Genomic DNA, 67427 nt, shown 5'->3' with positions numbered 1-67427 from the left:
AATAAAATTAGAACAATTCAAATAAATATATAAAAAATATAATAGTAATCAAACCTTATAATAATATAGTAGTAATTAATAAAATAATAATAAATAAAGAAATAATAAAAAAAATTAACATTTTGTTTGAAAAAAAAAATAAATAATTGTATAAAACAATATCTATATATATGTATATATATATATATATATATATTAAAAATTCTGTAAATATTTATATATTTTTGTAAAAATAAAATAATAATTAATATTATATTTAAAAGAAACAAAATATTATTATTATATATCATAATTTAAATAAAATTAAAATTTATATAACGTTTATTTTTATTTTTTTGTTTAGATTTATAATAATATTTTTATATATTTATAATAAACATGCTCTTTTTAAAAAATAAATAAAAAAATAATAAATAAATTTTAACTTCTATAATTTTATTTATTTATATATAAATAAAATATATTTTTATTAAATTTTATTTTAAAATAATCATGTATATATTTTCTATTTTTTATTTATTTTAACTTTTTTTTTTTTTACATAAAATAAATTAATATAAAATACATATTAATTAATATGGAACCTGATTACGAAAAATTAATATATATATTAAAAAATATTAAAAAATAAAACCATGATGGTACAGAAATAAAATTTTCTTAAACCAAAGATTTTAAACATAGAGTAAGAGATGACAATGTGTAATATAAATAAATAATAAACTATAAAAATAAAAAATATAAAGTAATATTAATGAAAAATACCTGAATATTATTATAAATTTAATTTTAGATTAATAAAATCTTTTTAATACAAAAGTTTTTGCAATGAAAGTAAAATAAAAATATTTTTTTTTAAAAAAAAATACAAAAACAAAAATAAAATAAAAAAAGTTCCTTAGTAGTTGCTTATTAGAAGGAAGAATTAAATTTATTGAATTATTTTTAAATAATGATAAATTATTCGGTCATATACAAAAAGTAATATTAGAAAATTCTATATTATGTGACAAAGACACAATAGGAATAAATTATTTATCATAAAACCCAAGTAATTAAATATGAATATATATATATATATATAAATATATATAAATATATATATTATATATATATATATATATATATATATATATTTAAAAAAAAGCCGAAATTTAATAATAAAATGGTAATATATACTTAACAATACTAATAGAAACCATTCATTTATTATCCGAATAATATCCAATAAATATAAATAAATAAATTTCTGGTTTTTAACAATTTATATAAAAAATGAGAAATAATAACTGTTATATACCTGAATAATATATTTATTTATAATAAAACTAGATCTAGAATCTTGAAATATAATTAAAATCACAAGACTATAATATAAATTTTCCAAATTAAAATATAACATCTTAAAATACTCCCAATATAGAAAATATTTTAACTGAAGATGAACTTAAAAACATAATTTAGGAAAATGATTAATATTTATAAAGTATAAATGAGTAGATTTAAAACAATGAAATGTATTTAGACGATGAAATTATCAATTTTTATATAGAAGAGTTAACTTATTGCTCAAATTAATTTCAAAGTAATTAAAAAATAATCAATTTAAATAAAATCTTGTAGTAGGAAATTTTAATTTTAATCAAAAAAAATACTCTAATAAATTAATAACTCTAAAACCTTTTATAAAAAAAAATCACAAAAGATTAATTAAAAAGCGAAATAAAAAATGCATTAGAACCTAATGATACCTAAAAAAATTAAATAATATTAACAAAATACGAAAATGCTCCCCTAAAATAGTCCTTTTAATAAAATAAATACAAACTAAAACTCTTTGAACTAGTAAATCATGAAAAAGATAAACTAAATAAAAGTCAATAATAGAATTCTTCAATCAGTTAAAGGTAAAAAGCTTCCTTTTATAAACCAAATTAATTTCAATAATCTTAAATACTGCACACTACAATAGATGACTATAAAAAATAACTATAAGAAAAGGACTATACGCTAGAAAACTATTAAAAAGTACTAGAAATTCAAGAAAAACAGATATAAGAATTAAAATTCCAAAAATAAAAATTTGAACAAGAATTTAATCGAAAAGAGGAAAAAGTAGGAAATTACGAATAACTATATAATAATTTAATTGAGAAAATAAAAACTTATAAACAGAAAAAGTGACATTAGAAAACTAAAAAGAAGAGATTTTATAAAATAATAATATTTAAATAATTTCTATATAAAAAAAAATAGAAAATCTAAATGAAAGAATTATAGACTTAGAAATTGAAAAAGATAACCTATTATTAGCCCAAAATTAAAATATTGTCAAAACTTCTCATGAAAAAAATGATACTTATAAGGAACTTTAAAAAAACCATAAGGACCTATATTAATAAAATTAAGAGCTTTTAGCTAATTTTAATCATGTTTCTTTATAAAAAAAAAACATAGAGGACATTAATTAGGAATAATAGAATATTATATAAAAAATAAATGAAAAAATATAAGCTTTAAATATATAATTAGGGTAATGTTAGGATGAAAATGCGGGTTTAAATTAAAAAAATGAAGAAATTTTGAATTAATTAGAAAGGTATTTTTAAGATAGGAAGACAATGGAAATTTTAAATGAGAAATATAAAAAAGAACATATAAAAATGGAAAATATAAATAAGGAATTTTCCGAAAAAAACGAATTATTGAAAAAAGAAATAGAAAATTAAAAGAAAGACAAAGAAAATTTAAATATAAAAATTGAAAATTTAATAAAAGAAAAAGAAGAATTATAAAGAAATAAATAAATAGAAATCGAAAAAAACAAAGATGAATATTAAATTAAAATGATTGAAACAATAAAGGAAAATTTAAATTTAAAATAAAAAAATATAATATTAAATGAAAAAATAGACCAAAATTAATTTTTTATATAAGATTTTGAATAAAAAAAATAAGAATTTAATTAAAAAAATAATGAATTAATTTAAAAAAATTATGATCTTTTTGTAAAAAATGAAAATATATAAAATACTAATGAATAACTTTTAAATAAAATTTCAAATTAAGAATAATTAATTACAGATTTTTAGGAAAAAATAATAGTTTAATTAATTAAATTAAATCATTTTCAAATTAAATTCATTCTCTAGAAAATTAAAATTTTGATTTAAATAAAAAAATAGAAAATAATATAAATTTAATATAAACTTTAGAAAAAGAAAAAGATACCTTACTAAAAAAATCTACTTATATTTAACAAGAAAACGATAGTATTAATAAAATAATTAATAATATGAATATTGAAAAAGCCAGAGATGAATAAATAATAGAAAATTTAAAAAAAGAAAACTCTAATTTATAAAAATAAATATAAGAATTATAAATAAAAGAATAAAATTCAAATCAAGAAAAAAATAAATAATTAAATTTTTAAGTAATTATAAAAATATATTTATTTATTAAAAAAAAAAATATAAAAAAAGAAACAAATAATAGAAAAAATTACATAAGAAAATTAAAATTTAAATGAATAATTAAAAGAATAATTATGTTAATATTAAGAAATATAGTAATAATAATTATTAATACAAAATGCATTATAATAATAAAAAAAATTACAATTGATGTAAATTTAAATGCATAATGAAAATGAAACATAAACATAATAACAATTAAATAATAAACTTTAAGAATTATAAAATTTAAATTAGTAATTATCTAATAGAATAAACCAAATAATGGTAACAGATGGTAAAAAAAAATAATTTAAAATGTATATATATATGAATATTAAAATTATATAAAAAAATTAAAATATAAATATTATATATATTTATAAATATTTATATATATTTATATTTATTTATATATATTTAAATATCTATTTTATTATTTATTATATAAATTATTAATATTTATTTTATATAGAAGATAATATTAACAACATAAAAGAAAATAATGTTTATAATAATATTAATAATGATAATAATAATAATAATATTAATAATAATAATAATAAAAATAATAATAATTATATTAATGTACCCGATATGTTAAAAAGCGATAGTTAACTAACATAGAATAGAGTTATTTTATTTAAATAAGTATAATGTTAAAATTTAGACCCTTATTTATCTTCAAACTGTAAATAATAACTTGAATATATTAAATAAGAAAATCCTTTAAAATAAGAATATTTTTAATAATAATATAAATTTAAAAGAGCTTGTTTGAAAGATAACTTTCCTATTTTTCAAAACGAATAATTATAAATAGGAGTTTAGTCATATAATGAATAAGAAATACTTTAATTAAGCTTATATTACACTAATTATTCCTAAATATTAATTTAAGATTTTAAAGTTTATATAAATGATGATAAAAGTAAAATACATTTAAAATTAAATATTTTTAAAATAATAAAAAGGTAATTTCATCCAATTAGATCCCTAGAAACTAGAAAGCAATATTTAAGCAGGAAATTAATTAAAATAAAAAATTTAAATTCATTTATAAAAAATTCCCTTTTAACATTTAAATTTATAAGTTCAATATATATGTAAAGGTAAAAGCATTTAATTTAATATTAATATTCCAAATACAATAAACAAATACTTCGTTTACAAAAGTATTCCTATGTAATAATTAGAAGAGCTTTTAGAATTAAATAAAAATTAAATTAAATAGACTAAAAACTTCCAATTTGATTAAAATATAGTTAAAAACATTTAAGATTTGTAATAATATTTTAAATATTCGGCTTTAAATAATTCTAATAATAGTATTATTTTTACTTTTAACTTATTAGATAAATAATTCTTTATGATAATTTAATTAAATGAATCATTAAATGGAAATATCTAATGCTTTTGTTAGGATCATTCTTAATTGGAATTAATTGAATATATTATTAATACTATGTTTATGATATTTAAGAAAGATGAATGAAAAAATAAAATATTATAATTTAAAAAAAAATATTTATATATATAATTATTATTACATATATTTATTTTTAATGTATTATTTTATTATTATAGTAATACATTTATATATAATTTATTTATTTTATTTTAATATATTTTATTATTTTTTAAAGTTATTATAAAATGAATTTAGTTTTATAAAAACTAACAGGATTAAAATCATTATGTGGATAAACAGTATCTAATTGTTTTCCAATCCATAAATTATTGGGTTAAAACAATATAGAAGACGAAGATATAAATTTTGAAGAAGAAAAGCAATAAAATACAAAAAATGATGAATAAATAGATAGTACCTAAGATGAATTTAATACATAATGGGAGGTTTAACCTTAATAAAATTTATAAGAGAGTATTTAATAAATTACAATGGAATAAACAGCAATCAATAAAAATGAAAAATAAAAGAAAAAACATAAAAATTAAATAGGAATGATTGATGAAGATAACATAAAAAATAAAAAAGTAAAAATCTTAAATTATTATATGTTTTTTTTTTTTTAAAAAAAAATAAAAATAAATTAAAAATAAATTAAAAATAAATTAAAAATAAAAGCAATAAAATTAATAAGATGATGAAATTGATTATTTCGGGGAAATGTAAAATGAAAAAGTAACATTTAACACTTCAATCAATAAAAATAATAAAAAGAGTTAAATATAATAGAAAAATTTCGAGTAAATATAATAATAAAAAATGTTAATTATTTCTAAATATATTAAATAATTAATATTTTAATATTAAAAATAAATAAATATAATAATAATAGTTTAATGGGAAATAATAATAATGAAGAAGAAGCTGCATGGGGTAACGATGATATAGAATTATGATTTATATTAAAAATAAATATATATATATAAATATATATATATATATATATATATATATATATATATATATATATATATTTAATTTTATGATAAATATAAGTAAACAATTTAGTTTTATTAAAGTAATAAATAAAGTCTATATATTTAAAAAATTTGTTTTATTAATATAATAGCATATCTAAATATAATAATTTTTTTTAAAAAAAACTATAAATAAAATTAAATAATATATATCTATACATACATATATATAAATTTCTTTCATTTATTCTTAAATTCTTTTAAACAAGCTTCTTAAATTAATTCCACATCAACATCTATAGGATTTAAATGTACATATCTAATAGTTGAGCCTCTAATAAAGCAACTTTTTAATGAAACCTATTATTTTAATTTTATATATAAATTATATTATATTATTTTATTTAATTTTATTTTTTTTTAAAAAAAAAAAAAAAAGTTAAAATAATTTTAATTTTTTGAATTATTAATATACTAATTAGCTATATTTTTCTGGATCAAGTATTTCTATATCAACAAAATTAAAATTCAAATTAGTATCTGCATATGTTAATTTTCCTTTTATTTAAAGTCCGTTTTTTAATTCAACTGTTAAAATGGAATTTTTTTCAAGTAAAGTTCTATAAAATGAAGCAAAAAGCTATATTTTTTATATATGTTTATTTAAACAAAAAATAATGTTTTTGTTTAACTTATTTATCTGAAGTCATTCAATATTTATATGTTTTTGTTTTTTTTTTATTTTGTTTTTTTAGAATAATAATAAAAAAAATTAATATAATCTAATTTTTTTTTATTTTTAATTTTTTAATAAAAAAAAAAATATATTTATATAAAAAAAAAATGTAAAGAATAAATCCAAAATAAATATTTTTAAAATAACCTTCTAAATATGATTATCCAGGTTTTACTTCTCCAGAAAGACGCAAAGAAATTCTACAAAAGACTCTATGGTATAAGCCTAAGCTATAAATAAGGGGAGGGACATCATTATCAAACCCTTATAAGCATGTACATGAAATAATATTAGCAGAAAAGAGAGAAATATATAATAAATATGAAAAAAGTATACTTTGGAGTCCAAAATTTACACCCTGGCATTTCAAAAATTTATTTTTATATCCTTTTATATGCGTAGCTTTTTTGATGTGGTATATAAGATATGTAGCAATGCCAAAAAGAATGCTTAAATTAAAAAAAAAGGGATATGATTTTCCTAATTTAGAAGCAAAAGGGTACCTAAAAGAATGGGAGGAAGACGAGGAATTATATCTCGATTAAATAGAGAATAATGAGAATATAAACAATAATAATTATAACGAATGGACAATAAATAAAATTAATGATATGGAATAAAATAGAAAATAAAAAAATAATAGGAAAATTCTAAATGCGAAAACATAATAAATCAAAGATAAAATTCAAAATTAATTCTAAAAAATATATAATGAAAAATAAAAAATATAAAAATAATCATGAATATATATATAAATATATAAATAATAATATTAAATATTAATTATTTTACAATTTTTTATTATATTGTGATAAATATTAAACATATTTTTTTTAACAATATTTTTTATTTATAAAATATAAAGTTTAGTTTTTGTTTATTTTTAACTATATTTTTTATAAAAATCTAGTACATTATTATAATAAAATAATAATACTATTACTTTTTTTTTATTATCTTAATCGTTCAAATATCCAAAAAATTTGATTTTTTGATTTTTTATTGTATAGTCAAATTTTAAAATGCTAAATTTTTTATATTTATTTTACTAATTTTTTTATTAAATTTAATTTAAAATTATTAATAAATAAAAAACATATATAAAAATAAATAATTAAAATGAAAATGTAAATTTATTAAATTGATAAATTAACAATTAGTTAGCCTAAAAAATTAAATATTTATGCTAAATCCTTTGTATATTACAATAACTAACATATTTGTTATAAAAATAATAACTTAAAAGTATTTATTAATGGGAAATGCCTAAATTTGAAAGAAAAAATGTAAATTCATTAATTATATAGTTCTTACTAAGATAATTATTTTGCTTAAAATTAAGAATTTAATGGTCCTTAAGCAGATTTGCTTTTGGCTCCTTGTTTTTAAGTTTGAATTTCAATAATTAGTTAATTTATATATAAAGAAAAGTATATTTAAAAATTTCTATAATTAAAATATTTATTATATAAAGTATAAATAAGTATATATTTAAGTATAAATAATAACTTATATATATATATATATATATATATATATATATATATATATATATAGTATTAAAAAAGAAAAGTTTAATATTTTTTAATAATTTATATTCGAATTTTATTATTTTAATAATTAAGAAATTGTTTTTCATATTTTATTTCTAAATAGTAAATAAACATTTAATAAAATTTAGTATATATTAATATTGCTTAATATATGTTTAAAATATATTAATATTAATTTTGTAAATAAAGAAACTTTAAACTTAATTTATTGAATTAATTATTACAATAAAAACAATTTTCAAATATGCTTAAAAATTAAATAATATATATTTTAATTATAAATATAGAAATTTTTATTAAATTTAAAAATACTATTATAAAATATTATTTTTATATTCTAAATTATTTAACTAAAAAATAAATAAATCAAATTTAAAAATTTATAAAAAATTAATATATAAACAGTAAGTAATTTAAAATAATATTAATTTAATCAAAAAAAAAAGAATAAAGAAAAAAAGAAGTTTATTAAATATATATTATTATACTAAATATTCATATTATATCTTTAAAGCTTTAAAAACTATTAGTCCCTTTAAATTAAAACATTTAAACATCTCCAAAAAAGCTATGATTTTTAGGCAAAATAATATTACTTTTTAGAAATGTGGTATTTTTATTTTAAAGTTAATTATAGTTAAATTTATTTCTTTTATTTTAAAGGAATTTTCTAAGAATTTCAGTATGAATATTTCTAGTTTTATTTACATTAATAGCCTCATATTTTTAAATAAAATTTATTTTTTAAGAAGATAGTTTATTTTATTATACAAAATATTAATGAAGTTGTTTTTCAATATTATTATCATTATTATTATTCTTATTAATTTTATAATCTGAAAAATTTTTAAATGGTTTATTAAAGTCTTTAACATTTTTATTCAAATCAAATGAATTTTAATTGATTCTTTTAATATTTTTTTTATTAGAATATTATTTTAAATAAGACTCACTCTTAATATTATTTAAGTCCTAATTTAATTAACTTTTCATATAAATTTATTAAAAATTATTATGTATTTTTTTGATTTATTAATTTTAATTTATTTATTCTTCCCCAATATTTATTTATTATTTTATCTATATTTCTTTCGTTTATATTTCTTCTTTTAATTTATTTGTACTTTAATTATCTTTTTCGGTTATTTACAAAAATTTCTTATTATTAAAACAAATATATATATATATATATATATATATATATATATATATATATATATATATATATATATATATATATATATATAATTATTAATTTCTTACATCTTTACACATTATATATAATTAACCATTATTTGATATGCATATAACTTTAGATTCTCTTTTTATATTATTTAAGATTTCTTCTTTTCCAAAATAGTTTCCTTCTGTTAATATTGAAACTTTTAATTCTTTTAAATTACTCTTTTTTTTTATAAATTTACAAATCTTTATTTTATTATATTTAGTTCAAATACGATAAGATATATATATTTATAAATATATAAAAATCTCATTTTTTTTACTTAAAACTAACCTTTTTTAATAAAATAAACATAATCAGCTAAATCTCCCTCTTTTTTTATATTAACAAAAAAAAAATATTAAAATAAATAATATATATATATATATATAAAATTACCTTTATAAACAACATGCTTATATGAAATTTCTATAAGATGAAGTTCATAAATTAAAGATTGAACCTTTGAATTTTCCCAATTTTAAAAAAAACTAATTTATTTGAAAACTTTTATACTTTCAGCATACCTTTATTAATAAAATATTAGCAAATAGTTAATAAATGTTTATTATTTCACAATAGCTAGTATACAATCTTCTCTACATTAAACATTTTCTTTTCTCTTTCCATAATACATTAATGCAAGTTCTCCAAATGATTCACCTACTTTTAATACATATGATATATGATTTTTCGTTTCTTTTTCCTATTAATATGATTTCGGAATAATAATATTTACAGATCCTTACAAAATTATATAATAATTATAACCTAGTTCTCCATATTTGAATACATATTCGTTTTCTAAAAATGTTTCACATTAAAGTTCTGATAAAAAATCATTATATTAATTAGGAAAGTTTGATTAAAATTCTTAAAAAAAACTAAGATTATTTAAAAAGCGTTTAATTTGCTGAATTTCACTAAAATTTTTATACTTTTATTAAAGTATTTTACGCACTTGCTTTTTTTTTATATATATAAAAAGTTTAATTTTTAAAAGTATATTATATTAAAAAAAAAAAAAAAGGTAATTTTTTGTTTACATCTATTTATTTTAAATCATAATTTTAAGATTAATATCTTTTTAATTAAAATTTTTAATACAAATCATTTAATTATAGTTTTTTCATTTCTTTTTTGCTTATTTATATTAATATATATTAAAATAGCAACTTTATATTAAAAAATATTAATAATTTTTTATTTTTATAATTATTTTGATTTAATTTTTTTTTTCTTTTTTTTTTTTTTTTAAAAAAAAAAATTAAATATTAGTTTCTTTGGGTGATAATCAGTATATTTTATAATATAAAATATGTGTGTATAATTGTAATATATGTAAATAAATATAATTTTATGATTTCTATAATGATTATAAAATTTAGTATTTATATAATCGGTTTATTATTTTTAAATAATTAAAATGAAAAATATTACAGACAAAAAAAAAAAAAAAAAGAATATTAAAATATAATAATTTAAATTTGCAATCAAATTATATTTATTTTTTAAATTTGTTTTTCAATTTATTTTGTAAAAATAAATTAATAATATAAAAAAATTAATTTATAATTAAAAATAAATTAAACAATTTGAAATATATTTATATTAGTTGTTTTTCAAAGTAAATATTATATATTTTAAAATAATAAATATATTTTAAAATAATTAAGAATTTTTATTATATATTATATTTATATTTCTAATAAATAAATTAAATAATTTTATTTATAAAAGATTTCATTATTATTATTAATAAATTATTTATTATAATAAAAAATAAGATTCACATATTATAAATAGTAAGAAAACTCGATAAAATTAAAATAAAAATAATTTTATATTTTATTTAATTAAATTAATAAGAAAAACATTAAAAATAAATAAATAAAATTTGAGATATAAAAATAAATAAAAAAAAATGAACTAAAGACTAGAAGAAATAAAAAATAAAAAGCTAAAAATAGTATAAAATCTTTTTAATTCTTATGATAGTGACTAAAGTGGTTATTTAACAAAAGAAGAAGTATAAAACTTATTAAAAGGATTTTTAGAATAAATGGGAGATGATGAAACATATCTAAGTGAATAAGAAGTTAATGAATATTTGAAATAAGTTGATTAAGACAAAGATGGAAAAATATCATTGAATGAATTATAAAAGTACTTACTTGATCCAAAAAAAAAATGATTCTTTTACATAATTAAATAAAAATACAGTAATTTCAAAACTTTTTATAGAAAATAATATGTTTATGTATTTAAATAAAATAATAATATTTCAATTTATTAAATATACACATTATTTATAGTTTTTTTGTAGAAAAAAAAAAAAAACATATAGATAAACATTTTTATTTTTAAAAAAACGTATTATTAAAATATAATTTTTTTCAATGTTTTATAAGCAAAAAGCAACTATATTCTTTTTTTTTTTTTATATATATATATATATTTACTTATAATTAATAACAAAATCTTTTATAAATTTATTTTTAATAAATATTTTTGTTTATTAAAAAAAATTATAATTAATTTTCAATTTTTTTTTTTTAAAAACATCAGTTTATACTTAAAATATAAATTAAGAAAAGGCGAAAGAAGAATTTTTTTCTATTATTTTCCAAATAAAGAATGTTATCTAAATTTATAGAGATAGTAAATATAAATTAAAATCAAAAAAAACAGTGCAAATTTATATTTTCTAGATTTTTTATTATATCTTTTGAGTCCACATTTTATTTATCCTATTAAACCTTTATTTTTATAAAATATATATAGACAAAACAATTTTAAAATAAGTCTTAAATATAATATTTACCAAAATTTTTCGCATTTGTATATCTTTAATTAATCCAACAAATTATACACTCTATTAATTCTTCAAATTCATCATCATGTTATAATTCATGATATCCATTTTCAAATAGTTTTAAAGTTTTATCAATACTTATTTCATTTATATTAAAAAAATATAAAAAAAACAAAAAAAAAAACCTAGAACATTTATTATAAAAAGCAATCGAATCATGATGATTAGTTACCATATCTTTTTATCCATGAATAATTATACATGGAAATTAAAATTTAAAGGCATTGGGTATCACATATTCAATACCTTCAAGTATATTTTTCGCCATATTCATACTTTTTATTAAAATAAATTAACAAAAATAAAATAAAATAAAAATTAAAAAAAAAAACCCTAAAAAAGGTATCATAAGTCTATCTCCAAAACATTTCTTAATATATTCATCGTTTTTAGTTAAAGCAGTAGGATGAATCATTGAATTAACTACAATATCTTCAAGTTTTTTGCCTAAACTTTTTAATAAAAAAGTCTTTAAAAAGTTAATTTTTCTATCTTTAGGAAATCCTATTAGAGCACTAGTAATTATTACACCTGCTATATTCAATAAAGGATTTCTCATAACTAAAGTAATTACTAATTATCCACCTAAAGAATGCCCGTATAAATATAAAGGTAGATCTTTATTTGCTTATTTTAATAAAGTACAAATATCTTAATGTAATTCTTCTATTGTAGAAGCACCTCTTGGACCACCAGAATACCTTTTATTATTTTATAAAAAATTAATTATTTTTATATAATAAAACCCGAATCCTCTCAAATCAACTAATTAAACAACAAAACCTACTTTAGCAAATCTATCTGCGATCTTAAATTTTATTAATATATATATATATATATATATATATATATATATATATATATATTTATTTATTTTTAAATACATGTAAAAAACGTCCAGAATGTTCTCCGAAACCATGAACTATACATATTGTAGCTTTTTTCCCTTATTTAGGCTCTAGTTTAGTATAATATAACCTTAATTATTTTCCTGTTCCATTTATATATCCTCTTATAATAACATAATCATCACATACGAATTCTCCAATAAATTTATCTTTATCTTAATCAAATAATTAGTTTATGTTATCTTGTAAATTTTTTGGAGGTGGTTAATTATAATTATTATCACTTATTTTTATAAATTTATTAAATAAATCCTTTTTTTAAAAAAAATATATTTATAAATAATATTTGTATTAAATAATACATTTTAATTATCATTTTATTAATCCATTTTTTTTCTATTTTTTTTTTTTTCTAAGTATTATATTAATGTTAGTATTTGGAATTTTAGATATTTTATTTTATATAATAATAAATATGATTCATAAAAGAATAAAATAATAGATGTAATTTATATTTTACTTTTTTTATTCAATTAAGTAATTGAAAAACATTTGTATTAAATTAAAATAAAAAGATTTATTATAGAAATATAATCCTATAACATATTATTAAATAAATTAATAATTTAATAATGTTTTTAAAATATATATATATATAACTAAAATAAATATTAATAATATAAATAATATAATTTATAATATATGTATTTTATAAAAATTATATATAAAAAAAAAATATTAGTATTTAAAAATTAAATTGGTAATATATTTTTTTAAATTAATAAATAAAAAAAAAATATAATAAAAAATAAAATTATATATATATATATATATATATATATATATGTATATATATAAAATTCAATAAATAATATTTTAAAAATTATTTTCAAATGAAAAGGCGTCAAACAAATACCCATCAGCTTTATAAAACTTATTTTAAAATTCTACCCAATGTAATCTCAATGTATGTAAAAAGCATTCCATAATATCCATACACATAAGTACTCCAAAGGTGGCTATTGCAAATATTAAAAACCCAAAAAATAATCCAACAATATCCCCATTCTCAATACTAGACTTAATGCCTTTTTCAAAAAAAACTTCAGCCAATTATTCGTGAGCAAGCGAAAGGGCCCATAATCTTAAATAAGAAGCTGTATTTGAAATCGAGCCTAGAGCAAATTCAATAGTTTCAATAATTTAATGAATGAATAATTCCCCTAAGCTTTCTTCCTCTTTATGCTCACTTTCTTATAAAATATCTTTTTATGGATTTGAATGGACTTAAATTTCTATATCCTTTTCCTCATCAGAATGTTCGTCTTTATGATCATTGTTTACTTAATCAATATTTGCATTCAAAAGATTCATTTATTAAAAAGCTCTTAATTATTATTATAATTGCATTTGATTTCTACTTCCTCTTTTATTAACTTTCTTATATTTTCTCTTTTAATCATAATAAATTAATAAAGGTTTTGGAATAAGCATAATAAGAATACAAATAATAGAAACAACTATAATAAAAAAGAAAATTTTAAAAAAAAAAAAAGAAATACATAAAAAAATTAATCCGATTTATTTATAACTAGTACCATCTCCCCACAAAGGAACTTCTCCCGGATCAGCTCCTTTTAATGGTAAATTTATCATAAGAGTAATAATTGAAGGTTAATTATTATATGTACTCCAATCCGATGACCATTTAAGGAAAATCATGAAATCCATAAATCCAAATGTACATAAAAGGAAAAATATTTAAGGTAAAAACTCAAAATAGAAATCATATTTTTTTTAAAGTAAATAGAATTAATCCCTTTTAAAATAACACCTAAAAGCATATGTAATACTCCTATAATAACTGAAAATTTCATTCTAAAAGAATTCAAAAAAGTAAGCTTATTATCAGTCATTTACCATATTGGATCTATTCCAAATTTATATGTACATTCTTTTTATATAGAAAGTTTCGGATAGCAACTTCCAAAAAAGTCGATTTATATAGAAAAAAATGAGTTATATATAAAACCACAATATATAGAAAATAATCCCATTAATAATATTATATATCTGCTTTCGTATAGGGCTTTATTTAAGGCTTTTCCTAATAAACTTACATATATTCCAAATAAAAATAATAATAAACCATGACCTATATCTCCAAACATTACTCCAAATAAAAAAGGGAATGTAATAAAAGCAAATAAAGCAGGATTAATTTCCTTTTTTATTAGATTTTTTTTAAAAAAAAAATAAAAATAAAAAAATACTTTATAACGTGGTATTCCATATGTATTAACTATTAATTAAAAGGGTTTCATAAATTCGAATTATCGAATTTTAGTTGGATGTGTTCTTTTTTCATTTTATATTTATTCTAAAGTTGCTATAGGAATATTTGGATTTTCTCTTTGTAGTTATTTTAAACATTCTATTATTTAATCTTCATCCTTTTTTTATATTTTTATTCTGTAAAAAATATCAGATGATTATTCATTTTTACTTTGAAAGAAATCCAACATTTAGCTAAATAATATGTTTCTAAAACCTATAACATATTCATATTCTCATATAAATACTTTTCTTTAATAATATATTAATGTAATATTTCTATATAAGATATTTTTAAATTATTAAGTTTAAAATCAGAAAGTTATTCTAAAAATTTTTTTATTTAATTTATTGTAAGTGCTATAATCTAATTTATATATAAATTATTAATTAATAATTATAAAAAAAATATATATATTGAAATAATTTTATTACTTTTCTTTGTTCTATTATTTGAAATTGATTATTTTTAAGTAAATTCTGATATTCATAATTATCATCAGGAAAATTATGCTAAAATATACCATACATATCGCAAATCTTTTTAATTTTTTAAAATACAATATCTTATTATAATCCTGGTACAATTAAAGCAAAAACACATTTTTTCCCTTTTTTTTAATTATGAAATACTACATCATCATCAAAATCACGAAAATCGTTCCAAAGGTTACCTTTCGAAACTCTAAAAATTAATTTTTTAAATCTTAATAATTCTTCTTTAAAAATGGCACCCATTATAAATGAAACATATTTTCCTTATTTAGAATTACTAAATGAAATAATTATATATATATATATAAATATATATATATATATATATATATATATATTTACATTTAAAAAAATCTTTCTCCTAAAATTTATTTCCCTTTTTCTAATACTTATTAATGCTCTTACAAACTATTTAGTTTTTATTTTAATTCTTCATAATACTATAATTATTAGTCTAATTTTATATGAATATTCTCAATTTCTTACTCTATTTTTTCAATATATGTTTTTCCATCTTAATTTGATTATTTAATCATTGTATTAAAGCATTATTATAATTATTCGAAATTTTAACTTTTTACTATTTTTATATTAAATTTTTCCATTTCATTTTTTATTTTAATTATTTTGTACTATATTTATTCACATCTTTTAAGATATTTAGTAAACTTCCTTTATGTTAATGCTATTTCACTATTTAAATCTACAAAATGAATTGATGATTAATTTCCTAATTCATTCATAATATTCCATGTCTATTCGGATGGAATAAATAAATTATAATATCCGACTGATTCACTTCTGAACATTTTTTAAAATTTTTTTGTTATATTAATTAGTTATTATTTCCTGTTTTAAATTGTAATTATTTTTTTAATTTTATGTTTTTTGTGTTTTTATATATTTTAATGATTTATTATATTTACTTTAAAATATTTTAATAATTTTTTATATTATATATTATTTATTTAAAAAATATATTAAAATACTTATTAATGTTAAATTATAATTTTTATATATTTATTATGTTAAATTATTATTTTATATTATACAATTATTTCGACATAATTATTTTTTTAAATTTATGAAATTTTATTTATTTTAAACTATATAATTTTTGTTAATTTTTTAGTAAAACTAATTTAAATTTGTATAGATAGATTTTAAAAGTAAATAATAATTTTAAGAAAGATTTGTAATTTCACTAAAATAAAAGTTATAATACAAAAAAATATATTATTTAAATATTTATTTTATATATAAAATAAATTCATAATTTAAATTAATTTTTAGTTTTAAAAAATTAAATAATATTCAACAAATTATAAATATAATAATTTAATATATGATTAAAAATTATAAAAATATTTAAATTACATTTATTTATATATTAAAAAAATGTAAAAATAGGTATAAATAATTTTCGAATTTTTTTGTTTTTATAAATAATTTCATTCTTTTAGATTATTTTTTAATTATTTATAAATTATTTTAAATGAAATAGCAAAAATAATATACATTATATATTATATATATATATATATTTATATATATTTATATTTATTTTATTTAATCTCTCATTTCTTGTAATTAAATTGATTATATTCTTCTTAAGTCCTTTTTTTTTTTAATTATTTAGGAGTATTATTTAAAGCAAGTAATTTTCCATACGCCTATTTTTTTAAAAAATATTAAATATATAATAAACTAAATATTTTTAAAATCCTTAGTTTATTATATTATATCATATCATTTAATAAATATAATTATTTTTAGTCCATAATGAATTACTAATATTTTTAAAAAAATTAATAAACTTAGTTTACCTTCATTACTTTTTCTCCTTCTTTTTTTTGTCAGGATTTTCACTCATAATAGCATCTATTTTTTATTTTTTGTTTTTTTTATTTTTTTATTTTTTTTATTTTTTTTTAAAAAAAAGTGCCCAATAGCTTTTTTCTTCTAATTGTAGAAATAATAAGTTAAAAAGGTAAGTTTTTAGTATTTATATTATCATCACCTAAAGATCCGTCAATCATTTCTTTTTTTAATTAAAAATATATACAATAATGTATGTTTATTAGATATAAATTTAACTTTTAAAAAAGTTTATAATTGCAGTGCTTTTTTGAGAATTCCCTTTTTCTTTTTATTTAATAATATCTAAAAATTCTTAAAATTCAATTTCATTTGAATGATCTTTATCAACCTAATCAATAATTTTTTTTACATCATCTTTTGATTCTGCTAATCCTAATGATATTAAAGGATCTTCTAATTCTTTTAATCCGATACTTCCAGATCCATCACCATCTAATGATTTAAAATATTGCTTTAATTTTGAACGCTCTTTATCATCGAAATCAATAAATTCTCTTTTTTAATGTTTTATTAACCATTACCTGGTTTCACTTTCTTTCTAAAAATGCATATTTAATATGTATTTTATTTGTTATTTTTAAGTACTAGTTTTTTTTTATTTTCCTTTAATTCTTTTCTTTTTTCTTACTTTTCTTACATTAAATCTTCATATTAACTTACTTTTAAACCTTTTTTTAAATAAAGTTATATATAAAATATTAATATATATTTTTTACCTCTATTTTCTATTAATTGACGTATTTCTTCATTACTTATATCATTTAAATTATTTTCTTCTGACTGTTCCATTTATTTATTATAATAATTACTATAATTTAGTAATATATTTTAATATTAATTTTTTATTTATATTAATAAAAATAAATAATAATAATATGAAATGTTATTAATTTTTTTAAATTATAATTAATAAATAAGCATATACAAAAAATAGTTTTTATTCATAAAATTTAAATATTATTATTAAAATCATTTAATTTTAATTAAAATGATTCTTATAAAAACTATATTAATAAAAAATCATTTTTTATTAATAACTCTTTTATATTTTCTTCATAAGTTTTTTAATAAACTATAGCACCATTTTAATATATATTTATAAATTTATCTTTTATTAAAATTATTAAAAAAAAAGAATCTTAATTTTAAAATATAAGACATTTTTAAATATTTTTAAATTATCTATATAGAGCTATATTATTTTTAATATCGTATTAAAAATACAGAAAATATTATTAATTTTGAAATGTCTTACAAAACTTATCATTAACCTTTACTATAGGATTTTATTGCAAATTTTATTATAATAAATCTTAGCAATATATTAAATCTAATTTATCATAAATTTGAACTTGGTTATTTTAAACAGATATATTAATTTCATTATTGAAGCTTTCTAAACTTTCTAAATTATTTAATAAATGATACAATTAAAATTTATAGCTAGTTCTTTATTTTTAAATACTCATATTAAACTTTTTTTTACTTAATTTAACTTTTTTCTACTTTATTATATTTTTTAATAAATAAATAAACAAATAAGAAATATAGTGAAAAACGAATTTCATTTATTAATTATTAAATATATTGTAAATTATATAGAGTATATAATAAATAATAATCAACGAATTTTTAGAATAATTAATTAAGTTTTTATTATTTTATAAAATATATATAAAAGCATTAAATATTATATATAATGTTTCAATTTTTAATTTTATAAGTTTTTGTTTCTTGTTTAAATCTTTTTTTATCTACATATAAATTTATAAACTTAATTATACAATTATATAAAAAAATAAAATAAAAAATCACAAAGTTGTTATAATTTATTATGATAAAATTAATTATGACGATTCATATAGTTATTAAGAAAAATCTTGAAAATAGTTATTTATCCTTTATCTTGATAATAATTGAAAAAACTAAACTTTTTAATTTATATTAAATCCAATATATCTAATAAAATAATTTTAAATATAATATTTAAAATATGATTATATTACTCAAATATACACACATCTTTATCTTCTATAAAATTATCAATAAGTTATTATGTGAAACCTTAACTATTTGTTTAACTATCATCTTCTAAATAAAAAATTATATATTTTTGTAAGTATTTTTTTTTTTTATTACATGAGGTAATTTATATACTGAACTATTCTTAAATAACATTAAGGAATTCATTAAATAATTATTTTAAATCATTTATATAAATATAAGAATTTAAAAATTAATCATTTCTAATTTTTAATTAAAATTAAAAAATATTGCTTTATTATTACTGTTGACTAATGTTTATTGTTGATAAATATTAAGATTCATTATCTTATTTTAATAAATTTTCACTATTAAATATTACTGATTAATATTATAATTCATTATTATATATTTATTTTGCAAAATCTTTTTAATAAATGGCAAATACTGATTTTTCGTTTTAAGTATTTCTAAAAAATTTTTTTTTTAAAAAAAAAAATTAAAAAAAAAAAAAAAACATTTTTTTTAATGTTTTATATATTACATTAATATTAGTATTTCTTATAATGAATCAATAAATTTAAAATAACTTTTTTTATCTAAATGATTAAATTTTATTTAATATTAAAAATATTAAGATAAACATTCTTAATATTAAGATATAAGGTCTTAAAATATAAAATATTAAAGAGAAAAAATATATATTATTATATTACATATTGTTATTTCTTATATACTTTACAATAATAAAAATTCTTTTGATAAATGATTATTATTGTATTATATAAAAATAATAATTTTGTGAGACATTATTATTTTATTTTTTAAATTAAAATAATTATTTATTAAAAGGAAGATTTTAAGTATAAAAAAAGATTAATATAAAAAAAATAAATAAATATTGTTAAAAATTTAACATATTAAAAAAATAAAATTTAAAAAAATATTTATATAAGAAAATATAAATAATAAAATATTTATATTATAAATAAATAATTAAAATTATTTACAAAAATAAAATATAAATAAATTATATATATATATATAATATATAATATATATTATATTTAATATATAAATTAGTGGAAATTTTTCATTTATATTTATTTTTTTAATTTGTTTTTTATTATTATTTTTATGGCAATTAGTTATTTATTTATATATAAAATTGTCATACATATTAATAAATTTATTTTTTATCATATATTTCATCTTTTTAAATCAAATATTATTTAAATTATTATTAAAAAAGAAAAAATAAAGAAAACAAATATAATTAAAAAAAAATATTGTCTGATCTTTAATGTTTTAATCAAATTATTTTATCTTTTTAACTATATTTATTCTTGCTATTGTTGTAACTTCTATAGCTTATAAAGCAAATATTTTTAATTTAGATTCTACACATAATTTATAAAAATACAATTATTTACCTGAAACAATTGAAGACGAACAAATTCCTGATGAAAATACTTCATCAAATATTTTAGATATTAAAACAATCAATTTTCATTTAGATATATATTTAGATTTTAACTCAAAAAGTATAAATGGTACTTAGACTATTAACATGAGTGCTTTGAAACATGGAGTAAAAAGGGTAGATTTAGATATATTAAATACATAAATTTTTAGCGTTTAAGATGGAAAAAGCGGCCTTTCTTTGAATTTTACTGTAGTTCCTTAATAAAAAGAAAATCAAACACCAGGAGATTAACTTTAAATTTTCTTACCTTCTTCCTCTTACTTAGGATAAAAATACAAATTTATTATTTAATATATTTCTATAAATCCAATGGCCACTTCTTGGTTGAAACCTGAATAAACTGCATCTAAAACTCTACCGTAATTTTTCAAATTTTAACTTTTACTATTTTATTTTTTATATAAAAAAGATATTTATACACATAGTGTGAACCAGTATACTGCAGAAGTTTAGCTCCATTATAAGACACTCCATCAGTCAAAGCCCCATATTCTGCAAATGTAACAGTTTCGAATTCTATAAAGGTATTTATGAGTGCCGTTATGACATCATCGAAACCTTCTTTAATATACAAAGACTCAATAGTTTACTCATTTACCCAAAATATTCCCATTCCTTCTTATTTACTAACAATCGTAGCAGGAAATATAGTCTAAAAGTCAACTGGAAAACGCACTGCTGTTATAAGCGAGCCCATATATATAGACTCTTATGTCCAAGAATTATCTGACCTTGAATTATATTTGACCACTGTTGAAGATTACACAATACCATACATGTGGGGAGAATACAAAGTAGTAATATTGCCCCCATCTTTCCCTTTCGGAGGTATGGAAAATCCCTTATTAACATTTGCCTCTCCTTCGATAATTGCAGGGGATAAAAGCGGAGTAGTTGTTGCGATTCATGAAATAGCACATAGTTGGACAGGAAATTACGTCACATGTAAAAACTGGAGAAATATGTGGATGAATGAAGGATTTACAGTCTATTTATAAAGAAAAGCAGACCTAATTCTTTTCGGATAAAACTCTTTTTATGTTGATGCGACTGTTGGAAATGATACAATGGTTGACGATATGAAGAATTTCGGATTTAACAATTCTTATTCATCCTTATATCCAATTGCTAAAAATGTTAATCCTGATGATTCTTTTTCGACTGTCCCTTATGAAAAAGGCTTTTAATTCTTAATGTATATTGAAACTTTGGTAGGAGAAAAATTCCTATAATAACTAATAAGAGCTTATTTGAAAAAATTTGCATTTTAAAGTGTAGACTATAAAGATTTCTAAAACTTTTTTAATAATTATGTATTGTAAAAATGGCATGATCCTATTTAAGCTTAATAATTTTTGAGTATTATTGATTGGAAAACTTGGGTAGAATAACCTGGATTACCTGTTATTACACTAAATTTCACTACTCCAATTATTTAAGAATCTAAAGATTTAGCTTAAGAATATATTAGGTATATTTTTTTATAAATAATAAAAAAATATATAAATAACTCATTAATTTATAAATTTATATAAAAATTAGTTTGGGTGGTAAAAGTTCGCCTAAATTTTTCAAAAAATTCTTAAAATATGATTTGAATACTAAATCTATATTCTTGTAATCTTTGTTTGAAAATTTGTCTAAAATTAATGTTGATATTTTAAAAAGAATCGAAGAAGATTATTAACTTAGTACTTAGTAAAATAAAGAATTATTATGGAGATGGTACAGAATCACTATTTTAGCTGGATATAATGATAATAAAGAACTTGTTCATAAATTCTTGGGATCTATTGGTAGACTTAAAATGATTACTCCTGTGTATTTAGCTTTAATTTAAAATGGATAAAAAGAACTCGCTAAATAATATTTCGTAGAGTACAAGAACTTCTATCATCCTATTGCAGTTTCTAATATATAGAAATTATTAGATTAGAATTGATTAAAAACAAAAGAAATATATATAAAAAAAAAAATTAAATAAAAAAAAAAATATAAAAATATAAAAATAAATTTATTTTTTAGAAAATAATATAAAATTTATTGAATAAATTTATTTTTTAGAAAATAATATAAAAAAAATGTAAATAAGTTTAATACAATTATTAATTATTAAAATATCAATATTAAAGATATATCAAATTATTATTATTTAGAAAAAAATAAATAAAAAGATTATAAACTATAATAATATATATATATACACTATAAATATATAGCATTATATATATTAGAATAATTAATATTATAATAGTCAATAATATTTAATATATTAATATTTATATATATTTTTTATATTAATATTTGCAAAAATTATATATTAATTAATTAGAAAAATATATATATATTTTATTAATTAAACAAAATATTTAAATATTAATATTATAAAAATTTTATAATAATTTGAATTATCTTATAAAAATAATATTTATAATATTTAACTAATTTATTAATAATAAATACTAAAATTAAATATTATTAATTAATTTTTTATTTCAGTTTTTATAATATTTATATATTATGTGTAAAATAAATTATATAAAAATTATTAATAATATATACTATTTTTAAAATTATAATAAATATATTAACAAATAATATAATGTTCTAAAAATTTTAATTCATTATAAAATTTATTTAATAAATTAATCATAAAAAAAAAAAAAATATTTAAAAAAAAATCAAATTAAATGAATACCTATTATATTCAAAAAATATAAAAATAAAATAAAAATAATTTCAAAATAATATATTAAAATATTTTAATATATATTAAATTTATAAAAATCTTTAACAAAAACATATATGAAAAATTTAATAAATTGCAATAGATTTATTGTAATTTATTATTAATAATAAATTAAAATTATTAAATATATTTTTATTTTTAATTTAATAATAGAAAAATTATTTTATTTAAAAAAATATATATTATATGATTTAATAAATAGATATATAATTTATTTATAATCAATTTATTTTAATATATTAGAAAATAAATTAAAAATTTTATAAATCTTACATATTAATTAAAATAAAATATTAATTTTTTTTTTTTTATTTTTTTAAAAGATAATTTCATAAATTTTAAAAAAATTAAAATATCAATTTTTTTAAAAAGCAAACAAAATAATTTTTATATAGATATAATCTCTAATTAAAAAAATTATTTTTATTTTTATTCATTTAATAATAATAAATAATTATAATTAATAAATATGATAAAAAAAAAACTATGAAATTTATTATTTATTAAAAACAAGATAATATAATGAATTTATTAAAATTATTAAAAAATTATTATACTATATATTTAAAAAAATTTATATGTATATATTTTTTTATATTTCTTCTTTTGTATATTGATTTTTTATATTTTTTTTATATAAAATAAAATTTTATTTACAAACTTATATAATTTAAAAAACTTTTTAATGAATTTATAGTTATTTTATTTTAATTTTTAGATCAAATAAAATTTAAATATTTATTAATCTATTTATATTTTTTCTTTTTTTTTAATAATATAAAATATTTTTGTTTATTTCCATTATAAATAAGTATAAAATATGCAAAAAATCAATTCACTTTTAATAAAAAATTAAAATAATATTAATAAATATTAAATAAGCAAAAATAAAACTATTATAATATAATAGATAATAAATTATAAAACATAAATTTAATTTGAAAAAATTCAAATATAAATGGCCCTTTCCATTAAAACTTACTACCTAATATTTTAAACTTCATATTCCCAATCAAGTATACAACAAAAATAAATCATAAGCACAATAACAAATAAAGAATTTGCCAAAACATATCCAAGCCATATTCCAACGACATAGTCTTCAAACGTATGAGCAAGAATAATACTCATTGGAATACCAAAAACATAAAAAAAAGTATAATGTAAAATCGTTTATAATTTATTTTTTTATAACGATCTTAAAACTGCTAAAGAAGAATTAAGTATATTATCAATAAAAAGTAAATAAAAATAAACATTACAATACGAGTAAAATAATTCTAATACTTTACTTTCATTTTAAATGAATATTTTCGCAATATTAACTTGTATATTAATTAATAAAATGAATTCTAATAAGCTCATAATTAAAGTTATTAAAAGTCCTAAAATTGCACAATTTCTAGCTCTGTTAGTTAACCCATTTTCAATGTGATTTCTAACACCTTAATAAATCTATATAAATATATATATATATATATATATATATTTAAATAAGATAAAATAAATAAATTTAAATTTTAAGAAAAAATAAATAAACAAACACTCGAAGATATTCCAATAGACCCATAAAAATTTATAAAAGCGAGTGTAGTAAGAATAAGATGCCCTTAAATTTGCGGGGTAGTTACCCCTATAAGACAAACAAAAATAGTAATAATATCATAATTAAAAGTTTCAATATAATAATAGAAGGCTAACTAAATAGTATTAATAAATAAAAGCTTAATATCTTTCAAAGGCGCTAAAAAAAAGTTCACGAAAAACTTCTAATTAGTATTTTTATAATTTAAAATAAATTTATACAAATTATAAGCAATAATTAAATCAGCTAATCCTTTACACAGGACTGCCATTCTAATAGAAAATAAGTTTAAATAATTCAAAATAATACACAGAATAAAATGTACAGACATACTTTTGAGAGGAATTATAAGAGGAGTTTACCTAATTTCAAGTGCTGAAAGAAAGCTTTGGAAAGTTTCATAAATCATTATAAAAAAAAGTGATGGAAATAAAGAAACTATATATTAATGAGCCCATTTTACAATATCTTCTTTGTATTAAATATTTGAAAGTAATATTGATAAAAGTTATGGGCTAATAAAATAAATACAAAAGTATAAAAAAAGTAAAATATATGTATTCAGTTACAATTATCTATGTAATATATAACCTATTTCTTAATTAGTTCCTGTATCTATATGTTTTTTTATTATTTCGAAAAATGAATTCGCGAAAGATTAGATTGTATATTATCCCATTATACAAAAAACCATATACCCTAAAGCCACACTTATCATTTTTTCAGGAGAAAAATTATGTTTATTATCACTTTAATTACTTGAATTATAATGCCCGAAAAAATAGATATTCAATATCGCAGGAGCATGTTTAAAAATTTATATAATAACCCAATGAGTAGCCCAAATTGATTAAAATTTAAAGTTTTTTACCAACTTAATGATTTTTAACTAAAGAAAATTTTCATCATCATATTATAATAAATCTATATTTAAATTATATTATTTTGTATAATTATTTCCTATTGAAGATATATCATCTTCTGATTCATCTTCTAAACGTAAACTTAATGATTTTCTTACTTTTTTTTTTTATTATTAATCAAAAAAAAACATTTTTTTATTTTTTTCTTATATAAATAACTAAAAAAAAAAAAAAAAAATTAAAATAAATATATTTTTATAATAAATATTTTTTTTTATTTTATTTTTATATATATTATTATTTTAATTTTCTTTTTTTTATTATCAAAGTCAAAATATTATGCAACAAGATTATTTCATTCCTTTAGATTATTTATATAGAGTTTTAGAAGCTTTATTTAAGTCTTTACTTTTTTCCACTAATTAATCCAAATCTCCTTAATTAGCAAGCAACTATTTAATATTTTAATGTAAAATAACATTAATTTCATCAACTTTACTTTAAGCTGAGGCCAATTTATCGACATTTCTCACATCTTAATATTCTTTTATATACTACTAGATTTATTAAACATCAATTTTATCATCATTTTATATACTTTACCATGTGCTAGTTATTTTTTAAAAAAAGGCATCTAAGCTTTTCGATAAGCACCCATAAATAACTCCTTCAGAAGGATATTCACTTTCTACAAAAGCAAAAGCCCCAACTTAATGATTCGCAGACATTTAAATATAAACAATATAACTATCATGTTTAACTTTATGCCTTGTTCCTTTTATAAACCAACCAAAGATTCTCTACATATAAATTTAAAAGTATCTTTTACAGTTCCTTTGTAAAAAATACCTACTGAACTTTCATCATATTCTCTTACAGGTATATATACTTGCTTATCGGTTGGATTTTATACAGATATTAAATTCCTAATAATTTTGCTTATTTATTCATTTTTATATTTTTAAGAAGGAATTATTATTATTATTATTATTATTTTTTTCAAAAAAAATAAATATTATAAATAATTAAATGAAAAATAAATTTATTAACTATTATTTTTAAAAAATATAAAATATTGAACATTTATATTTAGTTTTATAAAATAAAAATTATGTATATGTTTGAGTGTATGATATATTTGGTATGCTTTTATTTTTAATTTAGTTAAAATTACTTATTGTTTTAATTATTTTTTTAAAAGAAAAAAATATATATATGTTTGTTCACTATTTTATATTAATTTACTTCCAATAATAAAAATAAATATATATAATTTTATTTTTTAAAAATAAGAATTTTGTATATTATTTAAAAGTTTTTGTTTTTATTTATAAAATATTTAATTATTTTAATCAAAATATATTTTTTTATTAAAATAAATAACTAATGTATTATATTATTAAAATTATCAATAATCGGCTGCTTCATCTTCGTCTTTAAATTAAATTTCCTGATTCTTTTTTTTTTATTATAAAATAAAAATAAATATAAATATATATAAAATATATATAAATAATTAAAAAATATAACAGTTATTTGAAGTTGCATCTCTAATTATTCAATAAACTTATTAATTTTCTCGATTTGCTTTTTACATTTTGAATGACTTTCTTTATAAAGTTCTTTTTGTTTTTTATGTTCATCTTTACTATCATTTAGAAGTTTTTTTAAACGAAATTCTTTAATATCAGTTTCATCAAATTTGCCTATAAAGAGAAGTGAATAATATTTATTAAAAAAAAAAAAAAAAAGTTACTTTTTTTTAGATTAGAAATTAAAGATTCTAAAGCATTAATATAAACACTCATTTATTAAACAGTCTTTTCTTAAGAATTAAGTATTTACTAAACGTCTTTAGTTCTTTATAAATCTGAATTAATAATAGTATAAATATCTTAAATAAGTTTTGAGTTGCATTCGTATTTAAAATCAAGCTCATGAATTTGTTATTTTAAAGCTCCTAATTAATTATCATTTCTTTCTTCAGCTTCAACCATTTTTAATTCAATTTTATTAGCTTCATTTAATAACTAAACACTTATTATTTTTTATAAAACTAAAAATAAAATATATATATATATATAATTAATTAATTACCTTTTTAATCTTTCTTTACTGATTAATTCTTCCAAATTATGAATATATTTTCTATTATCAACAATATTAACTCCTGCAACTTCAGTAATTAATTTTTACATTTCAGACATTTTTTCGATTTTTTCCCATTCTTCTTATTAATTACTATCACTTTCATATAAAATATTTAACTCCATAGAACAATACATTTACCCTATTCCTCCTAAAATTACAATATAGCATTAATTTAAATCATCTTTTACAAAACACGAACTATGTTGATATCTTGGAGAAGGCTTATTTCCTGCAGTAAAAGGAGCCGACCAAACCCAATCATCTAATTATAATATATAAGTTTAATTTAAAGGTTAATTATTAATATTATCTATTCCTCCGAAAATCTATTTAATTATATTTTATTTAAAAAACAAATAAAAAATGTATATTTACCACTAATCTATTATTAGTAAATAATGTTGCACTAAAGAAACCTCGTGGAGAGGGTGGTTTTCCTATTGTAAATATTTTTCTCCATGTCCAAGTATCATAACTTAATGCGTAAATCTATGAGGTATCATCATTATCATCATGTGCCCTACCCCCAAATATATACATGTTCCCTTCTGTTGTCATTGCATGATGGCCTCTTCGGGCTATAGGAATATCACCTTTTATTTATTTTTTCGTCCATAATCCCTTTTTTTTAAAAAAAAATAATAATAATTACAGTTATACTTTTTTTTGTATATACCCCTGAAACATCAGGTAAACTTGAGCCAAATTATAGATTTTGATAGTCGAAAACCCACAAATCGTTAAAATATATATTTTCTGGTGAACTAATTCCTCCAAAAAGTACTTTTTACATTTTTCCATTATCTTTTTTTTTTTTTTTTATAAAAATATATTATCATTTAATTTTTTCATTACTCATATCTGTTAGTGTATGTGAATGACGGGCTGGGGGAGAATCTAATAAAAAAAGGCGTTTCCATTATAATGTTTTAATATTTAAAAAATAAAAATCTCCTAAAGATCGTCCTTTATCAGTTTATCCTCCATATATAAATAAGCAGTTACTTTTTACTTTTTGAAAAAGATAAAATTAATTTTTTTATATATAAAAAATACTATCATAAAATGCTTAATGATAACATCTTCTTGACGGAGATCGACCTTCTGTTATTAATTAATTCCATAATTTTTGATCTAATTTTAATTATAAATGGCAAATTCTTAAAAAATAAAGAAAAAATACTTATATCATATAAATATATATCATGTCTCAGTTTCTATCATTTGAATATCCTCCAAATAAAAGGATTTAACCCATATTTTATAAAAAAGTGGTTGAATGACCTTCTCTACATGTAGGATATATTAATCCTTTTTTTATGGAAAAAAAAAGAAATGATTAACTGTTATTTATTTAAATTAGATAAAAAATAATTTGTGAATTTTGAATGAATTTTTTTTTTTTCTCTTTTAATAAAAATAAAAATTTAGTCGAACCTTATTCATTTGATTCCTATTTCCATTAAAAAAGTTTCATAATATTGTAATCTTTTAAATATATACTTTTTTAATTTTAAAATACTAATTAAATTAATAAAAATCATTTAATAAAATATTATGCTGAATTTCAAAATTTATTGATTTTTGAACATTTTATAAAAAATAATATTTTCACAATAAATTAAGAGTACTTTAAATAAATATAAATTGCAATTATTTTTTAATAAAATATAAGTCGAAAATTCAAATTATTTAATATTTTTGATTAATAATTATTTTAAAATTAATAATATATAATTTATTATTAAATATATATATATACTTTAATAAATTTCAATTTTTTTTTTTTACTATACTTTTTTATAAATAGTTGTTAAATTTCATATTATCAAAATTAATTTATGTATATTTTATTTTTTTAAATAATTAAAATTCAAATACTCTAATAAATTTTCAAATTAATATATTTTTGAATTTATATATATTAAATCAAATAAACAATCCAAATATTTAAAAAATAAAAATGATTGAAAATAATTAATAAACTTTTCACTTAAAATTTAAATATAACTAACTTTTATCTTATAGTAACTCATAGAAAGCATTTTAAAACAATGAATAAATATATCAAATGCTATATCTACTTGATTAATGTGATTGTAATAAATAAAAAAAAAAAAAATATTTATAATTTATTGTTAGAAATAAATAAGGAAAATATATTAAAAATCCAAAACATGATATAACAATAATCATCAAGTCAATTAGAATAGTTATTTTAAGATTATTATTAACATAAAGGTTATTTAAAAAAATAAAAATAAAAAAAATATATAAACCTATTAATAATAGATTTTAATTATTTACAGGTAAGCTTGTAAGAATATTTAAACAGAATAAATGAAAAAAAATAAATATAACAAAATAAACTTAAATAATCAAAATCAACATCTTTATTAAAAAATATAAATTAAAATTAAGAAAAGATAAACAATATATAAATAAATAATGATTATTTAAAATAATATATTTATTTTGCACAAAGGCAATAAAATAAAGAAAATAAAGAAGTTTAAATTGAAAAGATTATAAATTAAAATTAAATTTCTAAGGAAAAGATACCTTTATAAAATAATATTTTAATATAAAATTTTTATTAAAAATAATCAAACTAACAAGAAAAAAAATAAATACCATAAAAGCAATAATATCCATTATAATATTTTTATGATTTTAAAGATTAAAAATCTTAAAATAGTGAAAATGTAACAGATACTCAAGGAGAGAATATAGATTAAATATAATTATAATAAAAAATAAATAGCTTTTAAAATAAGGCAAGTATAAATTATTATAATACCCCTGCTTAAAGCAAATAAAAAAACAATAATTTAAATGATTTGTAAATATTAAAATCACCTGAATATAGAAATTAATATTTATTAGGAACAGGCAATAAATAAATTAATAAGGTATTGCAATTATTAAACTTAATTTTTTAAATAAAAAAAAAAGGATGAAATAATTTCTGCTATTTCACCTTAGTCAAATATTCAAAAAGTAATTCCTAAATAAGATCCTATTAAGGTTAAATATAAAGAACTTTTTACTTCGCCAACTCTATTTAAATAATGCAATCTTTAATATGAAAGAGAAAACTTAGGAATTTCTTAATCTATTCTTGAATCTGAAAGATAGGAAACTTAATAAGTTAATTATTAGTAAATTAATATTGACTTTGATAATAATATTTGTAAAAAGGAAGCCTTCATCCAAAAAAATAATCATATTTAAGATTATTCACTTATTAATAACCCATAAAAACTTCCTAATAAATTAAATGAAAAAACTTTTGATTTAAATAAATAGTCATATTTTATTGATTTACTTAGTCTTAAAAATATTAACGCACAAGTATTATTCAATATTATTTTTAATAACTAAGTTGAAGTAAATGAAACTTAGTTTAATTAGAATTTTTCTTTGAGTTTTCCAAACATATAATCTAATATAATTTCAGAATTTTTTACTTTTTTAAATAAAGTATAATTTTTTATTTTTATTAAAAAAAAAAAAAAAAGACCTAAATAAAAAAGCCTAAAAATTAATGATGTGGGTAAAATATTAATGCATTTATGTAGTCCTTAAAGTTAGTAAGATGAATTATTTAAAATATTCTAAAAAATAGATTAGAACAAAAAAGGATTTATTACAAAACTTGAATTATAATACATTATTCATCCATTAATTTAATAAAAAAATTATTTTAATACAGCGATAAATATTTCTAAATAGTATAATTACAAATTTTAAATATTTTTAATTATTTATTTAAAAAAAAAAAAGGATATTTAAAGATTCTGATATAGAATCTAAAGGCTATATAACTTTTTGGGATTTACACAATTGGTAATTATTTATTTTAAAAATAAATTATTATTATTTTAAATATAATTAATAAAAAAAGTAAAATCTTTGATTCAGTAAAATAACTCATAGAAATATATAACTGAAAAAAAAAAATAAGACTTATTTTTCAAAACAAAAAATTAAATAACATAAATATATAATATATATTATTTTATATTAAAATCTATGAAATAAATATAATATTTTTGTTATTTATATTTTCTGCGTTTAAAGCTTTTATCCAATATGAAGAAAATTCATTAAATTTATTCATAAATTTATTATGGTAATTTTAAACTTTATTTATTTAATTTTTAATTTCATTCTTTTATCCACTTTTTTTTCAAACACAAAAATATCCATTTTTTATTAAATAGAAATAATATCATTATTTTTTTCTAATATTTTATTTTTTTAATTAATATTTTATAGTAATAAATAAATTAAATTTCTTGAAATGAATTATTATGAAATTTACTTATATCATCCTTTTATTTTTTTTATATTTTAACTATAATTAAAATGCTATTTAGTTTATATATTATTAGAATTTTATATAAAAATATCTATCAAAGGTAAATCTATATTAGAATTTTCAATATTAAAATTATTTTTTTACCAGTTTTCAGGCAATTATAATGTTTAACTATAAATTACTTTTAATATTTATATCCTCTTTTCTAATTTTTTATAAAATAAAATTGTTTTTCGCTATTTCAATCTGTTTAAATAAATTATTTTATTTTTTAATATTATATTTAAGTTTTTTGTAGTTTTTTGTTTAGTTATACTTATTAATTATATTTTTTAAAACATATCTTAAAGTTAAAAGTAAAAGTTGTATTTTTTCTTATTATTATATTTAAAAAATTAATTATTAGTTTAAATTTATAAGTTAAATATTTTCATTCTGTATATTTTTGATTGATAAGTTAATAATTTTAAAAATTTGATTAATAAAAAATAAAAAGGGTTTGGAAGATAATTAACAGATATTTTAAAGGGTTTAAAATAAATTTTCAAATTAATTTTAGAAGTTTTATTAAATAAAATTTTATAAAGGATTAATTAAAATTATTAATATAGTTTTTATTATTATTATTATGCTTATATATTTTAAACAGAAAAAATTAAATTTTATTAATTTTTATGTTTTTACATTCTATTAATTAATCAAATTATAAAGAAAAGTTTTTCAAAACATCAAATTTATTATTATTTTTTAATGATTTTTATTTAATATAATTTTATGTTATAGCCAAATTATTATTATGTGAATTCTTAAAATTATAGTTTTTTTAATTTATAGTAAAGCTTTTATTAAAAAAGCAAGAGAATAAAATAATTTTTTTATTTATTTTTTAATATGAATTATTAAGATTTTTTTAAAAAACAATTCAATATTTTTGTTGAACATTAATAAAAGTACAACTTTTATATAATTATAATTAATTGGTATATTTTTTTCAAATTATTTTTAAATTTTAAACTAAAAAAATAGTTATTTTTAAATAAAAAAAAATATATGTATAAATATATATAAATATATATAAACTATAAATATATAACTATATATATATAACAATTTATATTTAACAATTTATATATAAGTATATATATATTACTATATATATATAACTATATATATTTTACTATATATATTTATCTATATATATATAACTAATTTTTTATATATAACTATATTTAAATATATGTATTCATATTATTTTTTTAAACAAAATATACATATATTTTATTATTTTATATTTTTTTTTTATAAAAAGAATTAATATAAAAATGAATAAAGAATTCAATGAAAATAATATACAAAAAACATATAAGATTATTTAATAAATTGAAGAAAAATTATATTTATTAAATGGTTAAGAAAGATAAATAAATTTGGTATAAAACTAAAAAGACATTTAAATAGAAACATGTAATAATTAAGAAAGAAATATATAATTAATTAACTTTGAAAAAAATCTTAACTTTCAAAATAAAAAATAATATAGAAAAATAGGAAAAATAAAGAGTCAAACAAATTCAATTTAATATCCTTAAAGTATATTAAATTAAAACAATGATTATAATATAGAATAAATGGAAGAAATTATACAATAAAACATGTTAAAATAAAAATAATAATAAGCAGAAATTATTGAATTAAATTAAATAATTTATCATAAAGATATTCAAATTCAAAAATTACTAAATATAGAATAATAAATTGATAGTTTCTCGAAATAAAAATAAAATTTTTAAGCAATAATCTAAAAATAAGACTTTCAAATTCAAGAATTTAGAAATGAAAATAATATTATTTAATAATAAAATAAAATACTTAGATAAGAATATGAAATACTTGTACATTAAAATGATTAAAAAAATAAAATAAGATAGAATTAAGACTTTAAAAATGTTTTATAGCATACAAAATAATCTTATAATAAATAATTATAAAATAAACAGAACAGTGTTTATCATTGTAGTGATTTTAATTATTTTAAAAATAATAAAATTTTTACGTTAACTCCAAATAAAAGCATTTTTGAAGAAAAAAATGTAAACATTTTATAGCAAAACATCCCTAAATCAATATCTTAAAATATATATTAAGATAAAAATAATTTTGTGATTTAATAAAACTTATAACGAAATAAAAATAATATTTTATAAAATTAAAATAATGAAAATAGCTTAAATTTTAAAAGATGTATTAGAAATATAAAAGATAAACTTAATTAAGAATTTATTATGGATTAAAATTAATAATATAAAAATAAAGAAAATTATATATATTTGAATAACAATTTTTTATATTGAGTATTATTTATTATTAGAATTAATTTTTTAAATAATATTAAAAACAATAATAAAAATATAAAATAAAATTTTATACTATTTAATAATATTTTTTAAAACATATAATAATAAAATAATATGATTAATATTTATTAAAAATTATTAAAGAATTATATTTAAATATATAAGTAATTAATTAAAGATATAAGTGTTTTAAATTAAATTAAAATAAATATTAAAACAAAAATATATAATTTTATTATTTATCTATTCTAAAGTTAATTAAAATACATAAATTATTAAATAATATTTGTATATAATATATAATATATATATATATTATATAATTAATTATTTTTTAAAATAAAAAAAAAATATATTAAATAAAATATCTATAAAATATTATATAATGATTATTGTAATAAAATTAATATATGTATTTAATTTTTTCATATTTTTTTTTTGATAAAGATATTTTAATTAATTAGAAAAATAAAAATGTCGAAAATGTTTTATCTATTATTATGATTATAGTACAATTTTTGATTTTAGTTTTAATAATTTTTTAGGAAATACTAAATTTAAACAAAAAATTGTATTAAATATTAGAAATAATTTTATACTAAATTCAATGTTTACTTATGAATATTTTATATAAGTGGAGTGAGTAATAATTTTTTATTTAAATAATAAATCATATTCTTAATAATTATAATACAGAAAAATACTTAATATTATGAAAAAAAAAAAAATTAATTTTTGTATTTTTAGGTTTTAAAAGCTTGATATTTATTGCTTTCTAGAAAAATAAAATAAAAAATAGATAACATTAGACTTAAATATCTAAAATTAAACAAATATAATAGTAATTTTCAATATAATAAATTTATTTATTTGATGTATTAAAAAAAATATCTTATTTTTTTTTTAAAAAAAAACATTAATAATATACGAATTAATACATAATAAATAAAATTTATCAGTAATATATCAGCAAAATACAAAATAAAATTATAGAAATGATTTAATTAACAAAAATTTTTTCGTATTATCTTAAATTAAAGTTGAAAGGTAAAAAAAAAAATATTTTTTATATTCATTATATTATTATAACAACAAAAAAAGAATTAAATTGTTTAAAAGTGGATATATTATTATGTTTTGATAGTCTGATTGATACATCTAATCTAATATAGGTAATTGCCTAAAATCCTTTCATGTTTATTAGAAATGAGGAATTCGAGTTAAAATGAAATGCAAAATTAAGGATATTTAAAAAAACAATGGGTTCAAGAAGTTCTTATTAATGCGATAGATTGATTTACTAAGGACAAACTAGGTTTATTTAATTTATTGTTTAACCGCTTTTTAATTAAGCTGTATTTTTTAATTATTTAGATTTAATTTAATTAAAATATATGGAGCAAAAAGTTTATGAATAATATTAAGATAATTTATTAAAAGCCTAATTAAAAAAAGTTAAGAAGATTACATTATAAGAAGTAGTAAATATGTTTTTAATAATAAAAAATTCTTAGAAAAAAAAAAAAAAAAATAAGATAAAATTGATTTATATTTCTTATATAATATATATTTATATAAAATTATTACTTATAAAAACACATAAATATAAAAAAACATAAATATATATTATTTTTAAATATATTTATTTAAATAAATAAATTATATATTTAAATTTTATAATAAATTTTTAAAATATATATATTATAAATTTTAAAAAAATTCACTCTTATGAAATCTAAAAATAAATCTTTGAAACAATAATTCGAAAATAAGTTACCAACAAATTAAAATGGTATTAAAATTAAAATATATAGAAAAATAAAAAAAAAAAATAATAAAGAAAACATTTATAATTTAATAAACTAAAATAAACAAAATAATCTACCAAAAATAAACTAAAGGACTAAAGATAGTTAACCTTAATAAAATAAATATGAATAAATGAGAAACAGAACAGCTAATAATGCGGAAAAAGCAAAGAAGTTAAAAGAAATAAAAGGTTAATATACTGTTAAACTAAAAGAAAATAATAAACAATAACCAAAACTAATCAATAATTAATAACCAAAAGTAGTAGCAAAATATGAAAAACACAAAAAAGAGAAAGAACTAGAATACATAGATTTTTAAGATATCTTAAACTAATAAGAAAAGTAATAGATTAAATAATAATGCTAAAAATAAGAAGAAGATAACGAAGATAAGTAAGAAGAAATTGAAAATTTAGAAAAAGAATTAGAATAACTAAGGATGGAAATAAAAAATTAATAAAATGAAATAACCACATTAGATCAAATAGAAAATGAAATAAAAACAAAACAAATAACTTCTTCGTAATTAGGTGATAAATAAGACTTAAAAAATATGGTTTTTGGACAAAGGGTAAGTGGAAAAGAAGTAAATGACTATTGTAATAGAAATGGAGATTAGGAATTTAAAACTAGTATTAAGGTAACAAAATATTATATTTATTCTTTATTTTAAATAAAATAAAAGATTGTTTAATAAGGATAAAAAAATTAAATTATTGGAAGTGATTATAATTATTTCAAAGATTAGGATAAAGATAACTTCTAAAAAAAGAAATTTTTTAATCATGATTCTAATTATAATAATAATTAGACTGATAATAACAAAAATTATATCGGTAGTAAAGAATATGCTAATTAAAAAAAATATTATCATAATTAATAAAACTTTAATATTATTTCACATTAATTTACTGATGGAAATAATGAAAAGATTTAAAAAAATATCACATAAGAAAAATAATAGTAGTTTAAATCTAATCCTGATAATGAACCTTCATAATTTATTAAAAACTTATATTATTAATAAAACAAAGAAAATTAAAAAATAAAATGATTTTATATTTTTTTTTATTATATTTTGGTAAATAAATATATTTTTTTTTTTAAAAATAAATAATATAAGTAATTATTAAATATACTTGTTTTTATATATTTATTTTTATTGTTATTTATTTTTAAAAATACAATCAAAAACACAAAAAATTGGCTGTTATTTAATTTTATTTTTGCTGTTTTTTATAGAGTTTATTAATAATAAATACTATTAGAACAAAAATATATAAACAAATAATATTTTAATTATTCTTATTTTGTTGTTTTTCTATTTTTGATTTATTAATAGTATTTTAGATTTTTAATTTAAAATTTTTTATAATATAAATAAATAAAAAGGCATTTTTATTTTACATTCAAAAGCAAAAATGAAAATTAATATATAGCCCATAATTGGTCCATTTATAATAGATAAAAAGAAAAGTTAATAATCATCATTATTAATTTCATAAGAATTTTAGGAATAATAAATTGTATTAGAATAAGAAATGAAGACAAAGTTCAGTTTTACATAAGCAGCGAATTCATTCATAATTGTAAAAATATATTATAATTATTAAATCATCAAATATAGTTTATTTTAACATATGAAAGTACTAAATCATTCTATTATATATTCTATTATTAAGATAAATGCAACTAATATTCAAAAACTATGACATATTACATGATAGGAAATCTTTTTTGGATTTTAGTAAGTATTATAGGTGTTATTTGCTTAAAATCTAGATAAACTCGATAAATAAAAATTTATTTTTGGCTCCTATTATTAGTATTTATTTAAAGATCTTTGATATTTTTTATTATGTATGATGTTATGATTAATTAAGTTTAAGATGAAAACCCTGATAATTGTTTTTGTAAAGCTATTTATGTATAAGATTTATATATTTTCTAAGCTATTGTAGAGTGTTTTATTCTTCTTATATTATTTTCATTTACTAATATTATTCATAGTCATATGATAAGTATATTAAATTTATTATCAAAATTTTTTATTTTATGCTTACATATATATTTATTTTCTTTATTTTATATTTCAAAGTATAAGAAAGGAAAAAATATTTATAATTTTATGCGATAACAAAGAATTGATTTATATTATAACCAAGTATTTTAATAATAATTTAATGATTTTAACAAATATTTTGTAATTTTAAAATTAATATATAAAAATAAATTAATAAAATGCAATTAATATTAAGAAAGAAAAAAAATATTTTTCTTAATTTTTTATAGAAATAAAATATTTATTGAAAATTATATTTTTAATTTTTTATTTCTTAATAATACATATTTTAATTAAATATTTTAATAATTAAATTATATTATTATTAAAATAATATATTATAATTATAATTATTTTCTAAATATAATATATTTTGATTAAATTATATATCTATTTTTTGCTTATTTATTTTATATTTTTAAGGAATAAAAAATATAATTATATAAAAATGTTTATATTTTGTTCCTATAAAATAATTTAAAAACTGTCTTATAAAAACAATTAATTAGTTAATATCTTTAAAATATTTATTAAATAAATATTTAAGTTTTATCTTATAAAAAAAAAAAAAATTATTATAATAATATAATTTTATTAAAAATAAAAAAATAAAAATATATAACAATAAATTTTACAATATTTTATTTTATAGGCTATTATTTTAATTTAATTATAATTATAATATTAAAAAATAATACCTAAATAACAAAATATAATAAAGATCATAATAATAAATATGGATGATCTATTTCATTTTTAAGCTGAAACCCACCAATATACTTAAAAAACCTTAAAATAAAATTAATTATAAGAAAATTATCCTTTAACAGATACTGAATATATTTCAAAAAATATTCATAATGTGACACCATATAATTAATGTTTATATTTATTTTAAAAAAAATAAAAAAAATAAACTCATATAATTTTAAAGTATTAATTTTTATAATTATTTTTATACCAAAATATAAAGAAAGTAGTAGCCTTTAATGTACTGATGATTAATATATAAAAAATTTAAAAGATGAATAAAAAAATAATACTGAAAATGATGCAAACGAGATCATATAAATCAAATAGTAACACTAATCTTTCTAAAATCATCCTTTTCGTTAATTAATTTTCGGGAAAAATGTTTGTGAAAGTATTTTATTTATTATTTATAATTTATTTAATTTTTGTTTGATTGTAACTTTATAGCCGAATTCAGAAAATACCTATCTTTAATTTATAGAGGTTTAATTTATTCTACTAAATGTTTGAGGGGACCTTCTGATTAATATATTTAAACTAAATAAGTTGAATTATAATAGCCTAAAAGTAATATTTTTATATAATTTTATTATTTAATGATATGTAATAATCTCGATTTTTTTACAAAAAACATATATTATATTATATTTTTTATTGTAAGCATAAATTAACTTTATTTTTAAATAAGAACAAACAGGAAATACTTTATTTTTAGATTTAGATGAAACATTAATCCACAGTTGTTCATTAAACGAAAATCCAGATGTAATTTTAAAAGTTGGAGAAATAAATGAAGTAAATATATATATATATATATATATATATATATATATATATATATATATATTATATTATTTATTTTTAATAAAACACAAAATTATATAATAAGCCGTAATTTCATATCGGATTTCGAATAAGACCATATTGTATGGACTTTTTAAAAGCATTAGTAGAATATTGGGATATATATATATTTACAGCATCATCTTCAACATATTCAAACGCAATAATAAATTATTTAGACCCTGAAAGAAAATATATAAATGGTATATTAAATAGATCGAATTGTATGGAAACAAAAAATGGTTTTTTTATAAAAGATTTAAGAATTGCAAAAGGAAAAGATCTACGTAAAATAATTTTGGTTGATAATTTATCACATTCCTTTGGATTTTAAATAGATAATGGAATACCTATATTAGAATGGCATCATAATAAATACGACGAAGAATTAAAACATTTAACAGGATATTTAATTGAGGCTTCTTAAGTTGAAGATATAAGAGTTTTTAATAGATAAAAATTAAAATTATAAGAACTTATCAAAAACAATATAAATGATTTATGAAAAATTTTAAATATATTTAATATAAGAGTTTTTTTGTTTTAAAAAAAAAAGAAAATATGATTTTTACATATTTTTATATAATCTTTCATTATTATTTAATTTTTTTTTTAGGCTCATCTATTTTTTCTAACTCTTCTTATATTTTTATATGCAAATTACTTGATTAAATTCTCAAAATACAATTATTTCCTAAAATTTATTCTACAATTTACATAAAAAAAGCAGCTTCTTCAATTTGTAAATCAAAAACAGCTATTTTTAATCCTCGATAGCTTTTTTTTTATTAATTAAAATCTTTTATAGCACAACATAATATAATTAAATGTTCCAAATCTACATTTTTATTGAAAAACTCACTTTGATTTTATATAAAATCAGCTCCATTTTCCAAACAAAGAAACACGAGTTTATAAACCTCACAATAACTACGTATTTTCTATGTCTCAAGAATTACTTTAAGCATTATTTTTTCCTCACAAATTATTTTTTGGATACGAATTTCGTTTAGAGTTTTTTCTTCGAAATTCTCGAGCCAGTATCCAATTGAAATTTCGATTTCTACTTCATTACTTCCTTATTATTTTGCAAATTTGGTTTCCAAATCTCTAATTTCTTAAAATGTTTAAGAAAAAGATTACACAGAGGATGTTTTTATATCTGTTTTGGACAATATTCGGCTTACGATTCTTCCAAAATTAGGATAAACACATATTGATGATGGTTTTATTTCATTTTTTAATACCTATTCATTAATAAGTTTTTGAATAGTTTATGGACCATATGTTTTTTCCAAAAAAGGAATATCTAATTTTTAATAAAGAGATTTTAATGTTTGATAATCTAAAGGATTTTTCTTTTTTATTTATTAAATTATTTATTTTTCTTATTCGATTATTTCCTCAAGAGCTTCTTATGTAGGATACATATAAATGGTTTATTATTCATTCATTTTTTTTTTTATATTTGTGTGAAAAAAAAAAAAAAAAAATTAATAAATTTAATTTAAGGATAAAATATATAATTAAAAATATTTTTTTTTTTTTTTTTTTATTATGGAAATTATAGAAGAAGAAGAAAACATAAAAAATATATAGATGCTTTCTTGTTTTTAATAATTAAATTAAAAGCAAGATTTTTTTAAAAAGTTAATTAAAAATTCTAATAATGATATTTTTTGTGGATTAACAGAAGAAATGCAATTTTATTTATTTAAATAAGATTCTAATAATTAAATTTAATAAACCTATTAATCGAATCATCCTACTCCAATTTATGATGCTTGTATTTTCCCAAATAAAAATAATAATAATATAATTGCACTTTCTATAAAAAATTTACCAGTAAAAAAATAAAATGTTTTTTTTTTATTTTTTAATAAAAAAAAAAAAAAATCAAGATTAATTTTTATAAAATATCAAATAATGAAGATAATGGCCATTAATTATAATGTATAGGATACATACATGCAATAAAAAAAAATACCGAAATATATCAAAATCCTCTCTAAATTAAATATGATTTTGACAAAACAGCTTTATTTGGTTGTGGTAAATAGTTTTTTACATAATACGATTTAGATAAATATGGAGAAAAGGTTATTTTTTAAACCAAAAATAAGAAAGAAATAATTTCGTGTTTTGATACTTAAAATTAAAGTAATGTAGTATTATGTGGTAAATTCGATAAGGAAATTTTCTTATTAGATTTTTAATCTAAACAAATTATTAATACTTTAAAAGTTTTATTTTTTTATATAAATAAAATACTGTTTTTATTATTTTTAATATATTTTTTTATATATTAGATACATTTAGGAGGTATTACTTGTGTTAAATTTAATCCTGAAAATCCGAACTTTTTTTACTCAGGAGCTAGATAAGATAATTATATATACACTTGGGTATTTTAAACAAAAATTTATTTTTTGGTTTTTTTTTTGTTTTTAAATGTATTTTTTAGGATATAAGAAAATTAGACTCCTTTTTATATTATTATGAAAGGAATTGTACAACTAATTAAAGAATAAATTTTGAAATATAAAATAATAAGATTTATTTTGGATAATAAAATGGCGAACTTAGTATTTATTCTGCCCTAAATAAAGATTAGTTGTTTTTAAAATAATAAGTACACGATGATTGTGTGAACTCAGTCCTTCCTTTCCAAATTAACAATTAAAATTATTTACTAAGTTCATCAGGATAAAGGCATTTTGATATTAATAAATAATATTCAGATAGTGATTTAAGTGATGAAGAGGAGTCGGTTTAAGATTATCCATAATTAAAATTCGATAAAAGTTTAAAGTTATTTCAAATAAATTGATAATGTATTTTTTTATATTTTAATTTTTTATTTATTTAATATTTATATGATAATGATAAAATGCATATATATATAATAAACTAATATTGTTAGTTTAATTAAAAATATTAATATAAAATATAATTATTAATTATTTTTTGGTTATCTAATTATTAGATTTAAATTAGTTATAAATAATACTATCATCTTTTATATATAAAAAGTATTATAATTATCTAATTTGGAATATCAATTGCAAAGTTTATCATCAATTTATTAAATGGTTAACTGAATGATTTATTATTTACAACTTAAGCTTATAATTTATTTATTTTTTTGATGATTATTTTGAAAATATTATTGTTATTAAATTAATTAATAAGTTATGTTGTTTTGTGTTTATTCATTTTAATTCATAAACTAATAGAGTTTTTTTGTTTTTTTTCTAAATAAATTAACATCATAATTGCCTAATCATAAAATATTTTTGGGAGAATTTATTTAATATATAATTTACTTTGTGTAATTTATTCGAAATTTTATTATTGAAAAAAAAAAAAAAATTATCTTATGTCATTACAAAACTTAAGCTTTGTATTTTTATTAGATAAATAAATTTTAGTTTAAATAAAAGTTATTTATAATATTAAGAAAAAAATTATAAATATTTTAATTTTAAATATTCTATATTATATATTTAAATATAAAACAATTTTTATTTTAATATTTTTTTTAAATATTAATATTTGTTTTTTTAAAAAAAATTATTATTAATTATTATAAAAGCGAAATTTTAATTTCAATAAAAAATATAAAAAGATCAACAAAATTAATATTAAAAATAAAAGAGTCAAATATAATCAAATAAAAATATTTCTTAAATAATTACTAAATTATTGTTTATTTTAATTAAATCAATATTTTTAAAATAAAAAGAAATTTAAAATTAATTAAAAAATACTTTTTTTAATAATAAAAAAAAAATAAAAAATAACTAAATATATAAAAAATATTCAATTTAAAAAATGGACAGTTTCACTTAAGTAAATTAAGAAACTCAAGAAAATACTGTAAGATTAAAAAGTAGATCTTCTGTATAAACGCAATAATTTGTTCCCCAAAAGCCTCCACCTGAATCAAAAAGAGCTAATAATGGTTTGTTAGACTTATTTTAGGCTAAAGACAAAGAAATTTAATCTTGGATGGAGAACTCTCAAAGTTTAGAGACCAAAATTACTGAATATATATAAATTATTGATGAAAATAAATAATAGATGGATTAAATAGAAAAAGAAAATGAAAATAAAATTAGATAATTGAAAAAACAATTAGATGATTAGTAATCCTAATATGATTAGATTATGTAAGAGAAATAAAAAGAAGAAAAAAATAAAAAATAATTCGAATAATTATAAATATTAGTAGATGAATTATAAAAATAGTTAGATAATAAAAATATTGAACTTAATAATCTTTAAAATCGGTATTTTATTTTTTTCAAACAATTATTTTTTATATAAATTAAAATAAATAAAGTAATAAATAAATGCAAGATGAATATTAAAATTAATAAAAAAATAGTCTTAGAGATAAAGAAATCGAAATAGATTTATTAAAAAAATAGTATTTTATATTTCTTAATACTATATACATCCAAATTTATTTATTTTTTGTAAAAAATAAAATAAAAAGATTAGATGATAATATAGCAGATAATAATAAAAAAATAAAAGATTTAGAATAAGCGGCTTAGAAAAATAAAAAATAAATATAATTAGAATAAGAATTATAAAAATAATCTATTTCTTAACTGGAATAAGATTTAGATAAAGCATAAAAAAAGTGAATAAGCAATTATATTTAAATTATTATTTATTTATTTTTTTGAAAAGTTATAAAGCAGCTTTAGCCCTAAAAGATTAAAAATAAAACGAGCTTTAAAATATTTTAGATTAAAAAAAATAATCTGATAATTAAAATAAAAACTTAATTTTAGATAATCAAGCAAAAGAAGATTAAATAAATTAATTAAAAAAAAGTAAATATAATATTTTAATTTTTTATATATTTTTTTATTTTATAGCCTAAGTGATCAAAATTTGTAGCTAAATAAAAAATTATAAGAACTTGAAAAATATTCTAAAAGCAAAGAAAAATAAATTTAAGAATTTCATATTATTTTTAATTCATAATTGGAAGAAAAAAATGAGGATATTAATAAATTAAAAAAATAGTAAATATATAATATTTTTAAAAATTATTATTTTCAAAAGGTTATCTGATTAAATTTCTTTAAATGATAGAAAAATAAAAGAATAAGAAAATATTAATTTAAAATTATAAAAATAATCAGAAACAAATAATTAATTATTAAATTAATAATTATAAGATAAAGAAAATGACATAATAAAACTAAAAAAAAAGTAAACTAATAAATTAATATTTTAAATATATAAATTATAAATAGTTTAAATGATTTAAATATATAAAAAGACTTAAAAATAATTGATTTAAATAATTAAATTGAAGCAAAATAATAATTGTAAGCATAAATCGAAGATTTAAATCATATTTTATAATAAAAAGAAGATTAAATAAATCTTTTAAAATAAAAGTATTTTTATTTATTTCTTTTTTATTTTATTTTTAAAAAAAACAATAAAAATTAGTTTAAATGAATCTTATAAACAAAAGACTTCTAAGATAAGTGAATTAGAATTAAATACACATAAAATACAATAAGAATTGAATGATTAAGTTAATGATGCAAATTAAAAGATTTAATATAAAGAAAACGAAATATAAAAACTTAAAAAGGCGTATATATTACTAAATTTTTATATTTATATTAATATTATTATTTGCTATAGGATTTAGCAAAAAGATTAAATATAATTAGAGTTATAAAATAGTTTTTAAGAAAAAAAGGTTAATTTGAAAACGAAATTGCCAACTTAAATCAATAATTATTAGACAAGGATGATAAATTAAATCATTTAAAAAAGCAGTAAAATAATTATAATTTTTTTAAATAAATGTAATTTTTAAATATTTAGATTAAATGATTAAAATGGATTAAAAGATTAAAAAATTAAAGAATTATTAAACAATTTAGATTAAAAAAAATAAGAATTGGAAGAACTATAAAATTAAAATATTCTAGATATTACTTAAAAAGATGATTTTATAAATTAATTGAAAAGAAGGTATAATAAAATAGTAAATAGTTGTATATTATAAAAAAAAAAGTTTGGTTGAAGTCAATAGATAAAAAGATTTAAAATAAAATGAATTATAAATAGCCTTATAAAATCTTGAATAGTTATAAAAAGAATATGAATAATTAAAATAATAATAAAATTAAAAAGAAGATGAATATAACTAAATTAAAAGGAGGTAATAAAAATAATTATTATTTAATAATAAAAAATAAGTTTGTTTGAAACTAATAAAATTAAAGATCAAAAAATTAAAGAATTAGAAAGTTTATAAGAAAAATAATAATAATTGGAGTAAGAAAATGAAAAATTAAGTTAAAGTTTGAACGAAAAATTAAATTAAATTAATTCATTCAAAAGCAAGTAATTTATATAAAATTTAATATTATATTTATAATAAAAAAAGCTTAAATGATGTTAATAGAGTTAAAGAATAAAAAATTAGTGAATTAAACTTATTATTAGATTAAATAAAAGACTTAGAAAGTGAAATATAATTATTAAATAAATCTAATAATGATAAATAAATGCAAATTAATTAATTAAAAAATTAGTAAAATATTGATAATATATATATATATATATATATATATATATATATATATATATATATATATATAATTTTCATTTTTTTTTTTTAAATAGAGTAACTGAAATTAATAGAGCAAAAGATTAAAAGTAAAATGATATAGATTTATTAAATGAATAAAAATTAGAAATTGATAATCAAATATTAAAACTCAATAAAGATTTAACCGAAAAAGAGAAAGAAAATAATAAATTAAAAAGAAAGTAAATAAACATATATGTATATATAGTATATTTAATTAATATTTATAGTATTTAAGATTTGAATTAATAAAAAGAACAGGAAATCAATGAAATTTAATATATTTAGGAATAGTAAAATAAATAATATGAAAGTGAAATTCAAAAACTAAAATTAGGCAATAATTAAAAAGATTCTGATCTGAATATATTAAAAAGAACGTATAAAATTATATTTTTTATTTATTTGAAATATAAACAAAAGATTAAATGATAATTTATAATAAAATGAATAAAAAATAAATGAAATGCAAACTAAATATTAAGATAAAATAAATTAATTAGATATATAAAATTAATAATAAAAGTAAAATATATAGATAAAGGAAAACGAAATATCTTAATTAAAAAAATAGTATTTATATTAATATATATATATATATATATATATATATATATATATATATATATATTTATATATATATATATTAATTATTTAATTATTTAATTATAACAAAAAGACATAAAGAAAAAATAGATTAATAAGAATTACTACTATAAGATTTATAATAAAAATTCTAACAAGAAAAAAAATAGTTAGAAATTTAAATATAATAGTTAAAAAACCAGATTATAAATAATGAAAACGAAATCTAAAATTTAAATTAAACGTATTTTTTTACTTTATAATTTTATATTATTAAATAAACAAATATAAAGTTAGATTCATTTAAGCCAATAAAAAGATAATAAATTAAGTATATTATAATAAAAATATGAAGCATTATAAAGTGATAATCAAAAACTAAGAGATAAACTTACTGAAAAAGGAAGCTAAATTGAGAAATAAATTATATAAAATTAACAATTACAATTTTAATTGGATGATCTGTAAAAATTCTAAGTAGCTTGTTAAAACAAGGATAATTAAATAGGAATATTACAACAGAATATTGAAGAATGGAAAAAAGGATTTTCAAAATAAGAAAGGATAATAGAAGAATTAGTATAATATAAAGATTTATGTAAATAGTATGAAAATAAAATGGAAAATATGAAACAATAAATTGAATAATTAAGTAAAGTTATCCAAAATCAACTAAATGAGGCAAATGATCATCGAAAAAATATTAATGATTTAGAAACTTAGGCTTTTTAGAAGATATAATTATAAGCTTAGGTTAAAGAATTAGAAAGTAAAATTTTAATTTTATAGTCTGATATTTAGAGTTTAAATGAATTAATAAATTAAAAGAATTAATAAATATAAGGTATATAAATAAAATATTAAAATAACTAATATATAATAATAAAATAGATTAATAAGAAAATATAAAAAAAATGTAAAATTCGATAAATTAATTAAAATAGATCGAAGAAAAATCTAAAATATAAGAATAATAAATACAATAATTAAATTAAATAAATTAAGAAGAATAAAGAAAATATTAAAACTTAGAAAAGCAATTCTAATAATTAGATAATAAATTAGTAGATTATGAGAATAAAATTGTTTCACTTGCTACAGAAATAGAAAGACTTATTGAATTAAACGAAACTAAAAATTAAGAAAATGAAAAACATAGAAATAATATAGAAATTCTAGCAAATGAAATTAATAGATAACATAATATTCTACAGGAATAAAACTAAGAAATATAATAACTATTAATGAGATGTTCTATTTTAGAAAGCGCTCTTTAAGAAATCGAAGGTTTAAGAGAAAAAGATGCTAATGTTTATTAAGATAATGAAAATTTGAAAATAAAAATTTAAAAAATTTAAGATGAAAATTATGAAATGATAAAAAATGTAGTAAATCAACATGATTTATAATTAAAAGTTGATAAACTTCATTAACTTTGTTTATTACTTTTTATTGAAATAGAATCTCTTAGAAATACTATTAATGATAAATAAAAAGTTATTGATGATGTAAGAAGATAATCATTTAATGTTTTGTAAAGATACTCTATTGGAAAGAGAGCTTTATGATTAATTATTATTAAAATAAAAAATAAATTTTTACATTTTTTTATGTTACTAAACAATTTTTCTGTTTTAATTTTTTTTTTATAAGAAAAAATAAAATTAAATATAATAAAATTAAATGTAATGTTGTTTTTATAAAAAAATAAAAATTAAATTCATAATAAAATTAATACATAATAATATATAAATTATGATTTCAATAAACATTAATAAAAATACATTATCAAATAAATAAAACATTAAAAATACATTTAATATTTTATTAAATAATATATGGATACATATATATATATATATATATATATATATATATATAATGTAAAGAGAAAATCAAAATATGTATTAATTTCACTATTCAAATTTATCTTCCCAATATTTTTCTAAATCATCTTTGAATTAGAAATCATTATTTGCCACACACATAAACTAAGTATTCATTTATTATCCTTATGAATTATAGAATTCTTAAAGAATTTTAGTATAATCATTTAATGCTAATTCCAAATTTAAGAAATATATTAGTCCTCCTTAATATTTTTTACTTTTTAGTACTTATTATATTCTTTCTGGTCTTCCAAAAGGGTTATTAACCTTATTATTTTTATTTGAATCATTTTTAGTATTATACTCTTTCATTTCATTTATTCTTTTTGGATAAATCGTTTCTTACTTAATTACATGTTCAACAACATCCACTAACTAAAATAAAATTTAATTTTTGTAGTTTTATTTAGGCTAACCATTATTAAATGATAATTAAAACTTATCAGTTTAAATTTCGAACAAATTCAATGTATTTTTAAACAAATCAAAAAACGAAGCCACAATTCCAATTCCTTCTTCGAATTCAATTTATTAGCAGCTTAAATACGAAAGTTTTAATTCGTTTAAATTCTAGAATTTTTTACAAGACGTATATATACATTAAGTAATTCCCAATACATCTTCTTAAGAAATGCACGAATAATCAAATTCTAATTCTATTTTTCTTAATGAACTAGCTTAAGAATATAAGAAAGATTACATACATTATTTGAATATAGAAGTGCTTAAATTATAATTATAGTAAAAGAATAATTTTAGGTTTTCAAAATTATAATTTAAAGAATAAGATAAGGGATTAAATATATTCTAAAGCTAATACTAATATCTATAAAAGGCTATTTCTTATGACGAATAAACACTATCATTAATCATTTTGATAGATAAATTTTTATTATTATTTCCAAGTTAAAAAAAGTTTTCTATATATTCTTCATATTTTAAATTAAGGTTTTATATATGGTATACTTATAAGTATATACTGATTATTTGAATATAAGAAATATTAATATTTTATACGTTTAAAAGGAGTCTTTTGACATTTTTCAAAATTTCCAATTCACTTAAAAAACAGTAAATATTTTTATAATTTAACTTATAATTATTCGAGAAATCTAAAGTTAAATCTATTATTTAATCATACATTTTTAAAGTTCTGGAAATATCTATTAATTAAAACGGAGAAATATCACAAGTAGAAATCGAAATATAGACCTTTTAATACAAAAAATTATGTTCATATATCAAAAAAGATGAATTAGTGCTTATTTTGACATTATTTATGTTTTTTAATGTTCTTAAATAATTCCAAATATTATCTTAATCTTATTATTTAATTATATGGTTACTCTTGTCTAATATTAAGTGAAGATTTACTAACTCTGGAAAATTTTTTTAACTAAAAATGGCAAAAAATTAGCAATTATCAAAGCTTAAATTTCCTTCTATATTTATTTCAAGGCTCTTTAAACTCGAATTACCTGTTTTTCCAATAATTCCTTAAGTAAAAGCTTGAAAATCTTCAAAAACTAATTTCGAATTTTTAAAGGAAATTTTTAATTCTTCCAAAGGTGAAAGTATCATTCCCAAATCTTTAAGAATTTTTTCCTGGAAACTACTTTTATTTTAAGGATCAACAAAAGATGATAAATAAGTATTATTTTCAAGCAAAATCTTAAATGAAGTAATTGCATAATTGCACAAATAAGTGTTCAATTTTTAAAGTTCTTTCTAATTAAAATGCTCATACGAAGAATAATCCATAAAAACATACTTATTGTCCTAATTATAGACAAGTTTTGATGATTAATTGAATAAGATTTCCACTTTAGGACAATATGAAAGTTAGAAAAGCTCATAATTAATAGCCACTTTATTATTCTAGATTCTTGAAAAGTTAATAACTAAAGATTTTAAGTTAATTAATTTAATATATTTAATAGATCCCAGTGTTTCTTCATCAAATCTATAATGTCCATTCACAAAAACTATTGTTAAATGTCTCAAAGTTTCAATTTGTGATTCAAATAGAGTAGTATCTTTTAATTAAATTTCATCATTTTCAAAAGTTAAATAAATATCCGTATACTTATTTTATTTGAAATGTTCACGAAGGATTTTTCGATAGTTAGATTCTTTTTTATTAAAAAATAAATTTAAAACATCTTTTTAAGTTTCTGGTAATTCTTTTGTAGGTTTTTATTCTGCTTTTTCTTCTTATTCTATTATTTTGTTTAAAAGTATATTCTCTTCTCTCTTCTTCATTGTCTCCAAAAGAAAATCTTCTATGTTATTTAAACTTTGGATGTCGTTTTTACATTTTACTTCCTTTTTCTATTTTTCATGTTGATTATGGGAATTTGCTGCTGCCTTGAAAGTTGGTTAAGATCTTACAATTTATACTTGTTTTTCTTTGGTTATTTTTTGGTGATAATCTTGTACGAAAAAAGATATTTTTTATATTTCTTATTCGCCTTTTTATTTTTTTATTTCTTTTAAATCAGGATTTAGGTTTAATATTGAACGAGAACGATTATTATTACTATGAGTATTTTTTTAAGAATTTCTATTTATACTTTTAAAAGAGTTCATTGCATTTACTTCTTCTTGGAGTTTTGCTTTTATATTAAATGTATTTCGGCGGGCTAGTTAAGAATTTATTGTTTCGTTATTATCATCGTCTAATTACATATTTATATTCATATTTGTTAAAGATGATGGAGTTATGTAGGCTTTTTTATTACTTGACTTTATTCGAAATTATGAACGTACTTTTTAATGAGGTGTTTTTGATTTTTGGATTTGAAAAACTATGTTTTTTTTTAATTGGTTTACATCTTTAGTGATTTTTTTTTATTTTTTTTGAATAATAAATATATTATAAGGTATTTTTTTTATTTTTTTCTTGTATTTAATTACTTTTTTAAATTTCTTATTAATATATTTATAATAGCATATATTTTATGATGATTATAAAATTATTACTTATTAATAAAATTTAATTAATATATACCATATTTAGTCTATAATTATATGATATAAAATTATTATTTTTTTATTTAAAAATAATTCATTTTGAGATTATCTCTCTCATAAAAAATATAAATTTCTAAATATATTTATGTTTATAAAATTATTATATTTGATAAAAAGATAATTATACTTATATTAGTTATCATTTTTTATATAGTCTAAGAATTTATATTATTAATTTTCGTTAAGTATTTATTATTTTAAAAATATAAATCCATATATATATGTAATTAATTTTAATGATTATGAGACAGAAAAAAAATTGAGATAAATAATTAATATTAATAAATCTAGATTATATAAATAATATATTTTTCTATTTTTCGATTTTTTATTTAATTTAAATAAATAAATTCTTGTATCTATATTATATATATTTAATGCATCATTATCCATTTTAAAATTAATAATTTATTTTTTTATTAATAAAATTGACGATATAAATAATTTTTTTTTAATTTTTGTAAGTTATAAATTTTTTATTATATAAATATTTTATCAAATTAAAATATTAGTATTTATTTTAATATATTAAATAAATAATTATTATACTAAAAAAAAAAAAAAATACATACAAATATATTTTAAATAATAATCAGAATAAAACAAAAAAATTGATAAAAGAAATTATAGCTACAAGTAGAATAATAAATAGACTCAAAATTTTTGCATTCCAATATTTTTTAAATCATAATTTTTAGAAATATATGTTTAGTTAATATTAGGATATAAATCTAATTTATTTTAAATAATTTATTTTTATATTTTATTAATATTAAAATTAATATAAGGTAAATTAATTTATTTATTCCCTTCATTAATAAAATCAAGTTGAAAATCAAATTCTTACTTTTAATCTTTTAAATTACAATTATTAGCTTATCTAGATTTATAATTATTACTTTTACCATGAAAAATCATATCATTTTATATATAATGATTGTCAGTTCCTAATGCTAATTAAGTTTGTGTTCCTAAAAATTTTCTAAAATTAAATTTTTAATCTTTAAATTTATCTTCAATAAACTTAAAGTCAATATATTTTAATAATTATTTATCAATAAAATTTAAATTTTCTTTCTTTATTACATCTTAATATGCATCTATAGCATCTTTTGCTTTATCTAAAATTGTTTTTTGTTCATCTGGAAAGAAATCTATAACACTTTCATTATCTAAATGTTAACTCATTTTCTTTAAGTTTAAATCTTTATCTATATAAACAATTTATTTAGGTAAATATTCAAATAATTTCAACTAATTTTTATCTAATAGAAGATACTTTAGCTTATCTATTTCTTAAAGTTTTTAAATTAGTTATATAGTGTCTAGATAGTTTTCTATTTTTTACAATTAATCATCTAAAATTTTTTTTTTCGATTACAAGGGAATATGTAATACATTAGGAAATCTAAACAATTTAATTTGAATAACTTTTTATCTTTTTTAGCAAAGTAAAAGTTTTCTTAATTTTAATTATTAAAATTATTTAAAGAAACTATATTATTTGACTATCTATAAATCGTTTAATTATCTATTTTATTATTTTCTACTACCATTGTAGTCGCACTTTTTAAAGGATTTCTTTTGTCATTAAATTTAAATCCAAAATATGTTTAAACTCGATTTTTCGCTTTTATTTTTAAAATTTTTTAAGATTTCATTTACTAATCTTAAACACAGTTTTAATTATTATCTTCATGAACACAGTTTTAATTATCTTCATGAACACAGTTTTAATTATCTTCATGGACAACATAGTTTTAATTAATATCTTCATGAACACAGTTTTAATTATTATCTTCATGAACACAGTTTTAATTAATATCTTCATGAACATAGTTTTAATTAATACCTTTATGAACACTTTTATCTACTTGCTATTATTTAGGAATATCCTAATAAGACTCTTTATCTTCTTTATTCTATTCTTCTAATTATTAAAAGTTAAAAATTTTCTACACTACGCTTATTTTAAATAATAAAATTTAAGCTGGATAAGATAAAACATAGCCCAAAAAAATCATTGCTTTTGCAAAACCCCCTAATTCACTAAATAATTGATTTAATGTTTTATAACTTCGATTTATTACAGTAGCACTTCCTTTTTCCATTCTAAAAACAAGTGAAGCAAACAATTATTTGTCTTTTTTCTTGCTCTTCTTGTTTAATTTTTTTTAATTTAAAATAAATTAATATATAAATAAATACATATTCAACATTAATTGCAAATTATAAAGACTTTTAAACAGTCTTTTAACTAGTAAATATTCCATAATCAGAATTTGTATAAAGAGGCTTAAACTAAGAATAAATTTCTTTATAACCATCTATATCAGTAGCAAAGAATTAATCTTTCATACTATATTAGAAAGGATGAGTTATATTTCTAGGAGTAGAAATGCTATTAACATGATAAAAAGATAAATAGGATCCTTCTAATTATTTACTTATTTCATCGTAAGGTTTACATTTTTAATTATTTTCTTAAATTTTACAAATAGCGAATGAAAATTTAATATATGAAAATAGATTATCATCATAATCACCTTATAAAAACAGATTTTATTCATCAGGGCTAATGCAATATAGATCTTTTTTACTTAAATATTTACGGTAATAAGTTTTTACTTCTTATTATTTGAACATATTTTCTTAACATTTTACCATTTTAATTTAACGTTTTATTGTTTATGAATCATTTTATTAACCATCTTCATTAAAAATATTTATTTATTATACATGTTCAGCTAATAATGTGTATATTTCATTATCTATAAAATTCCTCCATGTTTAATCCTATATTCCTATTGCTAAATTAAATGCATTAAGATTTATGTCCTCTTTTTCTATTGGAAATATATATTCTTATTATTAGGTTATTGTTATACTTTTTTAATAAATAAAGTCTTCACTTAACTTGTAAAATTAATATAATATTATTGAACATACTATTATACTTATATATCCTCCAACACATGTCCTATATTAGTCTTTGTTTTTATACTTTAGTTTAATATCGATTCCAAAAAGATCAAAATTACTTATGAATTCTTATATTTTCATATTTAAAACTACAGTTTATTTTTAAAAATAATTATATTAAATTAATTTATACAAAGAAGTAAATTAATTTATAAACAAATAATTATATAAATAATATATAATAATTTTAATCACTTATATTTAAAAGTAATAAAATAATTTAATGGTTACGAAAACATATTAAATAAAACAAATATAATGAATAAATAATTTTTAAAATATTGAAGGCGATTATTAAATTATTTAAAAATAAAAAAAAAAAATATATAAATTAATTATAAAGTAAAGAATAAATTATAGGTTTAAATTAATCTTTTCATATCTAATAGTAATAAAAATAAAAATAAAAAAAAAAAATAATATTTAAATTAAAAAAAATAAATATAATAATTTAAATATTTTTATTTAGAAATAAATAAATATTTTTTTCGAATAAATACAGAAAATATAAAAAACATATATATATATAATAAAAATAAAAATTTCTATTTTAAAAAAGATTAGTTAGTATAAAAAATATAAAAATTTATAACTTGATAATTTTCTTAATTTTTAAAAATCGAAAATTTTAAGACCTAAATAGACATTATTTTTTTAAAAAAATAAAAATAACTTTATTAAATTGCATTTATATAATACAAAATTATATTAAGAAGAATATTATTGAAATTTTTAATACTAATCCTTTTTTTTAACTTAAATCTAAAAACAATTCTAAAAATTAATACTAAATAATATAAAAATATAAGCGTTTTTTTCTTCGAATATAATAGTTTAAATTTTATTGTAGTTATTTTTTTTTATTTCAGAAATGAAATTCTTATTATAAATAGTTAATTTAAAATAAGAAAATTCTAATATATAATATAATATTTATGTAAAAAAGTATAAATTTTTTTAAAAATATTTTTTCTTATTTAATAATTTTTTATAAATAAATATTTAAATACAATTAATATATTATAATAACATAAATAAAATTAATTATTTAAAAAAAACTAATTATAATTTTAAATTTAACCAAAAATAAAAAACTATTAAAATAATTTCTGGGCATGAAATTAATTTAATTTAAAACTATATATAATAAGTTAATAAAATATATAATGACTATAATTAAAATATAATAATTTATAATATTAAATATATATATTTAAATTAATTCAATATTTTTGTATATAATTTCAAACTTTCAATATAAATTCATCTAGATTAATAAAATCTTCTTCTATCATAGATTCGATTTAATCAAGATTAGCTTCTGTCCTTGACTCATTATTAGAAATTAAATATGAACATAAATTCAAAGCCTATTCATTTAACTCATTTTAATCATCTACTTTACATTATGTAATTATAATTTTCCTTTAATTATTTTTTTAGAAATCATTAATTTTTTAATTAATATAAGATATTTTAAATTCCTATTCATTTATTACATTAGAAACAAATGGTTAAAAATTAAACGGAGTGATTTGATTTTAATAATTATTTCGGTTTTTATCAAGAGTTTTTACGGATTAAATTTTTAAACCGAAATAATCAAAAATAAAAATCCATTAATGCAAATAGAACTCGTCTAATTAAGAAACTGAAAGAATTTCAATTAATTTAAGCCCAGCAAGCATTAGATTAGGATTTTTTGGCAAAGAATTATTATATTATTATTATTTTGAAAATATCTATATAAGTAAGGTTAAAAGCATTGGCCATAAATGTTAAAAAAGAGCATTCAAATTAGTACCAGATAATCTAAGGATAAGTATTCTAATACAAAAAAGAATCAAAATAAGTAATGATGAATGTACAGATTCTCCGTTTTTAATTACCTCGGATATTTTATCGAGTAGGATAGTTAATCTATCATAATATTTATCTTTGGAACCTGCAAATATAATAAAGCAAACTCTTTTAAAAGATTTAATTCTTTTTTTATTCTCAGTTTATTCTTTGGAAAAAAAAGAAGTCGAAAGAGTTACTTTTTCTAAATATTCATAAAAAAGGTCACTTTACTTATCCAAAGAAATCACATTGTCAATAATTTTGCTCCAATATCTTAATGTTTATTTATTACAAGAAAAAAATTATCTTTGTTAAAAATTTCCAATATATTCTTTTTAAATTCCTTAATTATTAATAAAGGAGACTTTTCTATTAGAATATATAATAATTAAGAACTACTCTATAAATAAAGTAAATTCTAGTTTCCTTTGTTTTCCATTACATTAAAAATATTTTCCATAAAATCCTTCACTTTTCCTATTACTCGATCTGTTCTTTCTGATGGATAGCAATTTTGTAGAAGTTCTAATCCAAATGTTTTTAAGCTTTCCAACATAAAAAGTCTATATTTATTATAAATTTTTATTTCTTCTGTACTTTCAAGATCATCTAATAATTAATTATTTTCTTAACTTTTGAGTGAATTTAATATAGAGTCATAAATAATAGGTGTGAAAGGAGATAAAACTTTATATTATTAAAGACTTGTAAGCAATAATTATTTGATTTTCTTATCTTGTTCACTAGAGTAGGTTGCATTATTTTAAGAGTTTAAAACAGGTTCATTAAATAGGATTTAAATTTGCGAAGAAGAAATCCACAAAGAAACAAAAATAAATTTTTCTTAAATCAAATCATGAAGTTCTTTTTTCAATTTTTTATCAGATAAAATTTCTTTGGGGGAATATTTCTTACTTGCAGTAAATAAAATTTCCATAATCCATAAAACAGTATTCGGATTTTTAGAAGGAAGTAAATTTTTTAAAAGCTTAATTAAGGAATTCCAAAAATTAAATAAATTATCTCTTTTTAAACGATTCGAATCTACAAAAGAATAAGCTAAATTTACATAAATAAAAAATAATAAATTGTTTTCTAATTAACTCATTTCGTAATTACAAACTATTGTATTTTTCTTTTCTTTATGATTTTTAATTTTATAAAAATTTATTATCTTTTCGATTAAAAAACTCTAGTTTATTGCTTCTAATATTTATTCAAGAGGTATATTACATACACTTAAAAGTTCTATCATTTTACTTTAAAATTCATTCTCGTTTAGTTAATCGAGTCTTTAAGGCACTTTAAATGCACATTCTCTATTCCAAAGAATTATTATTGAATTCATTACTTCCGTAGTAAATTAAAATAATAAAGGTTTTATTATTTAAATTATCAAAAGTTTAGCTTTATACTTATTTTAATGTGTTTATTTGATCAATTCATTTAAATTATTATTCAATATATTATATCTTTCAAATTCATATTATCTTATCCCATAAATACTAAATTCAATTGTAAACTCACTACTTCTTTACCAACTATTTATTAATAATTCAATAACTTATTTTATATCATAAATTAAACAATTGCATGTATCTATATGTTTTTCAAAAGTAATCTATTATTATTTTATTTTTTTATTATATAAATTAAAAATTAAATAACTTTAGTTTCTTTTTCTTAATCTTAATATTAATACATTCCAAAAGAAAATACAGTTTTAAGGGTATCTAAAATAGCGTTTTATTAATGTTTATTTCTGTTCGCTTCAATAATTTCTAATGTAGGCATATTTAAGAAAAATTAAAGAATGCATTTAACGCCTTCAAGCACAACTGAAATTTCATAAAAGTTAGAATTTTCAATATTATATTTGTTTTAATCATTTTTGTTTTTTTATTATTCTTACTCCTACACTTCTTATCTAGAAAAATCCTTAATTAATTAGAAATATGCTTACATTATTTATTTAATAATCGTCGTAAGTACAGGATGATGCACAAATGAACTTATTAGAGGTATACAAATATTTAAAAAATTAATAAATTAACCTCTTACATACGATATAGGTGTAAAAAGGCCTTTCAAAATGCTTTAAAGAAACACTTTAGATGTCAATATATTTGTTAATTTATTTTTAATGACATATTTCGAGTTCTTATTCATATAGGAAGAATTAAAAAATATTGTTTTGAATAAATTCAATAATTAAACTTACATTACATAATCACAATTAGTCACATTATGAGAAAGAGTTTTAACTAAAGGCTCCAAAAGATACTCACAAAGATTTATTGAAAGTTGTGGATCTTCTATATGTACTATAAGAAGTTCTAAAAATTCACAAGAAGAGGCATTAACAGCTGCATTTTCAAGCTAAAATTTGAGCGAAAAGCTTTCCAAAACTTAACCTTATATAAACTTGAGACAGAGGAATGACAAAAGATCCAAATAAGTGATTTTTTTATCATTTTTTTACACAAGAGATTCTTAAAATCCTAAAATATTATTACTATTATTCATTTGTGAATTAAAATGATTTTTTATTTAATTTAAATATCCGCTAATTACAATAGTACTTATATATTTTAAAAAAACATTACTTGTAATAACCAATATGCTTTTAAGTTTCTTCAAAGTCTCATTAGTTCTTTTAGTTTCATATATTTATGTATAAAAAAGTTATTTTTATTCCGTTATATAAAAGCTAGAATTACCTTACAAAAGTACTTCAAATAAAGGGTCTAGAATTCTGTAAAATTAAGGAATACCTTCAATAAGCCAATTTTTTGCAGCATATCTTACCAACGGATTTTCATGATCTAGAAAATCTAACATAATGAATAATCCAACTTTATTTAAATCTTAAAGAAGTACAAAATGATGTTAATGATTAGCTGTTAATCTCCAGAAAGTCGCAAATCTTCTTATTGAAGATTCCTTTTAGGTTATTTATACAGTTTAGAAACTATTCACAACCACTTCTTTAAAATGATGTGGAAAATATAATGAAAAATTGACAATGAGATCAATAATTTTATCATAGAAATGCTAAAAATCAAGCAATGACCATAATTTTTCGAGGGTAAGTTTAGTATAATTATTTTAAATAAGCAAATTTTTATAAGAATTTTTTGATTATTTAGCCTCTTCAAGTATAAGGTTTTTTAATTGTTCGTATATAGGATCTATTTTTTCACTAATAAGGATTTCTATCATTGACTCAATTGCAATCAATGAAATAGAAGGATTGTTTAAACGAATACATTAAGATATACATGTGAACCATTCAGGCAAGACAATCATTTTTTTATTTTTCTCAAAAATAAACTTCTGGCCTCTTATTAAATTTTAAGAAGAAAGCTTAAAAATTTTCTAATTATTTATATTTTCAACATTTTTAGTGAAATTAACGTAATAAATACTTTGATATTTTTCAAAACTAGCATCATTTTTAATTAATAAATCTTTGTTTTTTTCAATCTCTTCCTCTTTTATGTTATTTACTTGCGCTAATCTTTCCATTAAATAACTGATAAGTCTTAAAATTGTTTCCATTAATTTTTATTACTATTGATCTATTATACAAATACCTTCAAAAAGCCCAGAAAGCGTTTCTTTTAAACAAAAATGAGCTTTTTCTTAATCCAATATTCCTTCAGAAGGCTTAAGAAGATTTTAATAAAGAAAGTAAATCAGGTTGACAATCAATAAAGATTCTTCATATTTCTTTTATTCAATACTTTCCAAAAGGTAATCAGAAAGTCCTTTTAAAAAAAGATTAATATAATCTTTCACATGCTCAAGGAAACGGGTAGCTGTTTTGATAACATCAGGTGTTTTATTATATTAATAAATATGTTAAATAATAGGTATAGTAAGTTTTTATAATGTAAATTAAATAATAAGTTCATGTTCTATAAAGAAATTAAGTATAATTTTTAAAGGTAAGGAAAAATTTTATTTTTCATTTTAAATAATATTACAAAAACCAGTAATAATTAATTCAATAACAAAAGCATTTTTTTCTTCATTTATTTTATAATTATTATCTCTATCAGGTTTTCCGAAAAGCCACATATTAATTCTTCTAATGACAGACACATTTTTTTAAATAAATTATTAAAGTACACCTTCAACCAAAATTTATTTATCATTTTTATCTAATATATCATCTTATGTAATTTTTAAATGAAAACACATCAAATCTAATATATTACGTCTTACTAATTGGTTTTCATCTTATAAACATGAAAGTATTGTATTTATTATTAATGTACTTTTATTTGGGTAATTGTTTTCCCATGAATTATCATTTATTTATTCTTCTATGAATTTTAAATTTTCTCTTATTTAAATTTGACTATTATTCTCAAATTCTTTTTTAATGTTTGCTTAATTATCCAAATTATTTGGACAGTATTAATTATTTTATTAATTATCTTCATTTTATTTATTTGGACTATCATTGCTTGATATATAATTATTATTTTATAAATTATTCTATGTTTTAATATTTGTTTTGTTATTATTATCTATTTTATTATTATTGGTGATATCATTATTTTATTCATCTTATGCTTAATACACTTCTTCTAAAGATTTACTTAAAATATCTTCCTCTTCATCCTCTAATGCTTTTGGAAGATTATTCATCAAAAATTTAATTGCCTATCCTCTTCCTCTTTGACTTCTCATTATAGCCATCCATAAACTTCCTATAAAATATCTTTATAAAAAAATAATAATATATATATATATATTTTTAAATTTATTTAAAATACCTTCTTCCACAAGAATCCATAATATTTTATAAAGTTAAGATTACATGTTTTTATAAAGCTTCATTATTTTCTTCTAAACCAGGTAAAATAGAAAGGACAAGCCCAGGTATACAAGGTATAAGATCTCTTTTTAAAGGCAAATAATATTTATTGATAATTTAAAGATAATAGCATTTATTTTTATGTTAAGCATTTTAAAAAAATGGAAATAATCCGACGCTATAAAGTGCAAAATCTTCACAAAATAATTTTTTATATTCTTCTATATTTCCATTTGATATTTATTTTATATTTCGAAATATTAATTCATATATTTCTAATGATGCTTAGTTAATAGCTTAAGGAAGTATTGGACTTAGACATTAAGCTAATCTTTTTGATAAATTTAATTTATCTAATATAAATGGACTTGGATTCTCTTTAAAAGCTTATTCCACTTTATATAACCAGTTCCCAATATCAGCCCATGCTTTATTTTTTTCAAATATGTTCAATAAATGTTATAAAGATTTATTTAATTATGTTGTATATTGATTTAATTTTTGTTTATCCATATATTTTTGTTTATTTAATATTATTTTTATTTTAATTTATTTTAATTTATTTTGAATGCCTTAATTTTATTTTTTCAAAGTTTAAATAAATAATTACAATTTTTTCATAATTAATAAAATTATTTATATTATATGAGTTATTTATAATATATGTATATATAATTATTGTTATTATTTTATTCATTTTTTTTTTTAAAAAATAAAATTAAAATTATATTATTTAATGATTTTTATTATTTATAGTATTTAGCCATATTTTCTATATATATTTAAATATAGTATTATAATATTCAATATTTTTTATAATTAATATAAAAAAAAAAATATGTTTAATATTAATTTAATATATTAAATTTAAATAAATAAAGTTTTTATAAATAGCTATTATATATAAACAAAGAAAAAAAAAGATAAAAAAATATAATAACTATTTATTAAATAAAATATTAATCAATATAAATTATTTTGAATATAAAAATAATAATATCTTAATATAAATTATTTACTATATTAAAATTATTTCTATTTTCTATTTTAATAGAGGCTTTATTTTATTTTTAATCATAAAAAAAATTTTCATCATAATTTTTATATTATTTTTTGATAACATATCGATTAATTAATTTTTTCCATATTTAATACATATTATCCTATTAATATTTTTTACAATTTTTATAAAATACACATTACTTTTCTTATTTTTAAGAATATTTAAAAAGTGTTAATTATTATTATTTTTTTAAAATTAGTATAACAAAGTAAATTTCTCTAAGTTTAAGCTGAAAATTATAGAGAGATGTAACTCAATTCACAATAATCGATATCGATATCAGAATCTGAATTATTTAGTTAGAAAAGAAAAATAATCTGCTCTATTTTTTTTTTACTTAACTATTTGAATAGTTTTTCTATTATTATTGAAATATTTATGTTCATTATTTTAATTTCTTTTAAAAAAATAAATTCACAATATTTTTAATAAATATATTATTTAATTTTTAAGCATCCCTTATCCATAAATTAATTTTTATCATACACTCTTTAGTGTAAATCTCATTGTCAATCTGTAATTAATATTTATTACACTGTTAGTTTAAATATTATTTAGTTTGTTCTTTCTTTTTAATTATATTTAATGTTTTTATAAAATTAAAAAAATAGCAATATGAATAGAAATAATAATAAAAATATAATATTTGTAATAAAATTTGACATATAAATATGATTTATATCAAATGTATTATTTTAAATAGATACATTACTATATAAATTCATTTTATAATTAAAATAAAAGTTTTTTTTCAATTTAAACTAATATTTTTTATTATTTAAAACAATATATGAAAATATGTAAAAATTATTTTGAATAAGTTTTTAAAATTCTTGATAAGATATAATCCATTTATTTGAAAAAAATTAATAAAGCAAAAACATATATTATTAAAAATTTATACAGACCAATATTAGAACTTATTACGATTTTTTTTAAAGGCTGTCATTGAACTTCTAAAAACTTAAATTTCATTAAGCTATTTTTAATTTTAGAGAAATAAAAATAGACCTCTTTATTATTTCAATTTATTAACGACTTTGTTTATTAGACCCTTAACAAAAAAGCTGATAATGCTTTTATTTTTTCTTTAAATTATTAATTTTTTCTAAAAAACGAGTAATTTTTAATATTAGGATTTTGAAAAATTCCATTAAGATATTCCAATTTTTTTTTTAGTTTAACTATCTCAAATTTACAAAAAACTTAATTTTTATAATTTTAAAATAAATTTTATTAAGTTTATTTTAGTATTCACTTTTAAACAACTTTAAATGAAATTTTATAAACATAATCTGTATTTTTATAGATTTATTAGATTTATCCTCTTTATTATTATATTATGTAAATCTTCAAATGAATTACTACTGAAAGGGGAAGTAGGTTCACATTTGTAATCATAATATTAGCTTTTAAAAACTTCAGGAAAAGTATAATAAAGAATACCAATTTAAGTATGTGCTTATTAACTATTGTCAAAAGCTCAATTAATAAAATAAAAATATAATATGAATCAATAATATTTATTAAATTTAAAATTTCACTATTCAAAAATAAAAAAATAATTAAATTTTAGAACAAAATTATTTATATTTTATTATGTAAGAAATTTAAGACCCTTAAGCACATCAGAAGTATATTTCTAGATAATATATTTAGTAAAAAAGTAATTATTTAATATTATATACTCATATAAATAACACCATTTCACTGAGGCATAGTATATTAGGATGTATGAAATATCAGATTCGGTGTCACAAAATATATTTTTGTAATAACTAATTACATTTTTAGTTTTATTGAAACCATAATTCGAATCTAATTTAATGCATTTTCTTAATCTTATGTGAATAGCTTTTAAATTTCATTAACATATATTTAAAGTGTTTTCTTAAAAGTTGATTATTAATTATTTTTATCAAATAAAATATTAATTTTATATATAAATATAACTTTATATGTAATTTTTTTTTTTATCTTTTTTTATATTTATCTTTTTTTTTTTATCTTTTTTTTTTATCTTTTTTTTAATTTTTATTTTATTTTTATCTTTTATCTTTTTTTAATTTTATTTTATTTTTATTTTTATTTTTTAATTCTATTTTTATTTTTATTTCTTTTAATTTTATTTTTGTTTTTTCCTTTTAATATTTTTAGGAATAATTTTTATATCTTTTAATATTTTATAAAATTTATTCTTATCTTTAAACAAATATATTTTTATATAAAAAGATAATAATAATTTATTATACAAAGACTTAATAAATTTAAAAAAAAATCCTTAATAAATTAATAATTATGATATATTTTTGTTAAATACATATTTTTATAAATTATAATAAGTATAATTTATTAATTAAAAAAGATTTAATAAATAAAAAAAATATCAATAAGCAACATCCTCAAAAATAGTAGATAATTCAAATTTTTAATAGTTATTTTATTTTCCGAAAAAATTAATTCTTTATTATTATTTAATAATTCTTTAGCATGCACATTTTTTAAATTAACACGAATAATTTTTCTTAATATATTCGTTAGCTGTAATAATATCCATATTTAAATTCTTTTTTCTCATAAATTCATAATTTATATATTTTGAATCTCTTTTTTTGATTACCATATTATTTATTTTATTATGTTATTCATTTTCTATATTTAAAATTTTGAAATTGTTTTTAGTTTTTGTTATAAATTAGGTTTCATTTTATTTTATTATATAATTTTATTATAATTTCTGTTTAGAAAATAATATTTATAATTATTGATAATGTGCTTTTCTTTAATAATAAATTTGATCCTTTATAACGTTTTAATCTTACAAAAGTTAATTAAATGAGTCATTCATATCATAACAAGTTGAATAATTATTAAATTAATATTCTTCTTATGATTATTATTATTCTTATAATTATTATTATTATTATTATTATTATTATTATTATTATTATTATTATTATTAATTACTATTTTATTAATTATTTTGTTATTGATCAGTATTGTTTATATCAATTGATAGATGAAAATATTGATCTATACTGTCATTAAATTAATTTAAATTATCATCTAATTTATTCTTGTTTTCTTTTAGATTTTATTATTTTTTAGAAATTATTAATTAATATTTTTTAATATTTGTTTATTTAATTACTTACACTTTTAACAATTAAAATATATAATTAAATATTATTTATATTATAAATTCTATTTTTAACTTTATTTTGAAAATATTTTTTTTACAAAAGTTTTTATATTTTCTTATTTTTAATTTTAGTTTTTTCATTTTTTTTTTCTAATTTTCTTTTTATTTATTATTTACTTTTTAATTTATTACTTTTTATTTTTAAATAAAATGTTTTATATTTATAATTATAATTTTTATTTATAATTTTAAATTAATTATTAAATTAATATTTTTTATTAACGATTTAATTATAAATATATTTATTCTTGATTATTTGTAATATTAATTTAATAAATATTATTTGTTTATATAATTAATATGTTTTATTATTGTATTATATTTATCTAAATATTTAAATTTCTCATTAATTTATACTATTAATTATTAAATATATATCGAAAGTAATTTTTTTTTATAACATTAAAATTAAAAAATACATTCTTATAATATATTTATAAAATTTTGTTAAAAATATAATATTTATTAAATATTTAAATTATAATTATTATAAAAAAAAATATCTATATTATTATTATATACTTATAATTTTTCATAAATATATTAAAATAATCAACAATTTATAATTATTAAAAATATCATATTTTTAAAGTTTAATATATAAATAAGAACAAT

The 67427-nt window shown here is 15.9% G+C and overlaps 9 protein-coding genes across 9 annotated transcripts, besides 104 other annotated features; 2 read left to right on the top strand and 7 right to left on the bottom strand. All coding sequences in view use genetic code 6, as the record gives it.

Annotated features, from left to right (window-relative positions):
• Positions 1–72: 72 nt before the first annotated feature.
• Positions 73–115: a microsatellite.
• Positions 116–158: 43 nt separating this feature from the next.
• Positions 159–196: a microsatellite.
• Positions 197–229: 33 nt separating this feature from the next.
• Positions 230–285: a microsatellite.
• A 572-nt stretch (positions 286–857) lies between these two features.
• Positions 858–893: a microsatellite.
• A 172-nt stretch (positions 894–1065) lies between these two features.
• Positions 1066–1136: a microsatellite.
• Positions 1137–2632: 1496 nt separating this feature from the next.
• Positions 2633–2677: a microsatellite.
• Positions 2678–2932: 255 nt separating this feature from the next.
• Positions 2933–2996: a microsatellite.
• Positions 2949–2994: a microsatellite.
• An 829-nt stretch (positions 2997–3825) lies between the features above and the next one.
• Positions 3826–3905: a microsatellite.
• Positions 3845–3928: a microsatellite.
• A 38-nt stretch (positions 3929–3966) lies between these two features.
• Positions 3967–4034: a microsatellite.
• A 976-nt stretch (positions 4035–5010) lies between these two features.
• Positions 5011–5096: a microsatellite.
• Positions 5050–5095: a microsatellite.
• A 392-nt stretch (positions 5097–5488) lies between the features above and the next one.
• Positions 5489–5542: a microsatellite.
• Positions 5491–5543: a microsatellite.
• Positions 5544–5838: 295 nt separating this feature from the next.
• Positions 5839–5900: a microsatellite.
• A 2134-nt stretch (positions 5901–8034) lies between these two features.
• Positions 8035–8083: a microsatellite.
• Positions 8084–8089: 6 nt separating this feature from the next.
• Positions 8090–8135: a microsatellite.
• Positions 8136–9306: 1171 nt separating this feature from the next.
• Positions 9307–9379: a microsatellite.
• A 1512-nt stretch (positions 9380–10891) lies between these two features.
• Positions 10892–10944: a microsatellite.
• Positions 10893–10936: a microsatellite.
• A 39-nt stretch (positions 10945–10983) lies between the features above and the next one.
• Positions 10984–11029: a microsatellite.
• Positions 10991–11029: a microsatellite.
• A 70-nt stretch (positions 11030–11099) lies between these two features.
• Positions 11100–11134: a microsatellite.
• Positions 11135–11935: 801 nt separating this feature from the next.
• On the bottom strand, positions 11936–14808 carry IMG5_120760 (hypothetical protein; the record flags this gene model as incomplete). The annotated part of the gene is made up of 7 exons (XM_004032483.1): positions 11936–12113; positions 12179–12504; positions 12562–12930; positions 12976–13037; positions 13114–13389; positions 14029–14597; positions 14670–14808. Coding segments are annotated over 7 exons (1919 nt in total), but the record flags the coding sequence as incomplete, so codon positions are not given.
• Positions 13052–13095: a microsatellite.
• Positions 13719–13780: a microsatellite.
• Positions 13723–13769: a microsatellite.
• Positions 13726–13780: a microsatellite.
• Positions 13853–13894: a microsatellite.
• Positions 13858–13892: a microsatellite.
• Positions 13893–13934: a microsatellite.
• A 181-nt stretch (positions 14809–14989) lies between the features above and the next one.
• IMG5_120750 (v-type ATPase 116kda subunit family protein, putative) lies at positions 14990–16734 on the bottom strand (the record flags this gene model as incomplete). Its single annotated transcript, XM_004032482.1, has 7 exons — positions 16393–16734; positions 16249–16314; positions 15847–16183; positions 15584–15778; positions 15351–15530; positions 15198–15302; positions 14990–15031 (listed from the first exon to the last, which is right to left on the bottom strand). Exons 1-7 carry the CDS (start codon positions 16713–16715, stop codon positions 14990–14992), a joined length of 1248 nt encoding a protein of 415 aa, XP_004032530.1. The 5' UTR covers positions 16716–16734.
• Positions 16198–16244: a microsatellite.
• Positions 16735–16895: 161 nt separating the features above from the next.
• Positions 16896–16953: a microsatellite.
• A 465-nt stretch (positions 16954–17418) lies between these two features.
• Positions 17419–17470: a microsatellite.
• Positions 17427–17466: a microsatellite.
• Positions 17427–17472: a microsatellite.
• Positions 17473–17790: 318 nt separating this feature from the next.
• Positions 17791–17837: a microsatellite.
• Positions 17791–17839: a microsatellite.
• Positions 17798–17838: a microsatellite.
• Positions 17840–17866: 27 nt separating the features above from the next.
• IMG5_120740 (hypothetical protein) lies at positions 17867–18635 on the bottom strand (the record flags this gene model as incomplete). Its single annotated transcript, XM_004032481.1, has 4 exons — positions 18504–18635; positions 18373–18455; positions 18004–18325; positions 17867–17947 (listed from the first exon to the last, which is right to left on the bottom strand). Coding segments are annotated over exons 1-4 (559 nt in total), but the record flags the coding sequence as incomplete, so codon positions are not given.
• Positions 18636–20256: 1621 nt separating this feature from the next.
• Positions 20257–20282: a microsatellite.
• Positions 20283–20710: 428 nt separating this feature from the next.
• Positions 20711–20759: a microsatellite.
• Positions 20722–20799: a microsatellite.
• Positions 20790–20847: a microsatellite.
• Positions 20802–20847: a microsatellite.
• A 193-nt stretch (positions 20848–21040) lies between these two features.
• IMG5_120730 (peptidase family m1 protein, putative) lies at positions 21041–23219 on the top strand. Its single transcript, XM_004032480.1, has 3 exons — positions 21041–21615; positions 21666–22727; positions 22799–23219. The coding sequence occupies exons 1-3, from the start codon at positions 21074–21076 to the stop codon at positions 23196–23198; spliced, it is 2004 nt and encodes a 667-aa protein (XP_004032528.1). The 5' UTR covers positions 21041–21073; the 3' UTR covers positions 23199–23219.
• Positions 23202–23255: a microsatellite.
• A 6-nt stretch (positions 23256–23261) lies between these two features.
• Positions 23262–23327: a microsatellite.
• A 238-nt stretch (positions 23328–23565) lies between these two features.
• Positions 23566–23625: a microsatellite.
• Positions 23570–23637: a microsatellite.
• Positions 23571–23625: a microsatellite.
• Positions 23638–24162: 525 nt separating the features above from the next.
• Positions 24163–24223: a microsatellite.
• Positions 24224–24545: 322 nt separating this feature from the next.
• Positions 24546–24595: a microsatellite.
• Positions 24548–24595: a microsatellite.
• Positions 24593–24644: a microsatellite.
• An 810-nt stretch (positions 24645–25454) lies between these two features.
• Positions 25455–25518: a microsatellite.
• Positions 25462–25494: a microsatellite.
• A 1185-nt stretch (positions 25519–26703) lies between the features above and the next one.
• Positions 26704–26769: a microsatellite.
• Positions 26721–26777: a microsatellite.
• Positions 26778–26782: 5 nt separating this feature from the next.
• IMG5_120720 (hypothetical protein) lies at positions 26783–27259 on the bottom strand (the record flags this gene model as incomplete). The annotated part of the gene is made up of 1 exon (XM_004032479.1): positions 26783–27259. The coding sequence occupies one exon, from the start codon at positions 27257–27259 to the stop codon at positions 26783–26785; it is 477 nt and encodes a 158-aa protein (XP_004032527.1).
• Positions 27260–27861: 602 nt separating this feature from the next.
• On the bottom strand, positions 27862–29569 carry IMG5_120710 (kelch motif family protein, putative; the record flags this gene model as incomplete). The annotated part of the gene is made up of 7 exons (XM_004032478.1): positions 29460–29569; positions 29281–29408; positions 28980–29225; positions 28551–28930; positions 28210–28490; positions 27984–28159; positions 27862–27909 (listed from the first exon to the last, which is right to left on the bottom strand). The coding sequence occupies exons 1-7, from the start codon at positions 29461–29463 to the stop codon at positions 27862–27864; spliced, it is 1263 nt and encodes a 420-aa protein (XP_004032526.1). The 5' UTR covers positions 29464–29569.
• Positions 27931–27981: a microsatellite.
• Positions 27932–27966: a microsatellite.
• Positions 27933–27968: a microsatellite.
• Positions 29570–32782: 3213 nt separating the features above from the next.
• Positions 32783–32857: a microsatellite.
• Positions 32842–32883: a microsatellite.
• A 1091-nt stretch (positions 32884–33974) lies between these two features.
• Positions 33975–34132: a microsatellite.
• Positions 33987–34136: a microsatellite.
• Positions 34123–34159: a microsatellite.
• Positions 34160–34200: 41 nt separating this feature from the next.
• Positions 34201–34232: a microsatellite.
• A 523-nt stretch (positions 34233–34755) lies between these two features.
• Positions 34756–34820: a microsatellite.
• Positions 34821–35555: 735 nt separating this feature from the next.
• Positions 35556–35606: a microsatellite.
• Positions 35607–36870: 1264 nt separating this feature from the next.
• Positions 36871–36906: a microsatellite.
• Positions 36889–36993: a microsatellite.
• Positions 36899–36930: a microsatellite.
• A 2114-nt stretch (positions 36994–39107) lies between the features above and the next one.
• IMG5_120700 (NLI interacting factor-like phosphatase family protein, putative) lies at positions 39108–41256 on the top strand (the record flags this gene model as incomplete). The annotated part of the gene is made up of 4 exons (XM_004032477.1): positions 39108–39114; positions 40356–40475; positions 40597–40703; positions 40798–41256. 4 exons carry the CDS (start codon positions 39108–39110, stop codon positions 41254–41256), a joined length of 693 nt encoding a protein of 230 aa, XP_004032525.1.
• Positions 39460–39508: a microsatellite.
• Positions 40708–40760: a microsatellite.
• A 2960-nt stretch (positions 41257–44216) lies between the features above and the next one.
• Positions 44217–44301: a microsatellite.
• Positions 44302–45998: 1697 nt separating this feature from the next.
• Positions 45999–46050: a microsatellite.
• A 1295-nt stretch (positions 46051–47345) lies between these two features.
• Positions 47346–47398: a microsatellite.
• A 473-nt stretch (positions 47399–47871) lies between these two features.
• Positions 47872–47931: a microsatellite.
• A 31-nt stretch (positions 47932–47962) lies between these two features.
• Positions 47963–48031: a microsatellite.
• Positions 47967–48059: a microsatellite.
• Positions 47974–48035: a microsatellite.
• A 718-nt stretch (positions 48060–48777) lies between the features above and the next one.
• Positions 48778–48812: a microsatellite.
• Positions 48813–49630: 818 nt separating this feature from the next.
• Positions 49631–49663: a microsatellite.
• A 20-nt stretch (positions 49664–49683) lies between these two features.
• Positions 49684–49728: a microsatellite.
• Positions 49729–49819: 91 nt separating this feature from the next.
• Positions 49820–49854: a microsatellite.
• A 4552-nt stretch (positions 49855–54406) lies between these two features.
• On the bottom strand, positions 54407–55019 carry IMG5_120690 (hypothetical protein). Its single transcript, XM_004032476.1, has one exon. It carries the CDS (start codon positions 54901–54903, stop codon positions 54553–54555), a length of 351 nt encoding a protein of 116 aa, XP_004032524.1. The 5' UTR covers positions 54904–55019; the 3' UTR covers positions 54407–54552.
• Positions 54569–54759: a microsatellite.
• Positions 55020–56908: 1889 nt separating the features above from the next.
• Positions 56909–56943: a microsatellite.
• A 73-nt stretch (positions 56944–57016) lies between these two features.
• Positions 57017–57087: a microsatellite.
• An 876-nt stretch (positions 57088–57963) lies between these two features.
• IMG5_120680 (n-terminal domain protein) lies at positions 57964–62848 on the bottom strand (the record flags this gene model as incomplete). The annotated part of the gene is made up of 3 exons (XM_004032475.1): positions 62507–62848; positions 59388–62451; positions 57964–59340 (listed from the first exon to the last, which is right to left on the bottom strand). The coding sequence occupies exons 1-3, from the start codon at positions 62524–62526 to the stop codon at positions 57964–57966; spliced, it is 4461 nt and encodes a 1486-aa protein (XP_004032523.1). The 5' UTR covers positions 62527–62848.
• Positions 59648–59686: a microsatellite.
• Positions 62849–63015: 167 nt separating the features above from the next.
• Positions 63016–63088: a microsatellite.
• Positions 63062–63113: a microsatellite.
• Positions 63070–63109: a microsatellite.
• Positions 63086–63113: a microsatellite.
• Positions 63114–65571: 2458 nt separating this feature from the next.
• Positions 65572–65743: a microsatellite.
• Positions 65574–65749: a microsatellite.
• Positions 65576–65724: a microsatellite.
• Positions 65576–65749: a microsatellite.
• Positions 65576–65750: a microsatellite.
• Positions 65577–65750: a microsatellite.
• Positions 65607–65737: a microsatellite.
• Positions 65751–65957: 207 nt separating the features above from the next.
• Positions 65958–65992: a microsatellite.
• Positions 65993–66484: 492 nt separating this feature from the next.
• Positions 66485–66586: a microsatellite.
• Positions 66498–66593: a microsatellite.
• Positions 66594–66855: 262 nt separating this feature from the next.
• Positions 66856–66916: a microsatellite.
• Positions 66906–66948: a microsatellite.
• Between the last annotated feature and the right edge of the window lie 479 nt (positions 66949–67427).

Source organism: Ichthyophthirius multifiliis (genome assembly GCF_000220395.1).
Source record: "Ichthyophthirius multifiliis unplaced genomic scaffold scaff_1120509250965, whole genome shotgun sequence".
Classification (NCBI taxonomy): domain Eukaryota; phylum Ciliophora; class Oligohymenophorea; order Hymenostomatida; genus Ichthyophthirius; species Ichthyophthirius multifiliis.
This window is presented reverse-complemented; position numbering and strand designations above follow the sequence as displayed.